Source organism: Medicago truncatula, chromosome 6 (assembly GCF_003473485.1).
Source record: "Medicago truncatula cultivar Jemalong A17 chromosome 6, MtrunA17r5.0-ANR, whole genome shotgun sequence".
NCBI lineage: Eukaryota > Viridiplantae > Streptophyta > Magnoliopsida > Fabales > Fabaceae > Medicago > Medicago truncatula.
In genome coordinates, this window is record NC_053047.1 from 26,727,124 (window position 1) to 26,799,212 (window position 72,089).

Below are 72,089 nucleotides of genomic sequence, written 5' to 3' on the forward strand. Positions count from 1 at the left end.
CCCGCGAACATCTTTCGGAAAGTATCTTCTCAAGAACTCTCTCCTGAACACAGCCCAAGTCACCACAGCTCCTTCTTGCTCAAGGATAGGTTGAAGACTAACCCACCAATCATCAGCTTCCTCAGCTAGCTGATGAGTACCAAATCGTTCCTTCTGGACGTCAGTGCACTGCATCACACGGAATATCCTCTCAATCTCTATAAGCCACGTCTGGGCTCCATCAGGGTCATATCTTCCTTTGAAATTTGGAGGATGATTTCTCATGAAGGTCTCCAACATCCTTGTCTCAGCAGTCACACCAGCATTTGCATTAGGTTGTTGTCCCACAGCTTGGGCAACAGCTTGTAGAGCAGCAGCTAACGCAGCATCGTTTCTTCCCGCCATTTCTGATATTTTACAACAAGTAGCAACAACAACATAAGATAGTAATACAAATATTACTAAGACTCGACAAGACTCTTCTAATTGACCGGACGGACCGACCTGCTCTGATACCAATTGTAACACCCCGTTTTCCCAATATGAAAATTTCTTAAACATTTATCAGAGTAAACAACATAAACAAACGAGATATCACATTTAACATAATCCAATAACAGTTAAATAACAATTTAACCAAATATCTTAAACATTGCAGCGGAAATTATTTCATAATCCATAAAACGTTTTGGCATGCAGGCCCCATCAAATATTTCAAATCATAATCCATATTATTATAAAAATAACATAGTAGTCACGTAAGAGAATGAAGCATGCATAACATATAACCTCATCCCGTTACGTATTAGACACTTATATGCATGTGGTACCAATCGTCATCATAAGTATTAATATACTTTAATCGTGCGGAGGACAAAGCTCCTAAAACGTGCGGAGGACAAAGCTCCTAATCGTGGTGAGGACAAAGGTCAATGAATGCTAATGCATGGACTCTAACAACAAAACACCTTAATCAACTTATCACTTATACTTCCAATAATTTGGAGTTCATCATCAACTTATTCATAATCATGCAACTTAGTTAAATAACAATTGCAGCATAATCAAATCACATCAAGTTAAATAACAAATCATTCTCAATAGTTTCTTGATCATTCAACAACAATTCAAGTAAGTCTAATTCAATCCATAATTCACTTCATAATCATTTAACAATTCATAAAGCTTCACAGTTCATGATCATTATCTTTAATAGGTCACACTAAGTACCTAAAGCCCCTTTCTAACGAATCCCAACAACTCAGGTATCATAATGCACTAAAACTTTCAAATGTGGAAGTGCTCGCGAGGCGAGAGCATCTGCTCGCCATGGCGAGTACAAGCCAACTTTCCATCTAAGGTTGTTCCAGGTTCAATCTCACTCCCATTCGTTCCCTAATCATTAGTAGGTAACTAAAGGTACTCAAAGGCATCTAAGGTTCAACTCAAAAGTCAAAAACTCGAAAATCAACATGCTCTCTGGTCATACTCGCTATGGCGACTAAGGTTGTTCGCCGTGGCGAGCTGTACCAAAAAGACTCGCGAGGCGAAGGGGAATGGCTCGCGTGGCGAGCGATGAAGCTCATCACTCGCGAGGCGAGATTCATAGCTCGCTATGGCGAGCGATGAATTTCGGCTCGGACATAATGCACTTTCTACACGAAAATCATCATCTAACATAGTTCTAAGCCTAGTTTCAATCTCAGAATTCATCCTAAACATATTCTAGGGTTATAGGACGGTCTCTACATCAATATAACACAATTTTACCGTTTGATCAACAATTTTTTAGGGTTTTGACCTAATTCCAAAACTTTTCTAAATCAATCCTAACTTTGTCAATTAATCATCAGAATTACAACAACTAACATTAATGAATTATTAGTCTCACCCTTACCTTGTATGAAGAAAATCGCAGCCCTTCTCTTGGTTCTCTCTTCTCTTAGCTTTTTCTCCCTTTTCTCCAAAAACGTACGTACAACAATATTTTTTCTAAACTAGGTCTATCTCTTTTATATCTCCTCTTAATTACTTATCTTATCTCACTTTCTCCCCCAAAACTATCTAAAATATCAAAACAGCCCTCAGCTAAATATTTTTCATATTTTTATTTTCTTATCAAATCTTATTTTATTTAACAATAAAATAAGTCTCATAATCTTATCAAATCATCAAAACACATCAAATTATCCAAATCAACTTAAATCACCTTAATTCAACAAAACTCACATATATATTATAAAAATATAATATAATCGCTTAAACTCGATTAAATAAATAATTAAACGAAAGTGGGCGTTACATAGATGACATGAACTCGAGCGTTAACCGTGTTGTGCACAAGGATGTGCTCGGGCGATCTGTTCGCGAGGAACATGTACCACCTCTACAAAATCGAACTCCTTTATTTTGGTTTGCACGAGTTGGACGTACTATTGTAAGTGTTCTTCTCTTACTTGGTATTCGCCGGTGACTTGGGAGGCTACGAGCTAGGAATCAGTACAAATTTTGAATCTCTTGGCTCCCATGTCCTTAGCGATCCGTATGCCAACTAAGAAGGTTTGGTACTCTGCAGTGTTGTTTGTAATCGCAAAGGATATACCTAAGGACACTTCGATCACGATCCCTTCATCGTTTTCAGTCATTACTCCGGCTCCGTTCCCTTTTGAATTGGATGATCTGTCGACGAAGACGGACCAGATTCCTTCTTCCTTTTCCTCTATGGAAAAGGTCATTTAGGCCACTAGATCTGCGAACACTTGTGCCTTTAGTTCTTTCATGGACTCGTACACTTTGATTGGTAGGATAGAAATAAGGAAGAGAGAAGTTGAAGTGAGATGGTGAACTTCTCCTGTTTGATAGTGAAGAGAAATAGGGAAGTGATGATAGTCAATCATACACTATTTTTAGAGTCACTTTTAATTATGTTTTTAGTCTTTTTTATTAGTTTAGTATTTAAATAAATTGTTGTTTTTATTTATTGAATCAAGTAGTAAATTAGTTGTTGTTACTCAAAACAAACCATGATTTGATGACATGTTGGTCCAATAAAAGCACAAGAAACAAGTGGCCTACTATTGAAAAATGCTTGCTGACGTATAGAAATGAAAAATGGATTGGCATATAGCAAAACGTGCATTGGGAATTAAGAAAATATGGGCTTTGACCCAATGTGGTGTTGACCCGAAAGAACTAGAGAGGCAACAAGGTTACATTACATGGGTAATAGAGAAGGATTCACGTTTTGGAGAGGAGGGAGCAACACGGTTTTGTGCAGCAAGCACAGTATCACATTTGTTTGGAGATTCTTTTGTTTTCTTAGAGAAAGAGGGCATTTCTAGAGAGACACAAAGCAAGGTGTTAGGAGTAGATTCAACTCAAGATTTGTTGAGACATCATGAGTTTAGGGATGGAATCTTCATCTTTTTTTCATCCTTTGCAAAGCTATCATATACATATGTAGCTACATCTACCCTTGTGGGTTTTGAGGTATTCAAACAAGCCATTAGTAAACTCTTGATCTTTTAATATATGGTTCTAGTTTATTTATTCAATATAGTTGTTATTCTTGTGTTTAATGCTTTATTGAGATTCAAAATGATATTGACAAATACTTTTGGGTCTAAGAAATAGAATAACAATCTATCTTAAGTTTTCATTCTAGACATAGATGTTAATATTTGATAATCACTTTAAATCAAGAGCTTAATGCTTTTGGATCGTTTAATAGATTGGAAAATCGTCGATTAAACGATCCAATCGACTTTGTGATTGTTTAATAGTTTGGGAAATCGACTTTTAAATGGTCCATTATAAATCACGACATCATTTGGACACGAATGATGTTGTCGAGAATTGTGATAATATCGTTTAAAAAGCTAGAATCCGTTAATTGATCGAGAGATTGCAGCTGTTACGCTTGGTTGATATCTCTAACCTCAAGCGAAATGGTCCTATCTCTTCTCTATTTATTTTGTGTCAAATAGTTTATATATTTTACACAAACACACATTTTAAATCCATACACTTAGAACAATATTGATTGTTGAATGATTTGAATATCGCGCTAGTCCCTGTGGAGACGATATACACAAAAATACTAACTTTTGATTGATAGAAAAATACTACATCAGGGAGAGAGACTAAAAAGTCATGGGTCCACACAATTCTGTCTCCCCATAACTGACGAGAAATAGAACGAGAAATAGGATGCTTTTTCATATTCCTATTTTACCCCTCATTTCTCTTTTCATTCAATTAATTTTTTATGCCTTTATTATACTTTATTGTACTGTAATTTTTTGCAACTTTAACTTTGCTTCGTTCATTCCCTAAAAAAAAAACCTTTGTTTCATATGAAGTGGCTGTTTTCTAGTATAAATGTAGAGTGTGTTGGTACGCTGCTGTTTATTATTTCACAAAATATTTACGAAATATGTCACTTTCTTTTTGGCAAATACTATTCTTTTTATTGATAGAAAAAATACTTAAAAATTTATATAAAAAATATATATGTTTCTTTTAAAATAAGTAGTTAAATTAATTAACTGAATTTAAACAAAAGAATCAAATTAGTTTGATTGGAAATGTTATTTTAACATAGGGACATTATAGTACTTTTAAATCTAAACAACACTTCTCTCTTTTCTTTTTCTCTCATTTCTCTTTTATATCAAACAATCCATCAAATCTACTTTATTTATCATCTTTTTCTATCTTTTCAAACTATCTCTTACCTACTTATCTTCACAACTTCTCTTCTACACCAAACACACTAGTAGTGTATGTCAAATTCAGATAATTCGAGCGACCACTTTGAAGGTGAGAAAAACACAAGAATGGGGGGGGGGGGGGGGGGGGGGGTTTGAATTGTGTTGGTTTTTTTTTCTTTTTTCTCTGAAGCTGATAACAATGATCAGAAGCAGATAGAGTTCTACTTCTGAAGTGATGTTCAGAACTAATTGCAGCGGATAAACAGAGAGAGAAAGAAGAGAAGACCCAAAGCAATTTATACATGTTCCTTCCACAAACCGGAAGTCAGTCCTGTCCCCCCCCTTGCACTTCCAAGGGGAGTTCACTAAGTAATATCTGATTACAATTGCTCATTGCTAAAACTAGCAAGAGACTTCAAATTGCTGAAATTGTTCTGCATTCAAAGTTCACTTAGAATTTCTTATCAAAACTCATATCACTGCTAATATCTTCATTAGTCAAATTTTTCTTCATTCATTTTCAATATGTCCACGTGTCAGCTTGTGATTGTTGTGATCCAATCACACCAATCACAAGCCAACATCTCATTGGTCCAAACCCTAATCCAGCAGTCTATAAATACCTCTGCATTTACTACACAGAGTCAGGATGAGTCAGAGTCAGAATCAGTCAGAATTCTACAACAATCATCACACAAACACAAAAACCCTTTCTCTTTCCACTTTTTCGAATCAAAAAGCCAAAAATCACAAAAAACTCATGAACACATCATGAACACTGTAACAGCCCGATTTTAGTTAGATTTATTTTAATTACTTTTATTATGTGTTTTATATGTTTATGTGTGATTAATCATCATTGAGTGCATTTTCATGGGTTTTCGTATTAGAAGGGTATTTTGGTAATTTTGTGAGGATGGGTAAAATTATAATTTTTAGTGGGAATTGCTTTAAGTAATTAGTGAGAATGGTTATTTCATTAAGTTACTGGAGAAAGTCGAGATTTTACCGTTAGTGACATTTTACCGTTATTAATTAAAATATCGTTTGGAGTGTAGTAATATTTTTGGTTTGAATAGAAATGAGTTAAGCCCACTAGAAACTAAGTTAAGCCCATTAGTGGAGATAACACTAGGGTTGTGTTAGAAGAATCAATTCATTCATTTCACAAAAATATTTCTCGAGAGAGGTAGAGAGAGAAAGAGGTGAAGAGAAGAGCAAAAGGGTTTTGGAGAGAAGAGCTTTAGGAATCAAGTGGGTGACTTAGGAGCTGAATTGAAGCAAGAGTTTGGGTTAATCTTCTTCTAAGGTAAGGGGGTTAGTTATTATCATAATCATGTACAATCTTTGCATTTTCTCATGTTGTATGAAAATGGGTTGATGAACAATTGTTGTTAAATTCGTGCTCTTGCTGTGATGCTATTTTCTTGTGCATGAATTGGTGATTATGATATGTTTATGGGTGAAATTACATGTTTCAAAGTATGTGTAAATGTTAAGTTATGAAATTATGCTTAATTGATGAAATTTGATATGTTTTGATTGAAATGAGATGTGATTCATATTCCATTGATGTGGTTATTGTCAACTGATGCTATTGTAAGTGAATTATAATTTGAGTATACTTAATTGTGGATTGATGATGAGAAATAAATTGTTGTTGGTGGTTTTGTGAAATTGGTGAAGTTGAGTTAAGTGTTCATGTGAAGGACCAAAATGAACTTTTTGATATATATATGGTTGTTGACTGAAATTTTGTTATTGTTGGATGAATTGAACCTATGAGAATTTCTGTTTTCATGTTGTTGTTATGTTAGTTGAGTCGTTTGAGAGAAAACGAGTTTTTCGTGTGAAATGTCGATGTTTAAGTGTTTTCGCCAATAAGTGATTATGTGAGGTTTTGGAAAATGACTTTTGGGATGGTTGAAACATGAAATTTTTATAGATTATGTTAGAGTCAAGTGTCAGGATCGTGTAGGTGAAAACGACATCAAAATCCGATTAACGGTTTGCATTTACGCGCGAAATGGTGAAAAACGCACTTTTTGGAAAAGCTGTAAGCGAACAGGCCAGAAGTACCCTTCAGAAGTACACTTCAGAAGCCTACTTCAGAAGCAGGCCAGAAGCTTCTCTAGAAGCGAAATTGCCAGTTCCAGCATCCCTTGTTTCACGTTCTTGCGTCTTTTTCACCTATTTCTGTTTTGATTTGGCCTTTGGTGTAAACATGAAAGTTTTAGATAATTATGTTAGCTTTCTAATGGCTCTGGTTTGACGTCCAAATGATTTTTAGAACTTGAGATATGATTAAATTACTACACATGGGTCATGTGGATTTTTGTGAAAACTTATCATAACTTTTTCTATGAGTCGTGAAACTTTTCCAAACTTGATATTGGGCTTAATGAAGTATTTAGAGTGAATAATTGAGTATGTAAATATGTAATTGGGATGTGATAATGATCATGAGATATATTTTGCTATCTTACTTGGAATATGAGAATGCTTGAATTGGTGAAACTATATGATATAGTTGATGTTGAATGACATTGTTGATTATTGATAATCATGTTGATGGGTGATGGTGAATACTATGATTTATTTGTGTATGGGCATGTTTTCTTGATAATGCAATGTTGTGGAGATAATCAATATAATTGGGTGTCGTCCTATATATTGAGTTGAGATTGTGAATTGTTGTCGCATTATCGAGTCCTTATACATGTCCATGCATCATAGTCGAGATGAAATGATGTTTTATTCATTATTGGGCTCCGGCCTAGCAGAGATCTTTTGGGATCTAGTTTTAGGGCTTCGGCCTGGCAGAGATCTTTTGAGATCTGGATACGATGTTTTATTCGTTATAGGGCTTCGGCCTGGCAGAGATCTTTTGAGATCTGGATTTGGGTGACGACCTTTTTGGAGATTCGGTACCACATGCATTATGTGTCAATAAGTGCATATCATAGCATGAGTCCTATGTGAAATGGGTGATTGGTGATGAATTGAGATGAATGAATGTTGATAATGATTGCTCAATGATTGATGTTTGTGAATGAATGTTTATGATTGGATAATTACTCATGTGATTGATATATGTTGATAGGAGCTATCAAGTTGTGATATAAGTATTTATGCATGACTATTATTATTCAAGTGCATGATATTATTTGATTTAATTGTTATCTGGATTATGATAATGTAATGCTTACCCCCAATGGTTTTAACCGTCTACTTGCCTGTATGGGTGAGTAGACGTTGTGCAGGAGTAGTCTCGGTGAGTTTTTGCTTGGGATATCGGGAGCTTCCTCCGATATCGGTGTCGTGTCGGCTCTGATCTAGGCTTGTCGTGTCGGTCTAGATTAGGTTGTTTATATTTTCCTTTGGATTATTATTTTGTTGATGACTACCCGTATGTTTGGGTTTTGAGATTTATCTTTGGGATATGATTTATTTGCTCATGGCATGTATATATTTGATCACTCTGATTTATATTCCGTTGCGACTGTTGAGGTTTATATACATGTCTATCGGTTTTTGAATTTTGAATATGACGTAATCTCTATTTCTTGAATAAATGTATTATTCGCATGTTTAATTGCTTTAATAGAAATAGGAGCGTTACAAACACCGCATGAATATTCATCTTTTTCCAGTATCACCAGAATAATCATAAACCTCATACAACACCATTTTCTTTCCTTTCATTCGGTTTCAAATCATCAGGAAGTAAATCGTAACAAATCCGACACTAACAAAGCTGAAATCGCGACAACTAAACTCGGACTCACCGTCATCAACAACAGAAACAGTGACGGATCTCAGCAAGGGTTTTGATCGGTTCATTTCGTGACAGATCGAAGAAGAAGATTTTCGGATTCGTGAAGGACTTGAAGTTTTCCGAAGAATATTATCTCCAGATCTTAACAGATCCAATAGAGGTAACGATTTCGTTATCCTTCTTTCTTTTTCTCGCGTTTAAAATCTGCATGTGATGTGATTTTGTTTTCGAAAATGTTTGAAAAAAAGTTTGAATCCGAATCTTAAAGTGTAGATCTAGAGAGTTTTACTTTGATTTTGAAAAAAGTAAGTTCGGATTCGTGTTTAACTCCAAAAAGGATATCTAAATATGTAAAAAGATTTGAAAACAGAGAGATTTCGTATCTCTTGTGTGGCGGCGCCGCCCTGTTGGGTCGGCAAACCACCGCGCCGGAGCGGCGAAGCTCGCCGGAGAAGATGAAGATTCATCTTCCTCCTTCGGTTTTCCGGAAAAGGTTCTATAGAGATAAGGGAGAGCTTCTCTCTCTAAGTTTAACTTAGAGAGAGAAATGTTTTGATTTGTATGTGTTTTTTAGCTGTCTTTCCACTTATATACTCCCCTTGGTTTTCGAAATCTTGTGCGTGCGTTTTAATGCGATCTACCCTACGACTTGGTTTTTGGACCGTTAGATCGTAAATCTGACGGTATCTGCTTCACTACCTTTTTTCAGTGTTTACTTTACGTGTTTTTTTTAACTGTTGGATCTCAGATCCTGTGGCTGTGATGATACTTCCTGTGATTAGATCTAGACCTTCTGTTTCATCAGACGGTCCAGATCTAACCAGTCTGAGCCCAATTGTTTTTAAAATTGACTACAGTTTTGTTAATTACACCTCTGTTTTTACTTTCTGCACCTCTTTCACTTACAAAATTTTTTCTAAAAAGTTTACAAAAAAATATTTGACTTTGTGTTAATCATTTATTTACTGTTTTTTTTATAGTATATTTGTATTAGTATTTTAAATCATCTCATGCATGTTTAATTTTCGTCATTTTATTTTATTGTTATTATTTTTAGTGTGTATTTAGGAATTGATGTAATTTAATTTGTGCACTTTATTTTTCTTGTCGTTTATTTTCTCTTGAGGCTTTAGCATGTATCTAGGTCCCTTGTAAATATCCATAAATGAGAATATGCACCGACGCTTCACATTTATTTCTTGTTACGTTACGCCGTTACGTTAGTTTTCATCTTCCCAAAAAAATCAAATATGCAAAACTTCAAAAATATTTTCTTAATAAACCTTGGTCTGTAACCCAAGTGTTTTTTTTTCTTTTATTTTCTTAATCAAATGCTAAATTGAATTAACATTCATATTAGACTTGATTTGCTTGTAATTAAAATTTGAACAACCTCATCTTATTTTTCTCTTATGCCTTGAGGCCTCTAATCTCTTCTTAAAACCTTTTTTTACAAAATTGTTAAAATCAACCCAACTCACCAAAAAGAATTTTTTTAGGTGAACTACATTGGTGTTGATCCCTTTTCTTTAAGGGTATGTAGGCAAGGGAGTCAATCCTTCCAAATCAAATAAAAATAACCAAAAACATACTTCTTCTCCCTCCATTCTTTCACTTAGATTTTTAGGTAATAATTTTTCAAGTAAGCAAATGAATTTAGCACAAGATAATCTAGGTAAGAGGTTCCTATGGAATACCATAGACGCTTAGGGTGCTAGCACCTTCCCTTCGCGTAACCAACCCCCGAATCCAAAGTCTTAAGGATTTTTACTCATTTTTTCCCTTCCAACGAATAAAAATCGAGAGTTCAAAGATTGACGATTCAAATCAATTAATGGTTTGACATCCAAAAATTACGAGCACAGTTATCTTTTAAAACATCAAATAAGGATGTTTTCTTCACTTTGTATGACCATAATGATATTTGTAGGAACATGAGAAACCTTTCTCAAAGTCAAAATTCCTTTGATTGATTTCTATTCTCCAAATTATATCTTGAATAGTGATGGAAGATTCTTGGACCATCATAAGTCTTTTATGATAGAATCTCCAAGCATATGATCATGTATTTTCTTCTTTGATATTTCTCCAATCAATATCATTAATGAATGACATAATAAATAATTCATTCATGAATTGGTTTCTCTTCAAAGTTAATTCTAATCATTTTGATGAAATGATGAGAATAATTTAGAGTGTAATATGCATCCTCATCTTGAGAACATTGTTTCATCGGAGTTGATGATGTTCTTTTCTATATGAGATGACAATACATTCTCGGTTAATTAACCTTGACTTATTTTGTTGATGATGCGATTTATCTCATAATTTCTCTTGGTGGTTGCACACAATGTTTCTTGTCCATTGAGTATCTTTGAGATGTTTTAGTTTAAGCATGCATGTAATCATGAAGGTTCATTCAATCATTCTCTTGAATGAAACTTTTGTGCCTTTTCCTTAAACCCTTTTAGAAGCTATTTGAAGATCATTCCTTTCAAATAGTAACCCTTTATTCCTCGAATCTTTAAGGCTTTGCTAAAAACCATGTGGTGATGAGGATGAGTCAATTGATTATAAAATTCATCTTCTTGTTGAATCTTCAATCAACACTCATTTGATTCAAACAATATTCTTTTTATATCTTCTTTCAGCTTGTGATACTACTGTTTTGATTTTCTACCAATGAGTATATATATGCAGTTGTAAGAGACTTCTTTCTTGTCAACTTATGTGAAAAGACCTAAGTGCAAACATCAGTAGATCACCATTCATAAAATTTAGTGTTTATTCCATAAGGTTTGTTATTATTAAAACATTCATCAAAAAGATTTTTGATTCAACATGGGTAATTAGGTAAATGCTCGACATTTTCCCGAATTTTCTTCGTTTCCTCGCTCTCTTAGATAGAAACTGATGAGTCATTTATTACCTATTTTAATATGTTATTTAGTTTTATTTTAATTAGATTTAAGTTTATTTTATTTTAATATTATTTCCTTTTTTAAGCTATTTTACTACAATTGCATACCGTTATATTTCAGAAACGAATATTGGATGGATTGAGTCTTGGAGAAAAAGAAAGGGGTTTTGGAGCTGATTCGGTACGAAAATACAAAGATTCGGAGACAAAAATATATCTCCCTCAAGTCAGAAACTTGGCATGGCCCGTGGTAGGCTTGGTACGGCCGTGCCACCCTCCAAAACTACTTTTGCTGCTTTTGCTTAGATTTTAAGCTACTCTGTTTTAGTTTACTTGTGGAACATTCTAGTGATTGCTTAGATTTTTATGTTTTCTCTCTTCTTCTCCATGTCTACGATGAACATGAGTGAGTAGACTTCTCTATGTCTTAGGATTGTTGAATAAGTCTAAATGACATAATCCTAATCAAGCCAAGCTCTAAGCCTTAATCTTATGTAACCCTAATTTCTTATCAAAATTCACCGCTTTAACATGGATCAACCATTATCAAACTGTGGAAACGAAAGTGGACGGTTTGATAATTATTTATCCATCATCTCAAATATCAATTCATAAAACGAAAGTGGAGTTTTGATATTCAAACAAGTGAATTTAGACAAGGATTGCAAAGGCAGCGAAATAGTCTTTGCATTCTTTGAGACATATAGTTTCGATCTTCAAGGGAACTAATAATGATCAAGTCAGCGAAATAGGCTTGGTGTAACGCCCTAGTCGTTATTTTATTTATTTATGATTTATTTAGAGTCTTTTATATGATTTTAAATAATTATTGTTGATTATGTGGTGTGTTATATTTTATTATATGGTTTATTTTAATATTAATTAGAATAATGTGAGAATTATTATTATTTTGGAGGTTGGGGATTTAATTAAAAATTAATAGAATTAAGGGGGAGTTAAATGAAATAAAGGGGAGTTATGTATTGGGAGTTGGGAAAAGAAACAGTCAGAAAGCAGTTTTACGTGAAAACAGACAAGTTTTGGGAGAAAAGGGAGAAGAGCCAAGTAGAGCCAAGTGAACCAGATTTCTGTGCATTTGTTCATCTGAATTAAGGTAAGGGTGAGGTTTACTTCAGTAGTGTAGATGTTTAATTCTGATTTTGATTTAACAGGTTTATGGTAGAAATTGGGGATTTTGGATTTATGTTGAATTCTTGGGTTTTTGGGTGAATTGAGGGTAGGAATCACTGGTTTGATGTTAGAAATAGGTTCTTAGTGCATACAATATTTCATTTCATATCTGTAAACTGATTTGGGAAGTGAAATTGAGGAAATTGGGATTTTTGGGAAAAACTTGCATTCTGCCTGTACTGATATTCATCGCTCTCCCCGACGAGTAGCTTGTCTCGCCTCGCGAGCAGAACCACTCGCCATGGCGAGTTAGAGAGTGAGAGATCATGATTTTTAGATTGTTGTTATAAGGTGTAAGATGGATAGTTTTGAGCGCCTGAATGATTTTAGAGAGGACTGGGACAATTTTTAGATTAAAAAGATGAATAGGGAGCTTAAAAATGAAGATTTAGTGAGAAAAATGTCAAAACTCCCGAGAGCACCCGTTTTCTTGTTCGCCTCGTACTCGCCACGACGAGTAACCTTTTTCTTGAGCTTGCCATAGCGAGCAGATGCACTCGCGAGGCGAGTTGCCCAATATCTGAACTGTTTGTTATATGATTGAATAGAAATGGATGAACTTGATGTATGAGCATGATTATGATCAATTGTGTATTTTCTGGAATTGCTGGATTAACTATGATGATTTGTTGATGACTGTGATGTATGTTTACATTTAATTAAATCATACATGTTGTTTAATTGTGGGGTTGTAAGTCATATATATATGCATTGATAAGTTAAGTTGGTATGTAGATATGCACAAGTGGAGTCCATTGCATAACATATAAAGTGGGAGGGCTCATGCCCTGGAACACTTTATTGTTCAAATTGGTGAGGACTTATGCCCTGATGAATGCTTTAACCATTCAAAACTCGGTGAGGGCTTTTGCCCTGTAAATTGGTACCACATGCATGTGCATAGTCGCATTGTTGAGGAGTCTAGCGGTGTTGTCTAGTAGTTGCATGAGTCGTTGTTATTGGTTGAATTTACCACTTATTGTTGATGTTGTTAATTATGAAGTATATATGTAAATTGCATAATTATTATTATGTTAGGGTGTTAGATTCAATTGATGAATTTTATATCTATTATTATTGTTGTGAATCTCACCCCTTCTGCTTGGAAATGTTGCCCTTCCTATGGGTAACTTGCAGGTGATCCTGATTAGTAGGTGGTGGCTCAATGTCTAGGGCTTTGATACGTACGGGATGGGGATTACTTGTTTATTTTCATTCCTTATGTATCAAATTTTGGAAACATGTTGTGGAGCCTTTTATTGTTATTTGAACAATGAATATTTATGTTGGGGCCTTTGTGCCAGGATTTATTGTTGGATGTTGATGTTTAATATTTGAAGAATATTCCGCTGCAAATTATCGTTGTTTTGTGAAGGATGTTTATTAAATAGTTTTATATTCTATTTAAGAAATTTCGAAAAGTAGTGTGACATGTCCGTTTTGGTGTTAAACTCTGATGTTATATTTATTTATTTAATTACTTTGGGATAACGGGGTGTTACACTTGGTTGTTAGAGGAACCAAATTCTAATAGTAATCAAGTCAGCGAAATAGGCTTGGTTGCTAGAGGAACAAAAGAGAAACTGTCTTGAGAAATTAGGTCTAACATAAAGTTATAAGCTTATAGTTTGGTTTGTGAAGGACTTGTCATTTGGATGAACCAATGATCCCAAGGCTCCTTTTATTATATTATCTTTCAATCTTTTGAAAACCCTAACTTACAACTCGATTCTCCTTTAATCACCATCAAAGGTTAATTAAATTAAACTACTCCTTGTCGGAATGATATTCTTTTATTACTACTTCGGTAAGACGGTGCACTTGTAGTTTTATCTCATCAAGTTTTTGGTGCCGTTACCGGGGAGTAAACTAATTTAATTAACTCTTTCTTTGTGATTAGAACTCTTTCTTCTTCCTCTTTTCTTCTACTTCTTTCTTTTTTTGTGTTACCATTAAATTCTTGGATTCTCGATTTCTTATGCGAAGAAGTAAAAGTCTCGGAGTATTTATTCTTGAGATTGAAAGATATTTGCATAAGAAAAAGAGAGAGGCACAAAATAATATTGCTATGGCTGAACGCACTCTCAAAGAGTATGCTACTCCTTCAATGGAAGAGCCACAAGCTATTATTGTGTACCCGACGGTTGAGGGTAACAAATTCGAGATCAAGCCTGCACTACTCAATTTGGTGCAGCAAAATCAGTTTTCTGGATCACCCATTGAGGATCCAAATCTCCATATCTCTTCCTTCATAAGACTTAGTGGCACCATATAAGAGAACCAAGAAGCCGTAAGACTTCATCTCTTTCCCTTTTCCTTAAGGGATAGAGCTAGCGCTTGGTTCCATTCCCTAGAAGTTGGTTCCATCACTTCATGGGATCAAATGAGGCGAACATTCCTTGCCCGATTCTTTCCCCCCATCTAAAACCGCTAAACTAAGAGATCAAATTACGCGGTTCAACCAAAAAGATGGGGAATCTCTATATGATGCTTAGACTTTATTACTGGACTTTCATCGTCATTTCATCATCATGATTCCTAGACACGACTCTACATGCATGCATGAGACAGACTCTTCAAGTATTAAAAGATCATAACATCATCAACAAATCAGAATCATAAATTCGGACTCTTCCTATTATGCACGACATCAAGACAAACACATCATCGTCATTCACATCATCATCATAAGTCAACATCGTCATTCTCATCATCAATGTATATTAGACACCATCATTCAAGTCATCATCATAATTATACGTCGTCATTCTCATAGTCAATATATATATATTTACACACCACCCTCATCATCATCATAGATAAACATCATTACTCTCCTCATCATACTGATGTAGTTATCGTCATCCTCATCATCACTAACATATAAACATTATCATTTCTCATCGTATTTATTTAATTACATATATATAATATCTTCGTCATCACTCTTCGTCACATTATGGATTCCTCATTATTCATCTCTATCAACCGTTTATATCACCATTGTATCTCTTCACTAATCCAACCCTTACACATAATTCAATTCTACGTCAACTTCCCTATATTTTATTTTAGTATTCATTTTACGAACATACATTATTCTCTCATTTATTCTAGACTCTATAAACTTTATTCCTAATATCATACCCTATTCCTCATTCTTGGTCTCAAGTTGTTTTTCTTATTCGCTATCATTACATGCAAAGTCTCCGCTCTATATATCTAGGTTTTTCCTCACAATTGTTATTAACTCTTTCCTACTTATTCTCCTCAATAAAACGACTTTATATCTTATTACTTGTTCACACGTTCGTCGTCATCTATACATCGTCCGTCCCCTAATCTTAACTTCATTTTAATTTTAAAGTTATTATCTAACCTAATACTTCATTATAATTCGAGGTTTCATTCTCTTGATACCGGTCGTTATTATATTCGTCACTCATTACAACTACTACCTCTTATCCTCTTTCCTGTGCATCTTGCTCCCTGCTAATCGATCCTCTTCTTATTCATCGTTATCATCATTCCTGTTATGTTTTCAGTCCTTAATATACAACTCCTTACCTTCTCTTACATTTCGTCTTAACGATCTTCTCATCGTTTACGATCATATTCTTTATTCATTTTTTTACATCTTATATGTTACTGTCTAACACTCATCTTAAGTTCTTTAACTACTTTGGTTCATTCCCTCTTTCAATCAACAGTATTCTTAGACTCATTATTGGTTTAAGGAGATCATATTTCAACTCATTAGTTATTCGAAAAAGAACCTACTTCACATCCCATATTATCATCGTCTTATACCCTTTTTACTAAATCGTGTGTTTTTAGTCTCACCACATACCCACACTATTTGCTCTAGTAATTTCTCGTCTTGTTACCCTTAATCAACTTGATATCCTTTCTCAATAATATTATCATCCCCTAAATTACCCAATACTTTAACTCCTACTCATAACATAACCCACTTCATTATTTACTCGTCACCCTAAACAAGACATGTCATCGTCATTACTCGTCATTCACAAAACATCATTAATTATGATATCATTCATCCTCACCATTCAACAATTATTACTTGAACATAGATCCTCATCACACGTCAATAACTTCTCACCATTAATCAACATCTTATACGAGCATATGTACACATCATATTCCTTCATTACTCATTACTGCATTTTAGAATCTACTCTCGTCATTCATTCTCTTCATTACTACGTCTTTCATCGTAGTAGTATACCCCATTATCCATTCTAATTTAAGTATTAACCTCTCGATTAATATTCCTCATAACGTCTCCTGTATTTATCTTTCACTTTCTATTTTCAAGCCATCTTGACACCATTAGATTCTCATAGGTTACTATCCTCGGTTCCTATTTAAGCTTGTTATTATTCTGAGTTAATCACTTCTAATTACGCTTAAACCCACTCCTTCATTAAGTTATATAGTTTAGGATCCTTACTATTACCTTTCTCTTTAACAACCTTCTTAAACTCTTTATTATTTTCTAGGACGTTTTAAGGCTCATTGAACAGATTATGCTGAACTTTCACGAAAAACGCAACATGACCCAGGTACGGTAATTTCACCATAACTCAAGTTGTAGAGGTCTGGTTGAAGTGAAACCAAATCCATTGGAAAGCTAACAGACATACCTAAAACTTTCATGTTTTGACCGAAATCCAGTTCGGAAGGGAAAATGGTTAAAAACAACAGTTTAACTCAATCCCAACACACCCAAATTCTCCCTAATCATCACTCTAGGTTTACCCTACTATTTGAGTGTTAATTCCCTCTCAAAATATCCAATTTTACACTATTTCAGGGTCAAGTTCCGAACTCTAATCTCTAAACTAGGTTCCCTTGATATTACTCTTTTAACAATAATTCTACATTCATTCATCATAAATTTTCAGTGGAACTCTTCCTCATAACAACAATCATAGCTTAAGAATTAATTAACCTCAACAACGTCCTCATCACCATCATAACAACGCTCATACTCCAACCCCTTTACAACCCAACAACAAAATAATAAACCCTAGAGATGAAGAGATTCTCCCCCTTACCTCGATTTCTTCTGAAATTTCCAGCTTGGCTTGATCCCGTCGTAACTAGGGTTTCTTCTCCTATCCTCCTTTTTTTCTTTCTTTTTTCACGTTCAACAAAAGTGACTCTTCTAACTTCTAATGTTTCTATTTATACTTGGGTCAATCACATGTTATAAATTTCTTCTCCTTTATTCAATATACTTTTACTCCTCCCCTCCCCCACTTATTTAAAACTTATATTCTACACCTCCGATTTGTATTATATTTACTTAATTCTTCTCTTCATCCTATTATCCCTCATAATGCATCACTAATCCACATTATAATCATAATAAACACAACTCCTCCTATTTAACCTCACAAAATTAATTAAATAGAAATTTGGGGTGTTACAGGGACTAACATTCAATCTTCTTAAGCCTATGATTCTGATAATTAGATTTAACATGTTGTAGGTTTATTTTTGAGAATTTGAAATTAGGGTTAAGAGGGATAATTGATGATTAGATGATAAAAAACTGTTGAATTGATATAGAAAGTGTGTACAAACCTTAGATAATCCATAGGGTGATGTTTAGAATCAGTTTTAAGCTTAGAACCACCTGGTTCGCTTAAGCGAACTAGTTACAGTAGCAACTAGAAAACTTTGCTTACGAGCTCGCTCACCGGTCGCTTAAGCGACCCAAACCCAGAAAAGAGTATGAATGTTCGCTTACCAGGTCGCTTAAGCGAACCTCTAAGCGAACCTTCACAGGTTTGCAGAAAATGTTACGGGTTTGGACCCCTTTTGACCCCAAATCCCCAAATTTGATCCCTCATTGCCCAAATGTGTTTCCAGAACATGTTTATAGGTCAATATGACTATAAAGACTCAATCAAACTTGAAAACATTTGACAATTGGACCAATTCACCATTTTCACCAAAACACCAACAACATCTCATTTCTCAACAACAAACCAAGGATTATGCAAACCCAAGCCATGAATTATCATCAACAACATGACTAAACAACAACAACAACAATTGATCATGAAACATATCACAATTCATCAACAACAATTCATAATTCACCAATTGAGCATATTTTCAAACATACCCATTTTCATACACTTTGAACATGTAATTTCATACACATGTCTAGATTGAGTGGATCAATTGATAAAAGCTAAACACATACCAATATAAAACTTGTTAGTAACTTGTATATACAGGACACGTGCAAATGTGCAGATTGGCTGGAAGGAAAAAAATCTTATGCACTTTTTTACCATATCAAGCTAATGATTAAACTTTATTGTCAATAACTTAAGTGTCTTGAATAACTAAAGAAACAAGTTTTTCATCTGAAGTTAGGACAATGTAGGAGTTTAATTATGAGACTAAGAAACTTTGATGACAGATGGTAGCCAAACACGGAGCTCAAGACTATATCTGATCCAACACTCCACTCCAACCAAAATACAACCAATTACAATCAAATGGAAATAGTAAGTATCTCATGCTCCATGACAAATCCAACACATGGCTATATTGAGTGATTCAATTAAATGAAGTCATGTGAAAACAATCCTCAAAACAAACTCAAGATAACCAATATTGATATGAAAGATTCAAACTTATAAGGGAATAAGAGATAGGAGAATCATTACAACAATGGATAAGTGAAGTCCTCTATCATGTACATGGCTATAAAACATTAAAAATTAGTAAATAAAACTCAACATCCCATCTGCATGTATAAAATAGAAATATCTAAAGCATTAAGTTGTGCTTAAGAGTAGTGAACTTTAACTTGGACCAACATCACATATCATATAGCAGATGGCCTTGGTTGATCCTGCAATGACTATAAATCAATAAGAGCTGACTCACATGATACAGTTACCTTCAATTAGAATAACCAATTCTTCAATGTATTTTAGTGTCTTTGCATAATTAGAGCAAAACCTTTGGCGTATATGAAACTCAGCTATTCTTCCGCAGAAAAGCTAGAGGTCGTGGGTTTATCCGGTAAAGCGGTTACTCATGAACTGTAGTTTGGATTGATAATGCACTTCAGTTGGGATTGGCACAATAAATTATACGACAAAGGTCGTTACTTGGTCTCGAAATGAATTGAAGACAGTGTCACGGACCTGCATAAATCACCTTGCCAATTTTATAGCAACAGCCACTCCAATGTACCGCAATACAAGTCAACAAATACCCAATTCGCATGGCATGTAGTATATGCAGTTGGCATATTTGTGCAGGGAGAAATAAAGCCTGCAATTGTCTAGAAAATGAGACACTTGTGTCCCGCGGCCCCAACTTGAAATAATAAAAAGGTGCAATCCAGCAGAACTGGTTCACCCAAAAAAATACTTATTGACCAACACTAAATGCAATTCTTCTATCGCTGGCACATCCGCACCATTTGAAACGCATGTCCTACAAATTGATACCACAATACGAGTTACACGCGCGTGTTCCACAACCAGTAGTCTGTTATTTCACTATCACATCCAGCCGGGCACCCAATTGGATCGATCATCCTAGATTGCTTATGCGCATCCGGACCATTATAATCAGCACTCTAAAACACACACATATAGACGATCTACTCGTAACCAAACATACAATAAAACACACAATCACAAGACAGTCATTCACATTATAAAACATATAATCATATTTTCAACATCGAATCTAAAAGTCAGTAGAGTCATCTGATCTAAAAGTCATTCATTACTCATCACAATTTTGACATAAACAGACCACAAACAAATCACTAATTAGAGTTTTCCATATAATGTATTGAAACAGTAACCTAATACCAAAATAGCATAACTGCGCGCAAAACTAACCGAAGGACATACACGCAAGCAAAGTGTGCAATATCATAATCACACTACAGCAAAAAACTGGCACACTCCATGTCTCATAACACACATCAACCTAGACGCCAACCGCAGTCTGTCTTCAGCGGACACTGCACGAAATAATGGTTCACGTATCGCGATTCGGTTGTTGTTGCAGAACGGGTAAAACCCCTATGGACACACTGCAAAGGAACATGCCTTATGTGCAGAATACCATTCCTTGAATCACCAGTCACAGCAAGCTTTATAGCATGTCCTTTCATCAAATTGCGCGCTGCACGCAAAAGGCTCCACTGACTTCCAATCCTGCAAAAGACGGTATTTTGAACCTTCATGAAGACCATCTCACACTTCCAAACATTACCATAGTGATCAATAATAGATAGCCGAGTCGTAGTCTTAGGCATTGCATCCTCGCAGAAACCAAACCAAGGAAAACCTGCACATGAGAAAATGAAAACCGCTATTACCCATCGCAATCAACAGTCTAATATATAGCAACACACACTTCGCATCACATATCAGTTACCAGATATCCAGAATTAACATCGGAAGCTGTGAGTAAATGGACAGTCGTGCGATAGAACTGCAGCACCATGCGACCTTCAGATGGGATTAACCTCTTCAATATAGGAGGAAGACCATTGTTGGGGTAGTCAACTTCAAGCCCTGATTTATCTTTGATGATCATGTGCATAAGATTTGATTCTAGATAGGTAAGAGTGACCCATGCACGACTGCCTATCTTATATACATCCTTCAATACTGCCCAACCATCTCTCAAATACACCTTGCCTCTTTTCTTGTGCACCCTAACCTCAAACATGTTCTTGTTGGGATCGTGCAGCATCACATACTCATCAATGTGCAATCCGCACTCCTTGGCAAAACATGATGGCATCCTCGCCTTCACCTTATATTGACACAAACTGAATTTCATCAGAACCTTATAAACAAATAGATACAACAGTCACATGTAACTCAGACAGGGCATGCATTTGGCGGTTTCATCAGTAGCGCGATATAATGCAGGAAAATGCATACAAACTTAGACACACAGTGCAACCACAAATAGAAACCAAGAAGTCATAATTTTTCGTTAACTATTATCTGATTCGGACCAAACACCGCGACATCATATACTCAATAAGCTCAAGTGAGCAACAACTTAATCGTGACCCAATGTAAACACAACAACTCAAAAAGAATCGTTGTTTTAATATAATTAACACACACTTTTAAGAACAGAGATGGATAAGTAACAAATGGGACCTCACTTTTACAACAAACAAAATCAACTATTTAAAACTCAAATAACAAAGAATGGTTAGCAACTTATTTCCAAGTACATTGAACTGATGAGACGACACACGCGTCAACGACATGAACACGCCGATAAAAAACACAACACCCCTGCAACGACTACATAGCCATAGATCAGAACCCTGAATAACACAAAATCTGCTATTTATACACCGTCACATGGTTTTCAAGTAGGGCTATAGTTAGAGTACGTCGACAAACATCCAAACAACAACAATAATATTCACATACGACAGTAACAACTAACACAATTTAATTAGGGAAATCTAATGCGACAATATCATAATTTTATCCAGACAGAGGCAGATCGCTCACAATCGTGGGATCAAGCTCAACGACATAGCTCTTCAACTTATGTATCTCATGAATGGAAAATTCATCTGTGATCCGGATGGCCGTCCCTAAGACAATGACAGCATGGCCAACCAATCAACAAAAAGCACAATACACCAACACGCATCATAAATCCAAACCTCTTGAGGGAAACCCGGAGCGACATCAAAACAAACAACACGATCCGACGGCCTGATGATGTCCTTGTGCCTGCAGGGTATGGGGAGATACCTCAGGTAGACAACTTTGTTATCAGACTCTTCAGTCACAGATAGTTTTAAGGGATCCTTTTCAGCGAACCTGCGCGCCTTACAAATAGCTCCCCATGCACCGCCAATCTTGCACACCAAACCATTATCCTCCTCAACAATTTGAAAGAAGCACTTCCAAGCAAATCCCAGATAATCAATCACCTTGATCTCTATTCCCTCACTTGGCAACGATCTCTGGCAAAATCCTACCCAGGGCAAAACCTACAACGATAAACAAACAACCAATATGAATATCCGATAGAATTTCCTCGACATGATGTGACCAAACAACTGAACTAATGTGTACCAAAAATCCAGAGGTTATATCAGCCGCAGACAATTCCACAATATATGCCTCGCAAAATGTCAACTTTCCACCACAACATAATCCACGATCAAGCTTTGATATTATCGGCGGAGTACAGTCAGGGTAGTCAACTTCCTCACCATACCTATTTTTTAAGCTCAGCCTCAGAAGACGTGGGTGCTCATAGATGAGGGTTGCCCAAGCACCGATAAATCCTTCAAACCAAATCACCCATTCTTGAAGAACACTTTGCTGTTTTTTATGTCCACCTGAACTTCGACCTCATTATTCTTGGGATCACAAAGCATAACATATTCTTCAATATGCAAGCATATCCCAATCTCTATATAACATATTGCTCACACATTAACTTTCAGTGAGATCAAAGCTTCTGCACCATGTAAGCAATCATCTGCCAATTCTTTGTTGTTGCCCTGGTCCATCCTAACAGGCTTGATAACGTTTGAGAACTATGGGAAACCTTAATGAGCCTTTTTAAATGAGCACCTAGACCGTAAGTCTACACAACAAACTTGTTGAAAAATGTAAAGCATGGGGGACAAATTACAGACACGGTGAGCAAAAAATCATAGCAACAAAGTTGGAAAGTGGTTCACATATCACCCCATCTGCACAGCTTCTTATAAGACACAGAATATTCACTAACCATATAGTTGCCATATAAACCCTAACCATAGTGAATATTCTGTGTCTTATAAGAAGCTGTGCAGATGGGGTGATATGTGAACCACTTTCCAACTTTGTTGATATGCTTTTTTGTTCACCGTGTCTGTAATTTGTCCCCCATGCTTTACATTTTCCAACAAGTTTGCTGTGTAGACTTACGGTCTAGGTGCTCATTTAAAAAGGCTCATTAAGGTTTCCCATAGTTCTCAAACGTTATCAAGCCTGTTAGGATGGACCAGGGCAACAACAAAGAATTGGCAGATGATTGCTTACATGGTGCAGAAGCTTTGATCTCACTGAAAGTTAATGTGTGAGCAATATGTTATATAGAGATTGGGATATGCTTGCATTGTTCTGGTATATATCGGTTGGATAACCAATACTAATATGATGTGAATGTTGCATTGCTAGGGCTCATGAAATTTGACCTGGGTGTGCCCTCTACCAGTGAGGAGGTGTTGATGTTGGATTCATATCTCCTGGAATTTGACATCACAAATGTGAGGCCGTTTTTCTATAATATTGCATGTTATTTTGTTCGTTTGAAGTATGAGAAATATGTGGTATGTTTGTGGATGTAACACCATATATTTGCTTGCAGGCTGTTGCTAGGTTGCCCAGATGTCTTGGTTTGAAGGATTTCTACAAGATTGATATCGGTGCTTGGGCAACCCTCATCTATGAGCACCCACGTCTTTTGAGTTTGAGCTTAAAAAATAGGTATGGTGAGGAAGTTGACTACCCTGACTGTACTCCGCCGATAATATCAAAGCTTGATCGTGGATTATGCTGTGGTGGAAAGTTGACATTTTGCGAGGCATATATTGTGGAATTATCTGCGGCTGATATAACCTCTGGATTTTTGGTACACATTAGTTCAGCTGTTTGGTCACATCATGTCGAGGAAATTCTATCAGATATTCATATTATTTGTTTGTTTATCGTTGTAGGTTTTGCCTTGGGTAGGATTTTGCCAGAAATCGTTGCCAAGTGAGGGATTAGAGATCAAGGTGATTGAGTAACTGGGATTTGCTTGGAAGTGTTTCTTTCAAATTGTTGAGGAGGATAATGGTTTGGTGTGCAAGATTGGTGGTGCATGGGGAGCTATTTGCAAGGCGCGCAGGTTCGCTGAAAAGGATCCCTTAAAACTATCTTTGACTGAAGAGTCTGATAACAAAGTTGCCTACCTGAGGTATCTCCCCATACCCTGCAGGCACAAGGACATCATCAGGCCGTCGGATCGTGTTGTTTGTTTTGATGTCGCTCTGGCTGGGTTTCCCTCAAAAGGTTTGGATTTATGATGTGTGTTGGTGTATTGTGCTCTGATATGTGTGTTTTTTGTCGATTGGTTATCCGTGCTGTCATTGTCTTAGGGACGGCTATCCGGATCACAGATGAATTTTCCATTCAGGAGATACATAAGTTGAAGAGCTATGTCGTTGAGCTTGATCCCACGATTGTGAGCGATCTGCCTCTGTCTGGATAAAATTCTGATATTGTCGCATTAGATTCCCCTTATTAAATTGTGTTGGTTGTTACTGTCGTATGTGAATATTATTGTTGTTGTTTGGATGTTTGTCGACGTACTCTAACTGTAGCCCTGCTTGAAAACCATGTGACAGTGTGTAAATAGCAGAATTTGTGTTATTCAGGGTTCTGATCTATGGCTATGTACTCGTTGCAGGGGTGTTGTGTTTTTCATCGGCGTGTTCATGCCGTTGACGTGTGTGTCGTCTCATCAGTTCAATGTACTTGGAAATAAGTTGCTAACCATTTTTTGTTATTTGAGTTTTAAATAGTTGATTTTGTTTGATGTAAAAGTGAGGTCACATTTGTTACTTATCCATCTCTGTTCTTGAAAGTGTGTGTTAGTTATATTAAAATAGCTATTCTTTTTGAGTTGTTGTGTTTACATTGGGTCACGATTAAGTTGTTGCTCGCTTGAGCTTATTGAGTATATGTGTCTAAGTTTGTATGCATTTTCCTGCATTATCTCGCGCTACTGATGAAACCGCCAGATGCATGCCCCGTCTAAGTTACATGTGACTACTGTATCTATTTGTTTGTAAGGTTCTGATGAAATTCAGTTTGTGTCAATATAAGGTGAAGGCGAGGATGCCATCATGTTTTGCCAAGGAGTGTGGATTGCACATTGATGAGTATGTGATGCTGCGCGATCCCAACAAGAACATGTTTGAGGTTAGGGTGCACAAGAAAAGAGGCAAGGTGTATTTGAGAGATGGTTGGGCAGTATTGAAGGATGTATATAAGATAGGCAGTCTTGCATGGGTCACTCTTCCTTATCTAGAATCAAATCTTATGCACATGATCATCAAAGATAAATCAGGGCTTGAAGTTGACTACCCCAACAATGGTCTTCCTCCTATATTGAAGAGGTTAATCCCATCTGAAGGTCGCATGGTGCTGCAGTTCTATCGCACGAATGTCCATTTACTCACAGCTTCCGATGTTAATTCTGGATATCTGGTAACTGATATGTGATGCGAAGTGTGTGTTGCTATATATTAGACTGTTGATTGCGATGGGTAATAGCGGTTTTCATTTTCTCATGTGCAGGTTTTGCCTTGGTTTGGTTTCTGCGAGGATGCAATGCCTAAGACTGCGACTCGGCTATCTATTATTGATCACTATGGTAATGTTTGGAAGTGTGAGATGGTCTTCATGAAGGTTCGAAATACCGTCTTTTGCAGGATTGGAGGTCAGTGGAGTCTTTTGCGTGCAGCGCGCAATTTGATGAAAGGACATGCTATAAAGCTTGCTGTGACTGGTGATTCAAGGAATGGTATTTTGCACATAAGGCATGTTCCTTTGCAGTGTGTCCATAGGGGTTTTACCCGTTCTGCAACAACAACTGAGTCGAGATACGTGTACCAAGTGAACCATTACTTCGTGCAGTGTCCGTTGAAGACAGACTGCGGTTGGCGTCTGGGTTGATGTGTGTTATGAGACATGGAGTGTGCCAGTTTTTTGCTGTAGTGTGATTATGATATTGCACACTTTTATTGCGTGTATGTCCTTCGGTTAGTTTTGCGCGCAGTTATGCTATTTTGGTATTAGGTTACTGTTTCAATACATTATATGGAAAACTCTAATTAGTGATTTGTTCGTGGTCTGTTTATGTCTAAATTGTGATGAGTAATGAATGACTTTTAGATCAGATGACTCTACTGACTGTGTCTGCTTCATTCGGGATCTTATTTGATGTTGAAAATATGATTATATGTTTTATAATGTGAATGACTGTCATGTGACTGTGTTTTATTGTATGTTTGGTTATGAGTAGATCGTCTATATGTGTGTGTTTTAGAGGGCTGATTATAATGGTCCGGATGCGCATAAGCAATCTAGGATGATCGATCAAATTGGGTGCCCGGCTGGATGTGATAGTGAAATAACAGACTACTGGCTGTGGAACACGCGCGTGTAAGCCGTATTGTGGTATCAATGTGTAGGACATGCGTTTCAAATGGTGCGGATGTGCCAGCGATAGAAGAATTGCATTTAGTGTTGGTCAATAAGTATTTTTTGGGGTGAATCAGTTATGCTGGATTGTACCTTTTTATTATTGCATGTTGGGGCCGCGGGACACAAGTGTCTCATTTTTTAGGCAATTGCAGGGTTTAGTTCTCCCTGCACAAATATGCCAATTGCATATACTACATGCCATGCGAATTGGGTATTTGTTGACTTGTATTGCGGTACATTGGAGTGGCTGTTGCTATAAAATTGGCAAGGTGATTTATGCAGGTCCGTGACACTGTCTTCAATTCATTTCGAGACCAAGTAACGACCTTTGTCGTATAATTTATTGTGCTAATCCCAACTGAAGTGCATTACCAATCCAAACTACAGTTCATGAGTAACCGCTTTACCGGATAAACCCACGAACTCTAGCTTTTCTGCGGAAGAATGGCTGAGTTTCATATACGCCAAAGGTTTTGCTCTAATTATGCAAAGACACTAAAATACATTGAAGAATTGGTTATTCTAATTGAAGGTAACTATATCATGTGAGTCAGCTCTTATTGATTTATAGTCATTGCAGGATCAACCAAGGCCATCTACTATATGATATGTGATGTTGGTCCAAGCTAAAGTTCACTACTCTTAAGCACAACTTAATGCTTTAGATATTTCTATTTTATACATGCAGATGGGATGTTGAGTTTTATTTACTAATTGTTAATGTTTTATAGCCATGTACATGATAGAGGACTTCACTTATCCATTGTTGTAATGATTCTCCTATCTCTTATTCCCTTATAAGTTTGAATCTTTCATATCAATATTGGTTATCTTGAGTTTGTTTTGAGGATTGTTTTCACATGACTTCATTTAATTGAATCACTCAATATAGCCATGTGTTGGATTTGTCATGGAGCATGAGATACTTACTTTTTCCATTTGATTGTAATTGGTTGTATTTTGGTTGGAGTGGAGTGTTGGATCAGATATAATCTTGAGCTCCGTGTTTGGCTACCATCTGTCATCAAAGTTTCTTAGTCTCATAATTAAACTCCTACATTGTCCTAACTTCAGATGAAAAACTTGTTTCTTTAGTTATTCAAGACACTTAAGTTATTGACAATAAAGTTTAATCATTAGCTTGATATGGTAAAAAAGTGCATAAGATCTTTTTCCTTCCGGTCAATCTGCACATTTGCACGTGTCCTGTATATACAAGTTACTAACAAGTTTTATATTGGTATGTGTTTAGCTTTTATCAATTGATCCACTCAATCTAGACATGTGTTTGAAATTACATGTTCAAAGTGTATGAAAATGGGTATGTGTGAAAATATGCTCAATTGGTGAATTATGCATTGTTGTTGATGAATTGTGATATGTTTCATGATCAATTGTTGGTGTTGTTTAGTCATGTTGTTGATGATAATTCATGGCTTGGGTTTGCATAATCCTTGGTTTGTTGTTGAGAAATGAGATGTTGTTGGTGTTTTGGTGAAAATGGTGAATTGGTCCAATTGTCATGTGTTTTCAAGTTTGATTGAGTCTTTGTGAGTGTTTCTAGTCATATTGACCTATAAACATGTTCTGGAAACACATTTGAGCAATGAGGGATCAAAATTGGAGATTTGGGGTCCAAACCCGTAACATTTTCTGCAAACCTGTGAAGGTTCGCTTAGAGGTTTGCTTAAGCGACCTGGTAAGCGAACATTCATACTCTTTTCTGGGTGTGGGTCGCTTAAGCGATCGGTGAGCGAGCTGGTAAGCAAAGTTTTCTTGTAGCTACTGGAACTCGTTCGCTTAAGCGAACATGTGGTCGCTTAAGCGAACTGGTGAGCGACCAGTCAGCGACCACAAAGCGAACAACGTGGTTTGCTACTGTAACTAGTTCACTTAAGCGAACCATGTGGTCGCTTAAGCGAACAGCTCCAGTTTCAGCCACATTAATCTTTTGTTCCGGGTCTTTGGAGGCCAATCCGAGCTTTGTAAAATGATTTTTTAAACATGTTAACTACTGTTAATCTCCTAAAACCTACTGGAACAATGATTAGCTTGCCTAAACTTGAAATTCTTTATTTGAGTCTTAACTTGGGAAATTTTGGGAATTCCAAACTTTTTTTGAAAACAAACCTTTGTAAACATTGGGACGTATAAGTTGAACCTACAGCTTATATAGACTTAGGTAAAACTTGTAAGAGTGGTCAAACATCTTAATCATGTATAAAGTGATATTTCAGGTGGGAAAGCGAAGGTTGTGAAATTGGGTTTTTCATACGAACTTAAGTTGTTATTGGGTTAATGTTTAATGATCCGGAGGCGACTTAACTTCATGAATACATTGTCGATTAAAATTGTTTGAAGGTTTTCAACTTGTCTATGCCGTCTTGCCTTGGGATTTGTCAATGATGGTCGGTGACCACTTGATATGATTTTTGGTCGAAAATGTTTCTTGAACCAATTGTCTTAAGAATTGTGGTGGCTATGTTTATATAACTAAGTGAAGTTGTATGAATGAATGATTGTATTAGATATGATGTTTATCATGAGATGTGTATGCTATCTTACTTAGAATGTAAGGAATGCTTGAATGGTGAAATCATATGTGATAGTTGATGTTTAATGACATTGTTGATTATTGATAGTTATGTTGATGGTATAAATTTTTTTTCAGTTCAGTTTTCTTCTTAAATTGGATGTAGTTGGGGCAGGGTAGTTGATATTTATGTGCTTAATTGAAGCATTAATGCTCCTGATGTAACAGTAGCAGGTTAAGCAATAATAAATGTGTATACATATAAAATTTCTACCAAACAGAACGATAATTTTCCTTAATACTCAAAAAGATAGAGTAGTAACCTTCTCAAAAAGTTTTTCAAGAGGTGGAAAGAAGCCAGCTAATAGAAGGACAACCGAGAACAATTACACATGTTAATCTACATAACAACATTGAAAAACAAAGACCAACTGAAGTCAAAATATGCATTTTGCAATCAAGTATTAACTCATAATTCAGCCCAAACATAACTAATAACTCATTTACCTTACAGTTGGTGTAAAAATGCTTCATTGGTGATTCCTCCTTTCTACATTATGCTAACAAAAAATAAAAGAAAATAAAAATTAAATAGCACCAAATGTGTTGTTTAGATCGAATTAGAGAAAGGTGCCATTAACCTTCAATTGTTGCGGCCGTCGCACGCGATCTGCCTCTGTGAGCACAACAAAAGTTTATCAGCAGGAGGCTTTTCATTGAACACAAGTCTTTCCTTGGTTGCATTGTAACTTCAGACTCTCTTCGACTAATACGTGACATTAGAAAACTTGGCTGCAATTTAGAATTTACATTTTGCATGTCAAACAACCAATGATGGAACTAAACAAAATGTACAAATGGAAGGTGTATGAGAAAAAAAAACAGAACCAAATTGACATGACTTATTGAACAACATAGGAACAAAATTTATAAGATTTTTGCTTTCGCATTTGACTTACTCTATAGATTTAAAGAGTGAATATGATTATCCCTCCGTAAGAAATCACACTTCCCCTGTTTCTGCATCTGTCATTCATTCATCAACACAAACCACGTTCAATTTTAGGTCCATATAAAATTTAGGCTATTACATTAGTTAGAATATATCATACAAAATAGAATGCATATATTCAAATGAGCATATAATCAAACAGTTAGAATGCAAAGTACCAAATGGGCATAAAATCAATTGAATCAAGCTTATTGCATAAACTACAACTAAACAAAACTCACCATGATGAAGCTATTCAATATTCTACTCTCTACCTTAGAACACATAGAAGCACCTGTTGAAAACACAAATTTATGATTATAAATTACAAAATCAAAATCATAAGCACCTCTTGAAAACACAAATCAAATAATTTTTTATCCATTCCTTGAATCTTACAACCTGCACTGTTGGATTCAGCAAGAAAAGCATAAGATTAAGCAAATTTTGCACAGAATCAGAACTACAATTAGAATAGATTATGAAGGGAATAATTGAAAATGGATTTGGAGAAGAGGAAGAAGAAGGAAAAATAAAAACCATATGAGAAAGTGATTTGGGTTCTGTTATGCACTATCATTTTCATGGAAAAGACTCGTTTAAATGGGAAGGGAAGAAGTGGGAGCGTATGAGTGGGAGCTTGAGTGGGAGTTTGTATTTGGCAGTTTTGTTTGCTTGTGTCAGCCTCTTCTTTTTGGTCGGTGTTGGCCTCTAAATTCTAATTGGTCAATTTGTGTGGTGGCAATGCTGAATGGCAGTGCTGTTATTTTGGAACTTAGGAAGGACATTTTAGTATACAAATTAGGGCAAATCTAGGGTTGGCATGCATATTTTAATTTCTTTGCCAAGCAATCTTTGCCATGAAAATGCACCTTTAAGTTGATGATGGTAAGCAGAATTCAATCTCAACTTAGTTTCCAAAGCAGCTTGCAAACTCTCTCAAAACTTAGAAGTAAACCTCGGATCCCGATCTGACACAATACTAGAAGGAATATCATGCAATCTAATAATTTGCTCAATGTAGATCTCAGCCAACTTCGCCATAGACATACCCGTCTTGATAGGAACAAAATGTGTTGACTTCGTCAACCGATCAACAATCACCCAAATGGAATCAAAACTCTTACTAGTCTTAGGCAATGCTCCAACGAAGTCCATAGAAATGCTATCCCACTTCCACTCTGGCACAAACAACGGTTGCATCAAACCCGACGGTCTCTGATGTTAAATCTTCGATTTCTGACAAACCAAACAAGCATATCCTATGACCTTCGTCCAAAATCTGCCTCTTAAGCTCAAAAACATCCGGCACACAAACTCGATCACGAAACATCAAAACATCATTCTCATCCAATCTTAAGTCTCCACCTTTACCTTGATTAACCAACACTACTCGATCCACAAGTTCCAACATTTCGAACCTCACACCATCCGGTGTCAACTCACTAACCAAACTCAAGTCTCGAAACTGCTCAATCAATTCCAACTCCTTAACCATCAAAGCAGACATATGCAAAGTCTTTTTACTCAAAGCATCAGCAAAAACATTCGCTTTCCCGGGATGATAACTCAACTGAAAATCAAAATCCTTAAGGTATTCCAACCATCTTCTTTGCCTCATATTCAACTCTTTCTGATCAAACAAATACTTTAAACTCTTGTGGTCACTGAACACCTCAAACTTAGAACCATACAGATAATGCCTCCAAATCTTCAAAGCATACACAACGGCCGCCAATTCAAAATCATGAGTCGGATAATTCTTCTCATGCACTTTCAACTGCCTCGAAGCATAAGCCACAACCTAACGATTCTGCATAAGCACACCACCAAGACCCATCTTAGAAGCATCACAATACGCAACAAACGATTCCTTCGAATTCGGCAAAATCAACAATGGAGCTGAAGTCAACCTCTTCTTCAACTCTTGGAAACTCTTCTCGCACTTAGCATCCCAAACATAAGCTTGTCCTTTCTGAGTCAACTAGGGCGTTACAACTCACCTAACTCTGATGCATACATCCGATACAGTGCAATAGAAATAGGACTCATGCCTGGTACCAAATCAATTGCAAACTCAACTTCCCTCTCTGGCGGTATGATGAGTCATTTATTATCTATTTTAATATGTTATTTAGTTTTGTTTTAATTAGATTTAAGTTTATTTTATTTTAATATTATTTCCTTTTTGAGCTATTTTACTACAATTGCATATTGTTATATTTCAGGAACGAATATTTGATGGATTGAGTCTTGGAGCAAAAGAAAGGGATTTTGGAGCTAATTCGGTACGAAAATACGAAGATTCGGAGACAAAAATATATCTCCGTCAAGTCAGAAACTTGGCACGGCCCGTGCTAGGCTTGGCACGGCCGTGCCACGCTCCAGAACTACTTTTGCTGATTTTGCTTAGATTTTAAGCTACTCTGTTTTAGTTTACTTGTGGAACATTCTAGTGATTGCTTAGATTTTAAGTCGAATGTAAACTATAAATAGAGTATCTAGCCATCACAAATATTCATCTTTTCTTGGAATTCAATAAGTGACAATTGTCTTTCTAATAAAAGTTCTTTTCTTTTCTTTTACTTTCTTGTTATTTACTTTTATGTTTTCTCTCTTCTTCTCCATGTCTACGATGACCATGAGTGAGTAGACTTCTTATGTCTTGGGATTGTTGGATAAGTCTAATGACATAATCCTAATCAAGTCAAGCCTTAAACCTTAATATTATGTAACCCTAGTTTCTCTTCTAAATTCACCATTTTAACATGGATTAAATATTATCAAACTGTGGAAACGAAAGTGGAGGGTTTGATAATCGTTAATCTATCATTCCAAATGTTAATTCATAAAACGAAAGTGGAGCTTTAATATTCGATCAAGTGAATTTAGACAAGGATTGTGAAACATGAAAATAGTCTAGTGAACCTTGAGAGTTATAGAGTTTCGAACTTCAAGGATTCTAATAGTAATCAACCATGAAAATAGGCGTGCTTGCTAGAGGAACACACTCACTGAGACCGATAGGAGATGTGATAGGCTTAAGAGAAACTCGTCTTTAGAAACTAGGTCTAAATTAAGGTTTAGGTTTAATGGCTTGGCTTGTGAATGATTTTGTCGCCTATGACGGACCAACGATCCCAAGACTCTCTTTTATTATTATTTTCTCTTTCAATCATTTGAAAACAACAATCTTACATTCCTGATTCTCTTCTAATCACCAACTAAAGTTAATTGAATTAAACAACTCCTTGTCAGAAGGATACTCTATTTTTACTACTTCGATAGAACCGTGCACTTGTGGTTTTATCTCATCAAGTTTTTGGCGCCGCTGCCGGGGAGTTAACTAATTTAATTAACTCTTTCTTTGTGATTATAAATTTTCTTTCTCCTTTCTTTTGTACTCCTTTCTTTCATTTGTTTTTACCTTTAACTTCTTGGGTTCTCAATTTCTTATGCGAAGAAGTAAAAGTCTCGGAGAATTTATTCCTGAGATTGAAAGATATTTGCATAAGAAAAAGAGAGAGGCACAAAATAATATTGCTATGGCTGAACGCACTCTCAAAGAGTATGCTACTCCTTCAACGGAAGAGCCACAAGCTATTATCGTGTAGCCGACGGTTGAGGATAACAACTTCGAAATCAAGTCTGCACTACTCAATTTGGTGCAGCAAAATCAGTTCTCTGGATTACCGACTGAGGATCCAAATCTTCATATTTCTTCCTTCTTAAGACTCAGTGGCACTATAAAAGAGAACCAAGAAGCCGTAAGACTTCATCTCTTTCCATTTTCCTTAAGGGATAGAGCTAGCGCTTGGTTCCATTCCCTCGAAGTCGGTTCCATCACTTCATGGGATCAAATGAGGCGAGCATTCCTTGCCCGATTCTTTCCCCCATCTAAAACCGCTAAACTAAGAGATCAAATCAAGCGGTTCAACCAAAAAGAGGGGGAATCTCTATATGATGCTTGGGAGCGTTTCAAGGAAATGCTTAGACTTTGTCCCCACCATGATTTAGAAAAGTGGCTCATAGTCCACACTTTTTATAATGGCCTAACATATACCACTAAGATGTCTGTTGATGCAGCTGCAGGTGGAGCCTTGATGAACAAGAACTATACAGAGGCTTACGCATTAATTGAAGACATGGCTCATAATCACTACCAATGGACCAACGAAAGAGCCATCACCGCCTCTACACACTCCAAATAGGAGGCAGGTATGTACGAGGTCTCTGATTATCATTACCTTGCTGCTAAAGTTGTTGCCTTAACTCAAAAATTTGAAAAACTTAATGTTAATGCTTTCACACCTTCTACTACATCTCCTTCTTGTGAAATTTGTGGTGTTTTTGGTCATATAGGTGTTGATTGTCAGTTAGGTAGTGCTGCCAATGGTATTGAACAAGTGAACTACGCTCAATACAACCAAGGAACTAGACCCAACCAAAATTTTTATAAAAATCCTCAAGGTTCCTATGGACAAGTAGTACCACTAGGCTATACAAACAACCAGAGAGTGGCTCAAAAATCAAGTTTGGAAATTTTGTTAGAAAATTGCATTATGAATCAAAATAAACAACTTCAAGAGCTCAAAAACCAAACAGGATTTCTGAACGACTCTCTCTCCAAACTCAATACCAAGGTAGACTCTATAGCCACACACACCAAAATGATTGAGACCCAAATCTCCCAAGTGGCCCAACAAGTGGCCACCTCTTCTCACACACCGGGAGTCTTTCCCAGTCAAACCGAAACAAACCCCAAAGCTCATGTCAATGCTATTTTTCTTGGGGGTAGTGTAACACCCCGTTTTCCCAACTTAAAAATTTCATAAACATTTATCAGAGTAAACAAAAAATAACGGGATATCACACTTCTTAAAAATCTTAAATAGATAAATAATAATTTATCCTTTAACATAAATCATCAACGTAATGGCAGCGGATTAAATTCAACTTCATAAATAGTCTTGGCACGCAGGCCTCATAAAAATCACCTCATAAGTTCAGTTAAACAACATAAAAACATAGCATATACGCAAAGGAAAGAGAAATAGCCACTAAAGATCCCCTCCCGTTATGTATCAGAGCAACCTAAGACTCAGTGAGGAAAGGCCACTCACGACAGCAAACACAGCAACCTATTCTTGATCACCTGCAAGTTACTCATACGAAGAGCAACATTTCCAAGCAGAAGGGGTTAGATTTCACAAAACAATAATATTAAGCATATAATTCAACAATTATATTTAACAACATAAAAACATCTTATTATTCATCATAGATAATAATATATCATAAATCACTTCATTAACAATTCTTATAAGTAATCACAACTTCACAACTTATCATCTTCGACTCAACAAATGCAACTATGCAACTTAGACCTCTTATATGCATGTGGTACCAATACAGGGCATCAAGCCCCCATCGCTATTTGAGTATTAATATACTTCCAGGGCATCAAGCCCCCATCGCTATTTTAGCTAAAGCTCCATCGTGTTGAGTACAAAGCTCCAGGGCATCAAGCCCCCAACAATGAAATGCTAATGCATGGACTCGACCTCTTAAACATCTTAATTCGACAACCTCTTATATAATCCAATAATTTGGAAACATCATCATCTTCATCAACTTAGACCGACTCATGCAGCTTAGTTAAATAACAACAACAACATAGGCAATATACAAAACCAGCATGACATAATAATATCAAATGCAAGTCAACAACATCTCATATATTCATTCATAATTCAAGTAATGCACATAACATTATATCACATCATAATCAACATCAACACATCGTAAACAGCTTCACAGATTATAATAAACATCATCATTAAGTCTCAATACTACCCCAAGGTTCAACTCTCAACAACTCGTGCAACAAAGGTCGCAAAAACCTAACAAGGCACTCTGTTTCTGGGTCACTCGCGAGGCGAGAGCCTCTGCTCGCCGTGGCGAGTTCAGGTCAGAATTCCAAAAAGTTTCATTCTAAATCTTTCCAGGTCCAATCTCATCCTACATTCTTTCCTAATCATTAATAGACATGTTTAGGCACTCAAAACCATCTAAGGATCAACTCAAAAGTCAAAATCACGAAATCTTGCATGCTCTCTGGTCAAGCTCTCTAGGCGAGTACATCTGCTCGCTATGGCGAGTGTAACATCCCAGACGACTTTTAGGATTGTCGACTAACCCCACAAACCAACACGAGTCTTTTCAGCGTGTTTTTTCCTCACTCGCACGCTTACCGGGAAACTTCCCGGTAGGTCACCCATCCCAAAATTGCTCCAAGTCAAGCACGCTTAACTGTGGAGTTCTTAATGAATGAGCTACCGAAAAGAAGATGCATCTTGTTGATATAGGTAGTACCAAACAATTCTTATAAGCCTTCCTTCAACCATGTAGTCCCATACCTGCATGGCCTCTAGAACCCTCTCATTCCGGTGTGATTCGGTTCCTCTAGAAGCTGTCAGGAGCCGCTCATTGTCGTGCCTTGTGCACCGGCGACCACTCCCCACCCTCGTCAGCCTTGGGTGTTACAGCAAGCTGCAGGGTGCAACTCGCGAGGTGGGTAATGTTTGCTCGCGAGGCGAGCAATGAAGTTCATCCCTCGCCGTGGCGAGGATCATGGCTCGGGAGGCGAGCGATGAATGTTGCTACGGGCAGAAGTGCAGTTTTTCATAAAAATCACTAATTCTCATGGTTTAAAGCCTAACATTGATTCCATAATTCATCCTACACATTATCTAAGGTCTAGGAACAGTTTCTACATCATTCTAACAACTTTTCACCGTTTAATCATCAAATTCTATCATTTTGACATAGTTTCCAATTCCTCTAAAATTCATCCTACATCATGTTAAACCTAACCATTGAATCACAGACTTAATAGAATTGCAAAGTTAGTCTCACCCTTACCTTATAAGATGAAAATCGCAGCTTCCTAGGTCTTCTCCCTTCTCTTGGCTTTTTCTCCCTTTTTCTCCAAAACTGATCGTACGTTATGTTTTTCTCTAAACTAGGTTTCCCTATTTATATCTCCTCCATCTATCTTATCTTATTTCTCTTACTCCCCCAAAACTCTCTAAAATCTCAAAACAACCCCTAAACTCAATATTTATTTTATTTCAAATCTTATTTTATTAAACAATAAAATAAGTCACAACTCCTCATAAAATCACATAACATCACCTTAATCATATAAATCACACATATATTATATAAATATAATATAAACTCATCTTAATAACTTCTAGACTCAATTAAATAATTAAATAATTCAAAACGGGCGTTATAGGTAGTAAGTTAGAAGAGACCATTCCTAAAGCCAAGAGTGCTAAGGGAGAGAGTGTTAAGCTTCTAGGTGAGAAAGATGTGATAGAGAGTGAGAAACCACTTGACAAGAACAAAGCTCTTTTCCCATTGAGGCTTGTTAAGCTTAACTTGGAGGCTCAATTCAATAAATTCTTAAAAATTCTTAAAAAGATTTGCATTAAAATTCCCTTTGCTGAAGCTTTGTCTCGTATGCCTCTATATGCCAAGTTTTTAAAAGAAAATTTTTCAAAGAAAAAGGCTATAGAGCACAATGAGACAATAGCTTTGACAAGAGAAAGTAGTGCAGTCATCAAGAAGCCACCTCCAAAGCTTAGAGATCCAGGTAGTTTTGCCATCCCTTGTATGATAGGGAGTGAAACCTTAGACCGAGCCTTATGTGATTTAGGCGCTAGTGTTAGTTTGTTGCCCTTATCTCTCTTTAAAAGGATGGGAATATGAGAGTTGAAACCTACCGAAATAACATTGAAGTTAGCCGATCGTTCTAATATCCAACATGTCGGATATGTTGAGGACATCCCCGTTAAAATAGAAAGGATATACATCCTGACTGATTTCATGGTGCTTGACATAGATGAGGACAATGAGTGCCCTATAATTCTAGGACGACCCTTTCTCGCTACTGCGGGTGCTATAGTTGATGTTAAGAATGGTAGGATTGTTTTTCAAGTGAGTGATGAGATCATAGGATTTGAGTTGGAGAATGTTATGAAAGGTCCCGCTCTTTATTCTTGCTGCATGATTAAAGATCATGGTGTGAAAGAACCCTTTTTAGCGTCATCTACACAATATGATCTCTTTGATCCTTTCTAAGGACACTTTCTTAACGTCAAGGTAATGACTATAAAGAAGCGCTTCATGGGAGGCAACCCACACATTTAACTGCTTTGTTTTGTTTGTTTTTTGTTGTTTTAGGTTATTTTGTAGGTAATTGTCCAAGAACGATTCAAGAAAATGAAAAATTTTGAAGTCCCAGAACCTTGGCACGACCCATGCTCACACTGCCACGGCCGTGCCAGACCTTGCCTTTCCAAAACCAAGCCAAACTCCAGGAACTTGGCACGGCCCGTGCGAAGGTTGGCACGGCCGTGCCTGACTCCAGGTAAGCTTTTAACACTTTTTCTTCCTTCTTCTTCCCCCATTCTCCCACACAAACATCTCTCTACTTTCAAACTTCTCTCTAAAACCTCCATAACCACAAAACTTCAAACTTTCATATCTACATCCAAACTTCACCAAACCTCAAAATTTCTTCACCCAATCAATCCCAAACAACATCCCAACCATAACCCTTCAATCAAAAACAACTTTCATCCACCCAAACCTAAAATCATCCAAATTCGTAGGCCCCATTAACCTAACCAAAAACCCACAAAATCCTCACCAATTCACCCCACCCAACTCCTAAAACTTACTCAAACCTTAACTCCATCACTAAACCAACCTTTTCCACCAAAAACATTTCCCAAAACCCAACCTTCACCCAAAAACACTAAAAGTCAACCAAGGTCAAAGGGAAATGGCTTCAAGGAGAGGTGCCAGGGAAGGAGCAAGCTCTTCAGGGGGACCTCCTTCAAAGAAGAAGGCACAAGCAAAGAATCATGGAATAATCTTCAAGGATAACAATCAAAAGGAAAGGTATAAAATTCTTATTTCAAAACCTTTACACCCTTGTAGATATCCTGATCCTGATTGCCTGGCTGTGCTAGGAATAGAAGATAATGTCTTTAGCTTGTTAGGAAACCTAGATTGGGTTGAAATGCTTCGACCTATGAGGGGGTTTGAAAGTTTCACTTATGAGTTCTTAAGTTCTATTGAATTTAAGAAGGATAAAGTGAATTTTGATAACCCCGATCATAGAGTCTCCTTCCGACTTTTGAATATTAATTACGAGATGTCTCTTGAAAATTTTTGTTTAGAGATGGACTTCGCAAATGTGGGGTTCATCCATGACTCTTGGAATCAAAATCTCAAGTCGGAAGACTATGACCCCGCTAGTTTTTGGAAACACATTACCGGATTAAGACATTACAACACTCGTTCCAATAAGGCTAGTAACATTCACAACCCCATGCTTAGGTACCTACAAAGGGTCATGGCTTGTACCATTTGGGGTAGGAAAGAGGTAGGAACAACTAGAACGGATGAACTTTTTATGCTTTGGGCGATGCTTAGTAACAACCCCGTGAATACTTGTTTCTACATACTTGATTACCTCGCCTCTATATATAGGAACTAGGCCTGATATTAGAGCTGAGATAGTAGTAGGTGGTATCATTACCTTCATTGCTAGGAAGTTTGGAGTGGGTGAAGAAGAGGGGATAATTCCAATTAAGGGAAACAACATGCTAAACATTGAAACCCTCCTTTCTATGAATTTCATTAAACTTCATCCACCCATGACTTATGCACTTCAACTTAATATACCTATTTTGTTTCTACTTCCTAACCCATCTCGGATTAACACCGAGGTGGAAGCAAATTTGTTGTATGTTGGTGATGGTCCACAGGTATAGGAAGAGCATTATCAAGGTGAGGCAGGAGGTGCACACTTGCATAATGAGGAAGCGCACCATGAAAACCACAATGAAAGATGGGCATGGATGCAAACTGAGGTACAAAGGATTAGCACCGAGCTACAGAGGCAAGGTGTCGAATTATCCGGTTTAAGAAACGATGTCCTACGGGGCAACCGCATATCCGAAGAAAATAACCAAATCATTTGAAACATGATGCACCACTTCCACCTCCAAGGTCCTCCCTATGGACCTCAATGAAAAATGTGAGCTTTCCTCTTCCTCTCTTACGTTATCTCTTCCTTCTCTAAATCTATCTTCTCCTCCTTCTTCTTCTTCTACTTCCATCTCTTCTTCTCTCTACTATTTTTCTTATTTTGAATCATTGAGGACAATGCTTCTCCTAAGTATGGGGGAGCCTAATAAAGTGTCTTGAGTCGTAGTGTTTTCAAACTCCCTTAAACTTTATTCTTTTGTTTTGTTTTATTGTGAAAGGCATGGTTAAGTAGCTTGTTTTTATTGAAAAATATCATGACATAAATTTTTTTATGTCTCCTCTTAATTGGTTATTTCTTGTACATGAAAATAAACTATTGTGTTTTAAGTTTTCCTGATATACCCACATCTTGTTTTAAAGTGAATAAATTCTCCAATGAGAAATGCAAAAGTTGCTTCCCATGAGTAAATGTATGGATAGGTATTTTAAGGAAATGCGTTCTAATATTAGTGGTACGTTGACCTTTAAAAATTCTCAAAGTAAAAGTAGTATAAGTTAGTATAAGGGAGTCTATAAAAAGCCAAATAGCCAAATTGATTTCAAGATTGCATCATTGGATCTAGATTGGGGAAGGGGGTAGGCACTCCAACTTCCTACGTGAAGGTGATGTTATCTTGAGAAACTTTAAAAAGCGTCATTGAATCTAGATTGGGGAATGGGGTAGGCCCTCCGACTACCTACGTGAAGATGATGTTTAAGGGGCACCATTGAATCTAGATTGGGGAAGGGGGTAGGCCCTCCGACTTCCTACGTGAAGGTGTTGTTTCCTTAAATAAAGTACCCAAAAATGTGTAAATGGCAAAGATCAAAAGATCACATATACTCCCATCTCTCTTATATGAAATGAAGAAAGAATTTTTCTTGGTTGGTTTAGCACTAAGATTAGAATATGTTTCCTCATAATATCTATCTTATACAGGAGCAATAATAGGGTTGCATTACACAGACACACTCACTTGAAACTTGATTGTTGGGTTGAATAAGGTTTACAAGAAATGCTTGAGCTTGTGATTAGTGTACACTTGAAATTAAAGCCCTTGAGGAGACATGTGTTTGAATTAAATTGTCATATGATAATATTGTTTATGCTACCATGTTTATGCCTTTTGCTTGAGGACAAGCAAAGATTCAAGTATGGGGGAGTTTGATGAGTCATTTATTATCTATTTTAATATGTTATTTAGTTTTGTTTTAATTAGATTTAAGTTTATTTTATTTTGATATTATTTCCTTTTTGAGATATTTTACTACAATTGCATATTGTTATATTTCAGGAACGAATATTGGATGGATTAAGTCTTGGATCAAAAGAAAGGGGTTTTGGAGCTGATTTGTAACGCCCACTTTCGTTTAATCGTTTATTTAAATCGAGTTTAGGCAATTATATTATAATTATATAATATATGCATGATTTTGATATGTTTTGATGAATTTTGATGATTTGATTGATGACGTGTTAAGTTATGAGTATTGAAGGATTTGATTATGATATGGGAATTATTTTATTGTTAAATAAAATAAAGATTTGAAAATAATATAAAATATTTAGTTGAGCGCTGTTTTGATATTTTAGATAGTTTTGGGGGAGAAAGTGAGATAAGATAAGTTATTAGAAAGAGGTATAAATAGGAGAAGACCTAATATTTTAGAAACTCATTGTACGTGAAAACTTTTGAAAAAGGGAGAAAAAGCTTAGAAGGGAGAAGAGCATAGAGAGAGCTGCGATTTCTTCATAACCAGGTAAGGGTGAGACTAATAATTCAATAATGTTAATTACTGTAATTCTGATGATTAGTTGACCAAGTTAGGATTGATTTAGAGAAGTTTTGGAATTAGGTCAAAGCCCTAAAAATTGATGATCAAACGGTAAAACTTGTTTAGATTGATGTAAGAACCGTCCTATAACCTTAGAATATGTTTAGGATGAATTCTGGAATCAAAATTAGGCTTTGAACCATGTTGTGTGATGGATTTTTGAGAAAAACCCTAGTCTGCCCGTGCTTCTGTTCATCGCTCGCCACGGCGAGTGATGATCCTCGCCTCGCGAGTGATGAACTTCATCGCTCGCCACGCGAGCCTTTCCTTTTCGCCTCGCGAGTTGTTTGGTTCAACTCGCCATGGCGAGCAACCTTCCTCGCCTCGCGAGCTTAGGCAGAGTGCATGTCATATTTCGTGTTTCGACCTTTTTAGTTGGACCTTGGATGCCATAGAGTACCTGAACATGCCTAGTATTGATTAGGAATGAATGTAGGATCAGAGGGAACCCAGAACAAGCTTAGTTTGGGAGTTGAGTGGTGCTCGCCATGGCGAGTAAGAACTCTCGCCTCGCGAGTACAACCAGAATGTAGTTTCCTGAGTGTTTGTGCGATCTGTGTCGCACTTGTCGATCAAGAGTGAACCCCTAACTGGTAATGAGACCCAGTGATGACGTTTAATGCAGCCTGTAGAGTTGTCTAGGTTATATTGATATTAATTGAATATGAATTAATGTATTGTATATTCATGCAAGATATGAAGGTTTGATAATAATGCAATTTATGTGCTATTGATATAATAATATCATCTTGATATGTGACTTGTTTATGCTGCTTCCGTTGTTTAACTAAGTGCATAAGTATATGATAAAGTTTAGCTCCAAATTATTGGATGCATGTTGATTACGTTGATTACGTGTTTTGTTGTTAAGAGTCCATGCATAGCATATCATTGAGCTTAGTCCTCACCACGAAAATTAGGAGCTTTGTCCTCCGCACGATTTATAGGAGCTTTGTCCTCCGCACGATTAAAGTATATTAATACTTATGATGACGATTGGTACCACATGCATATAAGGAGTCTAGGAGCATTGTCACATTGTCATGGTTAAGAATGCCTTGTTGATGATGAATGGATATGTGATTACGTGATAAGTGTTCATTGATTATGTTATGTTGTCTATAATGATTGGATATATGATTACGTGATAACTGTTTAGCATTTATGCAAAGTTAATAATGGAATGATTATGATGTTAATTTATGATTCGCAATTACATTGATTAATGTTATTTTATTATGAAATCTCACCCCTTCTGCTTGAAAATGTTGCCCTTCGTATGGGTAACTTGCAGGTGATCGTGCTTAGTGTGCAGTTGCTTCGTGAGTTGGCCTTGCCTTCACTGTGTCGTCTAGGTCGCTCTGATACGTAACGGGATGGGGTTTAATGCTATAACATGCTTCATTCTTTTACGTGAACTGCTTATGTTTTGATAAACTCTTTTGAGATACTTATTGGGCCTGCGTGCCAAAAACGTTTATGATTTATGTTTATGATTTTCCGCTGCTATGTTAAAGATATTTGTGAAGGTTAAATTACCATTTAACTGTTTTTGGATTACGTTTCTATGTGATATCCCGTTTATGGTTTTACTCTGATAATTGTTTATGAAATTTGTATATTGGGAAAACGGGGTGTTACAATTGGTATCAGAGCAGGTCGATCCGTCCGGTCAATTAGAGAGTCGTGTCAAGTCTTAGTAATATTTATATTACTATCTTATGTTGTTGTTGCTACTTTTGTAGAATATCAGAAATGGCTGGAAGGAATGATGCTGCGTTAGCTGCTGCTCTACAAGCTGTTGCCCAAGCTGTGGGACAACAACCTAACGTGAATGCTGGTGCAAATGCTGAAGCTAGGATGTTGGAGACGTTCATGAAGAAGAACCCTCCGACTTTCAAAGGACGTTATGACCCTGATGGAGCCCAGACGTGGCTTAAGGAGATTGAGAGGATTTTCCGGGTTATGCAGTGCACGGAGGATCAGAAAGTGCGGTTTGGTACTCATCAGCTGGCCGATGAAGCTGATGACTGGTGGGTTGCTATTCTGCCTACCCTCGAGCAGGAAGGAGCTGTTGTGACTTGGGCTGTTTTCAGGAGAGAGTTCCTGAGAAGATACTTTCCGGAAGATGTTCGCGGGAAGAAAGAGATCGAATTCCTTGAGCTGAAGCAAGGAAATATGTCCGTGACAGAGTATGCTGCCAAGTTCGTGGAGCTGTCTAAGTTCTATCCGCACTATACTGCAGAGAATGCTGAGTTCTCGAGATGCATCAAGTTCGAGAACGGTTTGAGGCCCGACATTAAGAGGGCGATTGGATACCAACGGCTGAGAGTTTTTCAGGACTTGGTTAATAGCTGCAGGATCTATGAGGAGGATACCAAGGCTCACTACAAGGTAGTGAATGAGAGGAAGGGCAAGGGACAGCAGAGTCGTCCTAAGCCGTACAGTGCCCCCGCTGACAAAGGGAAACAGAAGATGGTCGATGTTAGGCGGCCTAAGAGGAAGGATGCTGCAGAGATTGTGTGCTTCAATTGTGGTGAGAAAGGCCACAAGAGCAACGCTTGTTCTGAGGAAATCAAGAAGTGTGTCCGGTGTGGTAAGAAGGGTCATGTGGTGGCTGATTGCAACCGTACAGACATTGTTTGCTTTAATTGCAACGGAGAGGGTCACATTAGTTCACAGTGTACTCAGCCAAAGAGGGCGCCGACTACTGGTAGGGTTTTCGCTTTGACTGGGACTCAGACAGAGAATGAGGATCGTTTGATCAGAGGTACTTGCTATATTAATAATACTCCTTTAGTTGCTATTATTGATACTGGTGCTACGCATTGTTTTATTGCTTTCGATTGTGTTTCTGCTTTGGGTCTTGTTTTGTCTGATATGAATGGAGAGATGGTTGTCGAAACTCCAGCTAAGGGTTCGGTGACTACTTCTCTCGTATGTTTGAAATGTCCTTTGTCTATGTTTGGTCGTGATTTTGAAATGGATTTAGTTTGTCTACCTTTGAGTGGTATGGATGTGATTTTGGGTATGAACTGGTTAGAGTACAACCACGTTCTTATTAATTGTTTTAGCAAGTCAGTACATTTCTCTTCCGTCGAAGAGGAAAGTGGTGCAGAGTTTTTATCTACTAAGCAGCTGAAGCAACTGGAACGCGATGGTATCTTGATGTTTTCATTGATGGCTTCTTTATCTGTTGAGAATCAAGCAGTGATTGACAGGTTACCGGTGGTGTGTGAATTTCCTGAAGTTTTTCCAGATGAGATTCCTGATGTGCCTCCAGAGAGAGAAGTTGAGTTTTCTATTGATCTTGTTCCTGGAACGAAGCCGGTCTCGATGGCACCTTATCGTATGTCTGCTTCCGAGTTATCTGAGTTGAAGAAACAGTTGGAAGACTTGCTTGAGAAGAAGTTTGTTAGACCAAGTGTTTCACCTTGGGGAGCGCCGGTTTTGCTAGTAAAGAAGAAAGATGGTAGTATGCGGTTGTGTATTGATTATCGGCAGTTGAACAAGGTAACTATCAAGAATAGGTATCCACTTCCGAGAATTGATGATTTGATGGATCAGCTAGTGGGTGCACGAGTTTTCAGCAAGATTGATTTGAGATCAGGCTATCACCAGATTAAAGTAAAAGACGAAGATATGCAGAAGACGGCTTTCAGAACGCGTTATGGTCACTATGAATATAAAGTTATGCCTTTCGGTGTGACCAATGCACCTGGAGTGTTTATGGAGTATATGAATCGCATCTTCCATGCATTTTTGGATCGGTTTGTGGTTGTGTTTATCGACGATATCTTGATTTACTCCAAGACTGAAGAAGAACATGCCGAGCATCTGAAGATTGTTTTGCAAGTGTTGAAAGAGAAGAAGCTTTATGCTAAATTGTCTAAGTGTGAATTCTGGTTGAAAGAAGTGAGTTTTCTAGGCCATGTTATTTCTGGTGATGGTATTGCAGTGGATCCGTCTAAAGTTGAAGCGGTATCACAGTGGGAGACTCCTAAGTCAGTTACTGAGATTAGAAGTTTCTTGGGTTTAGCTGGTTACTATAGAAGGTTTATTGAAGGATTTTCTAAGTTAGCTCTTCCGCTAACGCAGTTGACTTGTAAAGGTAAAACTTTTGTGTGGGACGTCCATTGTGAGAAAAGTTTCGGTGAATTGAAGAAGCTTTTGACGACTGCTCCAGTGTTAATTTTGCCGAAGTCAGATGAACCTTTTGTGGTTTATTGTGATGCGTCCAAGTTGGGTTTAGGAGGTGTACTTATGCAAGAAGGTAAAGTGGTAGCTTATGCTTCAAGACAGTTGAGAGTTCATGAGAAGAATTATCCTACGCATGACCTCGAGTTGGCGGCTGTAGTCTTTGTATTGAAGATCTGGAGACATTATTTGTATGGTTCGAGGTTTGAGGTGTTTAGTGATCACAAGAGTTTGAGGTATTTGTTCGATCAGAAGGAATTGAATATGAGACAGCGAAGATGGCTCGAATTGTTGAAGGATTATGACTTTGGTTTGAATTATCATCCAGGTAAAGCTAATGTTGTTGCAGATGCCTTGAGTAGGAAGACATTGCATATGTCCGCCATGATGGTCAGAGAGTTCGAATTGCTTGAACAGTTTAGAGATATGAGTTTGGTTTGCGAATGGTCACCTCAGAGTGTGAAACTGGGTATGCTGAAGATTGATAGTGAATTTCTGAAAAGTATCAAGGAAGCACAGAAAGTTGATGTAAAGTTTGTGGACTTGTTGGTTGCTAGAGATCAGACGGAAGACAGTGATTTTAAAATCGATGATCAAGGTGTGTTGAGATTCCGAGGAAGAATTTGTATCCCAGACAATGAAGAGATTAAGAAGATGATTCTTGAAGAGAGTCATAGAAGTAGCTTGAGTATTCACCCGGGAGCTACGAAGATGTATCACGATTTAAAGAAGATTTTCTGGTGGTCTGGTTTGAAACGAGATGTGGCACAGTTTATGTATTCCTGTTTAGTTTGTCAGAAGTCGAAAGTCGAGCATCAGAAACCCGCTGGGATGATGGTACCTTTAGACGTGCCAGAATGGAAATGGGATAGTATATCCATGGATTTTGTGACGAGTTTGCCAAATACTCCTAGAGGGAACGACGCAATTTGGGTTATTGTTGATAGGTTGACGAAGTCAGCTCATTTCCTACCGATTAATATTAGTTTCCCTGTTGCCCAGTTGGCAGAGATTTATATCAAGGAGATTGTGAAGTTGCATGGTGTTCCTTCGAGCATTGTATCAGATAGAGATCCAAGATTTACTTCTAGATTTTGGAAAAGTTTGCAAGAGGCCTTGGGTTCGAAGTTGAGATTGAGTTCGGCGTATCATCCACAGACAGATGGTCAGTCGGAGAGGACAATTCAGTCGCTAGAGGATTTGTTGAGAATTTGTGTTCTTGAGCAAGGAGGAACTTGGGATAGTCATCTTCCGTTGATCGAGTTCACTTATAATAATAGTTATCATTCTAGTATTGGAATGGCACCGTTCGAGGCTTTGTATGGTCGGAGATGCAGAACTCCGTTGTGTTGGTTTGAATCAGGAGAAAGAGTGGTCTTAGGACCAGAGATTGTTCAGCAAACTACTGAGAAAGTTCAGATGATCCAAGAGAAAATGAAGGCGTCGCAGAGTCGACAAAAGAGTTATCATGATAAGCGTAGAAAAGATCTTGAGTTCCAAGAAGGAGACCACGTGTTTTTGAGAGTCACTCCTATGACTGGTGTAGGACGTGCTTTGAAGTCAAAGAAGTTGACCCCGAAGTTCATTGGTCCGTATCAGATATTGGAAAGAGTTGGAACGGTGGCTTACCGAGTGGGTTTACCGCCGCATCTTGCGAATTTGCACAACGTTTTCCATGTGTCGCAACTTCGAAAGTATGTTCCGGATCCATCTCATGTAATCCAAAGCGACGATGTACAAATTAGAGACAACCTTACGGTAGAGACTTTGCCGTTGAGGATTGATGATCGTAAAGTGAAGACGTTGAGAGGCAAGGAGATACCTCTCGTGAGAGTCGTTTGGTCGGGAGCGACTGGTGAAAGCTTGACGTGGGAGCTTGAGAGTAAGATGCTGGAGTCTTATCCAGAGTTGTTTGCTTGAGGTAAATTTTCGAGGACGAAAATCCTTTAAGTGGGGGAGAGTTGTAACGCCCACTTTCGTTTAATCGTTTATTTAAATCGAGTTTAGGCAATTATATTATAATTATATAATATATGCATGATTTTGATATGTTTTGATGAATTTTGATGATTTGATTGATGACGTGTTAAGTTATGAGTATTGAAGGATTTGATTATGATATGGGAATTATTTTATTGTTAAATAAAATAAAGATTTGAAAATAATATAAAATATTTAGTTGAGGGCTGTTTTGATATTTTAGATAGTTTTGGGGGAGAAAGTGAGATAAGATAAGTTATTAGAAAGAGGTATAAATAGGAGAAGACCTAATATTTTAGAAACTCATTGTACGTGAAAACTTTTGGAAAAGGGAGAAAAAGCTTAGAAGGGAGAAGAGCATAGAGAGAGCTGCGATTTCTTCATAACCAGGTAAGGGTGAGACTAATAATTCAATAATGTTAATTACTGTAATTCTGATGATTAGTTGACCAAGTTAGGATTGATTTAGAGAAGTTTTGGAATTAGGTCAAAGCCCTAAAAATTGATGATCAAACGGTAAAACTTGTTTAGATTGATGTAAGAACCGTCCTATAACCTTAGAATATGTTTAGGATGAATTCTGGAATCAAAATTAGGCTTTGAACCATGTTGTGTGATGGATTTTTGAGAAAAACCCTAGTCTGCCCGTGCTTCTGTTCATCGCTCGCCACGGCGAGTGATGATCCTCGCCTCGCGAGTGATGAACTTCATCGCTCGCCACGCGAGCCTTTCCTTTTCGCCTCGCGAGTTGTTTGGTTCAACTCGCCATGGCGAGCAACCTTCCTCGCCTCGCGAGCTTAGGCAGAGTGCATGTCATATTTCGTGTTTCGACCTTTTTAGTTGGACCTTGGATGCCATAGAGTACCTGAACATGCCTAGTATTGATTAGGAATGAATGTAGGATCAGAGGGAACCCAGAACAAGCTTAGTTTGGGAGTTGAGTGGTGCTCGCCATGGCGAGTAAGAACTCTCGCCTCGCGAGTACAACCAGAATGTAGTTTCCTGAGTGTTTGTGCGATCTGTGTCGCACTTGTCGATCAAGAGTGAACCCCTAACTGGTAATGAGACCCAGTGATGACGTTTAATGTAGCCTGTAGAGTTGTCTAGGTTATATTGATATTAATTGAATATGAATTAATGTATTGTATATTCATGCAAGATATGAAGGTTTGATAATAATGCAATTTATGTGCTATTGATATAATAATATCATCTTGATATGTGACTTGTTTATGCTGCTTCCGTTGTTTAACTAAGTGCATAAGTATATGATAAAGTTTAGCTCCAAATTATTGGATGCATGTTGATTACGTTGATTACGTGTTTTGTTGTTAAGAGTCCATGCATAGCATATCATTGAGCTTAGTCCTCACCACGAAAATTAGGAGCTTTGTCCTCCGCACGATTTATAGGAGCTTTGTCCTCCGCACGATTAAAGTATATTAATACTTATGATGACGATTGGTACCACATGCATATAAGGAGTCTAGGAGCATTGTCACATTGTCATGGTTAAGAATGCCTTGTTGATGATGAATGGATATGTGATTACGTGATAAGTGTTCATTGATTATGTTATGTTGTCTATAATGATTGGATATATGATTACGTGATAACTGTTTAGCATTTATGCAAAGTTAATAATGGAATGATTATGATGTTAATTTATGATTCGCAATTACATTGATTAATGTTATTTTATTATGAAATCTCACCCCTTCTGCTTGAAAATGTTGCCCTTCGTATGGGTAACTTGCAGGTGATCGTGCTTAGTGTGCAGTTGCTTCGTGAGTTGGCCTTGCCTTCACTGTGTCGTCTAGGTCGCTCTGATACGTAACGGGATGGGGTTTAATGCTATAACATGCTTCATTCTTTTACGTGAACTGCTTATGTTTTGATAAACTCTTTTGAGATACTTATTGGGCCTGCGTGCCAAAAACGTTTATGATTTATGTTTATGATTTTCCGCTGCTATGTTAAAGATATTTGTGAAGGTTAAATTACCATTTAACTGTTTTTGGATTACGTTTCTATGTGATATCCCGTTTATGGTTTTACTCTGATAATTGTTTATGAAATTTGTATATTGGGAAAACGGGGTGTTACATGATTCGGTATGAAAATACGAAGATTCGGAGACAAAAATATATCCCCCTCAAGTCAGAATCTTGGCACGGCCCGTGCTAGGCTTGGCACAGCCGTGCCACCCTCCAGAACTACTTTTGCTGCTTTTGCTTAGATTTTAAGCTACTCTATTTTAGTTTACTTGTGGAACATTCTAGTGATTGCTTAGATTTTAAGTCGAATGTAAACTATAAATAGAGTAGCTAGCCATCACAAATATTCATCTTTTCTTGGAATTCAATAAGTGACAATTGTATTTCTAATAAAAGTTCTTTTCTTTTCTTTTACTTTCTTGTTATTTACTTTTATGTTTTCTTTCTTCTTCTCCATGTCTATGATGACCATGAGTGAGTAAACTTCTTATGTCTTGGGATTGTTGGATAAGTCTAATGACATATTCCTAATCAAGTCAAGCCTTAAACCTTAATATTATGTAACCCTAGTTTCTCTTTTAAAATCACTGTTTTAACATGGATTAAATATTATCAAATTGTGGAAATCAAAGTGGAGGGTTTGATAATCGTTAATCCATCATTCCAAATGTTAATTCATAAAACGAAAGTGGAGCTTTAATATTCGATCAAGTGAATTTAGACAAGGATTGCGAAACATGAAAATAGTCTAGTGAACCTTGAGACTTATAGAGTTTCGAACTTCAAGGATTCTAATAGTAATCAACCATGAAAATAGGCATGCTTGCTAGAGGAACACACTCATTGAGACCGATAGGAGATGTGATAGGCTTAAGAGAAACTCGTCTTTAGAAACTAGGTCTAAAATAAGGTTTAGGTTTAATGCTTTGGCTTGTGAATGATTTTGTCGCCTATGACGGACCAACGATCCCAAGGCTCTCTTTTATTATTGTTTTCTCTTTCAATCATTTGAAAACAACAATCTTACGTTCCTGATTCTCTTCTAATCACCAACTAAAGTTAATTGAATTAAACAACTCCCTGTCGGAATGATACTCTATTTTTACTACTTCGATAGAACCGTGCACTTGCGGTTTTATCTCATCACGGTAACTCGGTAATATCATCCGGAAAAACTTCAGGAAACTCTTGCACTACCGGCAAATCACTAGCTCCTTTCTCACCACTAACCTTCAATGATGCAAACATCATGAATACACAAGCTTCACCATCTAAAGATTTCTTCACTTGCTCTGCGGTTAAGAACTTCCTACTCAACTCTTCAACCGGCTTCGAAAAAGTTACACTCTTAGTCAAACAATTAATGCTAACCCCAAAAGATAACAACCAATCCATACCAAAAATCACATCCATATGCTTCAAACGGAAGACAAACAAGATCCAACTCAAAATCAACATTACCAAAATTAACAGGACACTTAGCACACATAAAAGAAGTAGTCACGGAACCGCTAGCCGGGGTGTTAATAACCATTCCCCGCAACAAAGGAGTTACAACCAATTTCAAACGTTCAACACAACTAACCGAGATAAAAGAATGAGTAGCACCAGTATCAATAATTGCAATCAAAGGAGTACTATTGATTAAATACATACCACGGATAAGATTATCCGGTTGCTCCACCTCTTCCGCATTCAAAGCAAACGCCTTTCCCGCCGCCTTCTTCGGCTTGGTACACTTGGTACTAATATTACCCTTCTCTCCACAATTGTAGCAAGTAATCTCCTTTGCAACACTCTTGCATTCATAAGGCTTGTGACCCACTTTCCCACACTTGTGACAATTGATATCCTTCTTACAATCATTGGCATAATGACCCATATTTCCACACTTGAAACACTTGACATCCGCCACATTCGGCTTAAAGCCCCCACCAGATTCTCTCTTCTTTCCTTTGTCCTTGTTGTAAGGTTTTCCAACTCCATGGCCTCTTCCTGTCTTATCATTCTGAGCCTTGTAGTAATTAGTCTTAGCTTTCCCAGCATCATCAAACATACGACACTTATGCACCAAAGTATCAAAGTCTCAGATCTCCTGAACACACATCTACTGATAGATATCCGGCCTAAGCCCACTCTCAAACTTCACACACTTCGAAACCATAGCATCCTCAGCATTGATGTAGGGACAAAACCTCGAAAGTTCCTCAAACTTCGCCGCATACTCGGCTACAGACATGATCCCTTGTTTCAGATTTAGAAACTCAATCTCCTTTTTGGTCCTCAAGTCTTTAGGGAAATACTTCCTCAAGAATTCAACCTTGAACTTAGCCCAGGTCACCACATCACCTCCCATCTCAAGTCTTCCTTTGGCATTAGTCCACCAGTGCTCCGCTTCCTCAGCTAGCATATGAGTCGCTAGTCTGACCTTCTAGTCATCTCCCGTCACCATAGCTCGGAAAATCCGCTCTATACCCTGCACTCAAGTTTGTGCTCCCTCTGGATCGATCCTCCCTTTGAAAGTCGGTGGATTGTTCCTCACGAACCTATCGAGCCTCCTCTCTTCGGCCTCACCTTCATTCCTACGGTTAGCCACCGCATTCTCATTTGACTAGGCTAACACTTGTGCCATAGTCGCTAAAGCTTGCGCAATTGCAGCGTCGTCTCTACCACCTGCCATCTCAGCACTACACAACCAACTCATTGATAAGAAAACACCACAACAAAGCAAATGTCGAAGGTACTATGCTACCATTCGCACACAACAGGGAAATACAACAAGTATCAGTCTAGACACGACTGACCATGGCTCTGATACCAACTTGTAACACTCTTATTTCTATTAAAGCAATTAAACATGTGAATAATACATTTATTCAAGAAATAGAGGCTACGCCATCATTCAAATTCAAAAACCATAAACATGTATATAAATCTCAACAGTCGCAGCGGAATATAAATCAGAGTAATCCAAATATACATGTCATGAATCAATAATTACATCAACACAGATGCATCTCAAAATCCAAAACATACGGTAATCTCCAAACATAACAAAGTCCAAGCAAAGATAATCTAGACTGACACAACGAAGCCTAGATCAGAGCCGACTAAACACTAAACACCGATATCGGAGAAAGCTCCCGATATCTACCAAGCACAAAACTCACCAAGCAGTACTCCTGCACAACGTCTACGCATCCACACAGACAGGTAGGCGGTTAAAACCACTGGGGGTAGGTATTACATCATCATAATCAAAATAATAGTTAACATGAATAATTCAATATAAACATCATGCATTTGATCAATAATGATATTCTCATATATACATATGTACTTACATCAAAACCCCAATATCTCACACCAATAATCACCAATCACATGTGTCATGAACAAATATCAATTTCCAATTATTCACACGCAATCACCAAACACATATATCAATAAGACTCATGTCATGATATGCACCTATCGACACATATATGCATGTGGTACCAAATCACCTCAAGGTCGTCACCTGAATCCAGACCACCAAGGGTTTGTGCAAGACCGAAGTCCAAAACTAGATCTCAAAAGATCTCTGCAAGGCCGAAATCCAAAAACTAGATCTCAAAAGATCTCTGCTAAGCCGGAGCCCAATTATGAATAAAACATCATATAAAATCTCCACACGACTATGATGCATGGACATGTATAAGGACTCGATAATGCGACAACAATCGACAATTCTCACCTCAATATATAGGATAACACCCAATTATATTGATTATCTCCACAACATTTGCATTATCAAGAAAACATGTCCACACACAATCAATTCATAGTATTCATCTTCACACATCAACATGATTATCAATAATCAACAATGTCATTCAACATCAACTATCACATATGGTTTCACCATTCAAGCATTCCTTACATTCTAAGTAAGATAGCATACACATCTCATGATAAACATCATATCCAATACAATCATTCATTCATATAACTTCACTTAGTTATATAAACATAGCCACCACAATTCTTAAGACAATTGGTTCTAGAAACATTTTCGACCAAAAATCATATCAAGTGGTCACCGACCATCATTGACAAATCCCAAGGCAAGACGACATAGACAAGTTGAAAACCTTCAAACAATCTTAATCGACAATGTATTCATGAAGTTAAGTCGCCTCCGGATCATTAAACATTAACCCAAGCACAACTTAAGTTCGTATGAAAAACCCAATTTCACAACCTTCGCATTCCCACCAAAAATATCAATTTTTACATGATTAAGATGTTTGACCACTCTTACAAGTTTTACCTAAGTCTATATGAGCTGTAGGTTCAACTTATAAGTCCCAATGTTTACAAAGGTTTGTTTTCGATAAAAGTTTGGAATTCCCAAAATTTCCCAAGTTAAGACTCAAATAAAGAATTTCCAGTTTAGGCAAGCTAATCATTGTTCCAGTAGGTTTTAGGGGATTAACAATAGTTAAACATGTTTAAAGAATCATTTTACAAAGCTCGGATTGGCCTCCAATGACCCGGAACAAAAGATTAATGTGGCTGAAACTGGAGCTGACTGGTCGCTTAAGCGAACGAGTTCCAGTAGCTACCAGAAAACTTCGCTTACCAGCTCGATCACCGGTCGCTTAAGCGACCCAAACCCAGAAAAGAGTATGAATGTTCGCTTACCAGGTCGCTTAAACGAACCTCTAAGCGAACCTTCACAGGTTTGCAGAAAATGTTAAGGGTTTGGACCCCTTTTCACCCCAAATCCCCAATTTTGATCCCTCATTGCCCAAATGTGTTTCCATAACATGTTTATAGGTCAATATGACTATAAAGACTCACAAAGACTCAATCAAACTTGAAAACACTTGACAATTGGATCAATTCAACATTTTCACCAAAACACCAACAACATCTCATTTCTCAACAACAAACCAAGGATTATGCAAACCCATGCCATGAATTATCATCAACAACATGACTAAACAACAACAACAACAATTGATGAAACATATCACAATTCATCAACAACAATGCATAATTCACCAATTGAGCATATTTTCACACATACCCATTTTCATCACTTTGAACATGTAATTTCAGCTAACACAATTCAATTATTCATAACTTCATACATCTAAACATGTCATCATAATTAGAGCACGAATTTCATCACTTATGAACAATTATTCAATTCACCCTATTAAGCACTTTTCATACAAATAATTAAAAATTGCAAAAGTGATTATGATGAATTCTAACCCCCTTACATTAGTAGGTTAATCTCCCTAGCTTAGGCTTCAATTTTGCTCATAGCTCTTCTCCCAACCCTTGATTCTTCAAGTCCTCTTCTCTCTACCCTTTTCTCCTCTTGCTCCCACTTTCTCTCTCTATTCTTTCCAAAATATCTTAGTGTAATGAAAGTGTGAGGAAATTTCTCATAAATGTAGGTTTTTATACCAAGTCTCCTTAATGGGTCTAACCCTCCACTTAATGGACTTAACCCATTTCTATTCACATCTCAAATGTTTCTACACTCTAACCGGTGATTCACTAATAACGGTAAAATATCACTAACGGTCACTAAACGATAAAATCTTAATTTTACTCTAGTAACTTAGTAAAATAACTATTTTCACTAATCACTAAAAGAAATTCCCACCAAAAATTATAATTTTACCCGTTCTCACAAAATGACCAAAATACCCCTAAGTTCAAAATGATTAAAATACCCTTCTAACACGGAAACCCATGAAAATGCACCCAATGATGAATAATCACACACAAACACATATAACACATAATAAAAGTAATTAAAATAGATAAAGCGAGAAATCGGGCTGTTACATGCTGCCTATGTGCTGTTGAATATTGACTAAGCTGCATGTGTTGGTCTAAGATGTAAGATATCGTCCCAAAGAATTGGAGTCTTAAGTTGTTGATGTTGTCCAAGTTGTACACGTTGTTGAGTTCATGCATACTCATTTAAGTTGAGGGCTTGATGCCCTGTGAGCCTTTGCTCAACACGTTGGGGGCTTGATGCCCTATGAGCTTTTGCTCAAATAAGTTGAGGGCTTGATGCCCTGGGAGTGTATTTATGCTCAAATAAGTTGGGGGCTTGATGCCCTGGATTGGTACCATATGTAACGCCCTCTTTGAATTATTTGTTTTATTTGATTATTTTATTGAGTTTAGAGACTTTTTGAATAATTTATTTGATTTATGATGATGTGTGTTATTTTTGTGTTATAGGTTGGTGTTTTAGTAGCATATTATATTATAATATATATTATTTGGTGTAGAGATATTATGTTATTTGTTAGTATAATATATATGTTATTTGGTGTAGAAATATATTATATTATCTAGTGTAGAAATATATTTGTTATAGAAATATTTTTGTTATTTGGTGTAGAAGTATTTTATATATATATATATATATATATATATATATATATGAAAATAGAATATTGAGACTTTGGGGGCTGATTTGGGAATTTAGAAGAGTTTAAGAGAATAAGTGGAGTTAAGAGAAAATAGGTAGGTTAAGGTTATAAAAAGAGAAAATGAGAAGTCAGAATAGTTTTCCACGTACAACTAGTTTTTGGAGAAAAAGGGAGAAAACCTAGAGAAGAGGAGGAACGAGAAGAGAACCTTGCAATCAATTTCTTAAGGTAAGGGTGGGACTAACATTCAATAATCTTGAGTCTATGATTCTGAAAATTGTATTTAACATGTTGTAGGTTTAGTTTTTGAGAATTTGAGAATTAGGGTTAAGAGTGATGATTATGATGATTTTGAATGAAAGTGAAGTTGAATAATATAGGTTGCTTTTTCTAATTTTTCTTTTCATCTCTGCCCCGAATTTGAAATGAAATCTGGTATTGATAGGTACAAAATTGGTCTTAGGTGTAAACATGAAAGTTGTAGGTATGGATGTTAGATTTCTAATGCCGTTGGTCTTACGTCAAAACAATTTATAGAACTTGAGTTATGGTCAAATTAATGCACGAAGGTCACAGTGAATTTTTATGAATTTCAACACAACTTTGTCCGAATTTGAAAAGAACACTGGTATTGATTGGTACGGAGTTGGTCTTAGGTGTAAACACAAAAGTTGTAGGTATGGATGTTAGATTTCTAATGTCGTTGGTTTGACTTCAAAAGGATTTATAGAACTTGAGTTATGGTCAAATTACTGCACGTAGGTCACAGTGAATAATTGAATATGATTGATGAATTAGTATATGTATGTATATGTTTGTGAATACGATATTGTTCATGATTGATGAAGTGTTATATGAATGTATATGTTTATGAGTATGATGTTGTTTATGATTGATGAATTAGTATATGTATGTATATGTTGTGAATACGATAATGTCCATGATTGATGAAGTGTTATATGTATATATGATGTTTTAAGATGTTGATTATCATTTGATGTTGTTATATCTTGAGGTGTTTAAGTGTTGCCTTTGTTGCTGTTGTTGGTTATGTGAAATGTTCATATGCCTTATGTGGAGAATATATGATGTTTAAGTTGTTGATGTTTTTCATTAATATTGTCATGTTGTGAATTGCTTGTACTGTTTCTGTTGTTGTTGCATATTGATCAAGATGCAGGTGTTGGTCTAAGTTGTAAAGTTGTAAGTTGTCTTTTCAAAGTGTTTCCAAAGTATTGGAGTATTAAGTTGTTAATGTTGTCTAAGTTGTTGATATGGAGTTGCAAATGTTACATATGAAGATTATTAATGATGGTTACTTGTTGTATATGTTTAAATGATGTTGTCATGCTGTTGTGATGAATATGATTTACTTTGATGATTAATGTGAGAATATTTATATATTGTGAAAGATGTTGATATGAAGTTGTAATGGTTATTATGTGCTATATGATGAAGTTTATAATGTGATGAATATGAAGTTAATGATAATTAGAAGTTGGTTGAGTTATTAAGAATCATTACATAAAGGATTATTATTACTAATAGATGAAGTTATTTATGTTGTTAAATATAATTAATGAATTATATGCTTGATATTATTGTTTTGTGAAATCTCACCCTTTCTGCTTGGAAATGTTGCTCTTCGTATGAGTAACTTGCAGGTGATCGAGTTTAAGTTGCTGTTAGATTGCTGTCGTGAGTGGATTATCTCTCATATGTGTCTTTAGGTGCTTTGATATGTAACGGGATGAGAACTTTGTTGCATGCTTTTCTATTCCTTACGTATTGCTTATGAATTTACATGATTAAGTTGTTAATTGGATTTTTATGAGATACTTTGATGAGACCTTCGTGCCAAAATTATTTTAGATGTTCGAATAAATTCTGCTGCGAAGTATTAAATATTATGTTATTGAATTTTGAAGGATAATTAGTTAATTATTCCGTTTATGATTTTAAGACAAGAAGTATGACATTCCGTTTATGTGATTATGCAATGAACTTCACTTGTGTATATCTACATACAACTCAACTACAATACACCGACAGCATGAATGACGACAACCACTACTCACCAATGCATATATATGAATATGACTTACACCTCAACGATTTAATTAATGATACTCCAATCTTTGAAATGAAATTCAACAACATGTATACTTTATTTAGATATAAATATACATAATCAGCCATCAATAACTCATCATACATAATTCAACAGCTCCAATAAAATAACAAAATTAATTATAACCATGGTCTTACACCAAGTTCAATCAACTCTATTCAAATACATAGCAATAGCTTCAGGTACTGGGCAAGTCGCCTCGCGAGCACATCCACTCGCTATGGCGAACTCAGAAAATGGGTTACTCGTTATGGCGAGTACGAGGCAAACGAGAAAAAGGGTGCTCTCGGGAGTTTTGACATTTTTCTCATTAAATCTTCATTTTTAAGCTCCCTAATCGTCTTTTTAATCTAAAAATTGTCCCAGTCCTCTCTAAAAAGATCTAGGCACTCAAAACTAACCAACTTACATCTTATAACAACAATTTGAAAATCAAGATTTCTCACTCACTTACTCGTCATGGCGAGTGGTCTTGCTCGCGAGGCGAGCTATGAAGATTGCTCACTCGCGAGGCGAGACAAGCTACTCACGGGGTAGAGCGATGAAGATCTGTACGGGCAGAATGCAGGTTTTTCCCAAAAATCTCAATTTTCTCAATTTCAATTCCCAAAACAGTTTACAGATGTATAATAAATTGTTGTCTACAACCTGAATGCATTCTAACACTATTACAATGGTTTCTACACTCTTTCCATCCAAAATCAAAGAATCAAATTCTAAACCCAATTCCCAAATTAACCAAAACCCTCATGTTAAAATCAAAATTAGAACTTTAATCTATACTATTGAGAGTAAACCTCACCCTTACCTTAATTGAAGAACAAATCTCTACAAAATTCTGGTTCTCTCCTCTTGGTTTCTCTTCTCCTAGCCTTTTCTCCCAAAAACTGCTTGTATGTAAAAACTGTTTTTCTGACTTCTCCAACTCCTTACTTAACTCCCTCTTAATTCCCTTAATTAAAATATAACCCCTAAAACTCCAAATAATTCTATTTCTCACATTATTCTAATAAATACTAAAAATAAATCATTTAATAAAATATAACACACCACATAATCAACAATAATTATTTAAAATCATATAAAAGACTCTAAATAAATCAGAAAAAATTAAATAACGACTAGGGCGTTACAACTCTCCCCAACTTAGAGAATTTCGTCCTCGAAATATTACCTCAAGCAAACAACTCTGGATAAGACTCCAGCATCTTACTCTCCAGTTCCCATGTCAAACTTTCACCAGTTACTCCTCCCCAAACTATATCCTTGCCTCTTAACTTCTTCACCTCACAATCTTCGATTCTCAACGGTAATGTCTCAACCGTAAGGTTGTCTCTAACCTACACGTCATCTCTCGGAATAACATGCGAAGGATCCGCTACATACTTCCGAAGTTGTGACACATGAAACACATCATGCAAATTTGAAAGATGTGGCGGCAAACCCACTCTGTATGCCACTGTTCCAACTCTCTCAGATATCTGGTATGGACCAATAAACTTCGGAGTCAACTTCTTAGACTTCAACGCACGACCTACACCCGTCATAGGAGTGACCCTCAGAAACACATGATCTCCCTCTTGAAACTCAAGGGCCTTTCTACACTTGTTATGATAACTCTTCTGTCGACTCTGTGACGCTTTCATCTTTTCTCTTATCATCTTGACTTTTTCCGTAGTCTGATGAACCAAATCCGGTCCCAACACTACACTTTCTCCCGACTCAAACCAACACAAAGGAGTCCTGCACCTCCGACCATACAAAGCTTCGAACAGTGCCATATGATGAGTCATTAATTACCTATTTCTAGATATTATTTAGTTTAGTTTTAATATTAATATTAAAATTATTTCCTTTTTAAGATAGTTTACTACAAATTGCATTTTATTATATTTCAGGAATGAATATTGGATGGATTGAGTCTTGGAGCAAAAGAAAGGGACTTGGAGCTGATTCGGTACGAAAATACAAAGATTGGAATACAAAATATGTCTCCCCTAAAGTCAGAAGCTTGGCACGGCCCGTGCTAGCATTGGCACGGCCGTGCCACCCTCCAGAGTTACTTTTGCTGCTTTTGCTTAGATTTTAAGCTACTTTATTTTTAGCCCGAATGTAATTGCTTAGATTTTAAGTCGAATGTATGCTATATATAGAGTAGCCATCCATCACAAATATTCATCTTTTCTTGGAATACAATATGTGACAATTGTCTTTCTAATAAAAGTTCATTTACTTTCTTGTTCTTTACTTTTATGCTTTCTCTCTTCTTCTCCTTGTCTACGATGAACATTAGTGAGTAGACTTCTCTTGTCTTGGGATTGTTGGATAAGTCTAATGACATAATCCTAATAAAACCAAGCTTTAAACCTTAATCTTATGTAACCCTAATTCCTTATCTAAATTCACCGCTTTAATATGGATCAACCATTATCAAACTGTGGAAACGAAAGTGGAGGGTTTGATAATTGTTTATCCATCATCTCAAATATCAATTCATAAAACGAAAGTGGAGCTTTGATATTCGAACAAGTGAATTTAGACAGATTGTAAAGGCAGTGAAATAGTCTTTACAATCTTTGAGACATATAGTTTCGATCTTCAAGGGAACTAATAATGATCAAGTCAGCGAAATAGGCTTGGTTGTTAGAGGAACCAAAACCTAATAGTAATCAAGTCAGCGAAATAGGCTTGGTTGCTAGAGGAACAAAAGAGAAACTGTCTTGAGAAATTAGGTCTAACATAAGGTTATAAGTTTAATAGTTTGGTTTGTGAAGGACTTGTCATTAGGATGAACCAATAATTCCAAGGCTCTTAACTTTTATTATTATTTTCTTTTAAAAATACAAAAATACAACTTTCTAATTTCTATATTTTAATGCTAATCATTGTTAAAAGATAATTGAATTCATAACTCCCTGTCGGAACGATACTCATCTTTTTACTACTTCGATAGAACCGTGCACTTGCAGTTTTATCCCATCAAGTTTTTGGCGCCGCTGCCGGGGAGTTATTGTAATTTGATTAACTTTTTATAAAAAATTTTGCAAGTAAATAATATATATATAAAATATTTTATTTCCTTTTCTTATCTTTTTATTTTTTTAATTTTTTATATATATCTCTCTCTCTCTCTGTCTCCCTTTCTCCTTATTTTATAATTTTATTTTTATTTTATTATTTTTTATCCTTAACCGTTGATAGGTCCGCAAGTGCACGGAAATATCTGTTTTAGTATAAAAGAATGTCGAACCCACAGAGACCAATGTCAAGTACCGTAATTAATTGTTACGTTGTTTATCTAAGGCGACGCAGATTAATTTGGTTGCAAATTTAGAAAATAACTTGTTTTTAATTACCTTTTAAATGACGAGAGCCCGGAATATAATTCGTATCGTCCGTTGATGCTTGCTAAATTGTATTTTATTATTGTAACATGACAATATTTTCACGTGTAAAAAGAACAAATTTAAAGGCACCGTTGACTTTCGTACGTCCGATACCGTATTTTAAACTCACAAGCGTCAGCTTTCGCATGTACAACCGCAAGTTTAAAATAGCCTTTTTGAAAATTTGAAATTTCTAAATTAATTAAAGAAAACGCTTTCGCTGCATTTCAAAATCAATTTCTAAAAATTCTACGGTCAGATACAGGTTTCACTCTTTCGATATGAAACCGGTATCACTGTATTTCAACTTTCATTGTAAATGTTAATTGTTTAAAATCAGAATTTTTAGACTTTAAAAATAATTCCTGTTACAATTTATAATCATACAATTTAACAGAGTACCATTGGTACGACATTCATCACATTCCGGACCCTATGAAAATCTACTCAGACATGGTAATTATAATAAGCATGCTACTAAACATTTTTTCAAACAGGGAACAATACAAGTAAATAAACGTGAATAGTAGCTAACCTGAAATAGTTGGATACTTTAAATTAGAATAACAAGCATGGCAGAAGCTGCAAGCAAATTGAATTGAATGGAACCGCCACTTTGAAATGCAGCAACAGATGAATAAGACAGCAGTGCATCACACAAATTGAATTTGAAAACGGCAGCGGCGAACAGTAACGATTACCAATTAGAATTAAAACAAGTGCAGCAAAACTAAAGTATTGGAATTTAAGGGTTACGTATCCATAGAACAAGTAACTTAATTTGGATGATAATAATAACTATGAAAAGGCAATTGAAATATGATAAAGTGAATAAAAGGGATGATAATAATAAACTGGAATTTAGAATTCGACAACAGTAATGGAAATTGCAATTGAAATATGAGTAGTTGTTCTTAAAAGAAACTAAAATACGTAAACGACAATAAGCAATAAGCGGATTCTAAATAACAAAATTTCTCTCTGAAATGCTTGGTGTCTTCAACTGAGTTCTTCAGGTCTATTTATAGGGAAAAATCTCCTCTGAAGTGCTTCTGATCTTGTCTCAAGTAGTGGAGAAAATGAAGAAAGTGGGCAAACTGCTTCTGAAACGTGGGGAAAGAATAGGTCAGGCTTTTACTTCCCACTGACTTCTGACTTTTTAACCTTCTTTTCCATTTTTACCCTTTCTTTCCTTTTTTCGCCGAATTTCATCATTTTGACGCGCGGAGACCTTTAACCGATAAATACCTGAAATAGACACACACTACCAAAATAACATTGCAAAAATTTATAAAATCAAAATCAAAAAATGTGTAAGATGAGTCAAAATAATAGTGCATTTTACGTGTTATCAACCGTTCTGATCTCAGGCATGGCTCAAAACTATTATCCTTGGACTCCTTCCCCTGTTTTGCCTCCTTGTTATGGAATATTTGATCATAATGGTCAACTAGGTAGTGTTGTTAGTAGTCCTGAGCAAGTAAACTATGCTCAATATAATCAAGGGTTTAGAAACGATCATTTTTTTCCAACCCCTCAAAATCTTTTTGGACAACAAACAACACCACCTAGTTTTGAAAATAACCAAGGAGTCCCTCAAAGATCCAACTTGGAACTTTTGCTAGAAAATCTTGTATTAGATAACTTTAGGCACAACAAAGAATTTGAAATCCAAGCTAGAAATTTGAAGGACTCTCTCGATAGGCTTTCCTCAAAAGTAGATTCTCTTTGTACTCACAACAAAATGATAGAGATTCAAATCCCTCACGTAGGCCATCAAGTAGCCTCTCCCCCCCAAACCTTCATAATCCTTCCGAGCCAACCTAAGGCTAACCCAAAGGGTCAACCGAATGATGTTACACTTAGGGATGGTAAACAATTAGAAGTAGAGAGTGAAAAGCCACAAAGTGAGAAAGTTGTGATAGAGAGTGAAAAGCCTAACATTTCACCACAATATGAACCAAAAATTCATTTCCCACAAGGGTTTGATGAGTTCAAGCTAGATGAGCAGGTTAGGAAATTTATTGAAATAATTCAAGCCAATTTGCCATCTAAACTTAAGGATCCAAATAATTTTTCCATAACATGTGTCATAGGATCCGAGATTATAGAAAGAGCCATGTATGATTTGGGGGAGAATGTCAGTTTGATGCCATTGTCCCTTTGTGAAAGATTGGGTATAGGATAGAGAAACCCTTTGACCGTCAAGCTAATGACTTTAAACGAGCACTTCGTGGGAGGCAACCCACGCATTTAATTGCTTTTGTTTTATTTGTTTCTTGTTTTTTAAGGTAACTGTCCAAGAATGATTCAAGAAAATGAAAATTTTTGAAGTCCCGGTCTCCAGAACCTTGGCACGGCCCGTGCTCACATTGGCACGGCCGTGCCAGACCTTGCCAAGCCAAACCAAGCCAAACTCCAGGAACTTGGCACGGCCCATGCCAACAGCTGGCACGGCCGTGTCGTATCCCAGTTGAGTATAACCACATTTTCTTTTTCCACTTCATCTTCCCTCATTCTCTAACACCAACATCTCTCCTCCTTCAAACTTCTTCGTAAAACCTACATAACCACCAACCTTCACACCTTCATATCTCCATCAAAACCCCACCAATTCACAAAAATTTCTTCACCCAAAATCAACCAAATTCGTAGCCTTCCCTAACCTAACCCAAAACCCACAAATTCATCACCAATTTCCACCACCCAACTCATAACACTCACCCCATCACTAAACCAACCCTTTCCACCAGAACATTCCCTAAACCCAACCACACTAAATCCAACCAAGGTCAAGGCTATGGCTTCCGAAAGAGGTAGTAAAGAAGTTGCAAGCAAGTCAAGAGGACCTCCCCCAAAGAAGCAAGTTACAACAAAAGAATCTTGGAATACAATTCAAGGACAACAAGCAAAGGGATAGGTATAAAATTCTCATCTCTAAACCTATACATGCTTGTAGATATCCTGATTCTTTTAGCTTGAATGTAGTAGGCATTCCAGATAATGTGTTTAACTTTCTAGGAAGCTAGCAGCATTCACAACCCTGTGCCTAGGTACCTTCAAAGGGTTATGGCTTGCACAATTTGGGGTAGGATTGAATTGGGGAACACTAGAACTGATGAACTCTTCATGTTGTGGGCTACGCTTAACAACCACCCCGTTAACACTTGCTTTTCCTTGCTTGATTACCTTTCCCATCTCGGTAATAGGTCTAATGGTAGGGGAGAGTTAGTGGTAGGTGGTATCATCACATACATAGTTAGGCAATTGAGAGTGGGTGAAGACCAAGGGATTAACAAGATTGAGGGAAAAAATAGGCTTAACATAGAGGCCCTTATCTCTATGAACTTTATAAAACCTTGACCACCCATGGCCTATACACTTAAACTCAACGTGCCTGTTTTGATTATACTTCCTAACCCATCTCGGACTAACACCGAGGTGGAAGAAAATTTGTTGTATGTTGGTGATAGTTCGCAGGTACATGAAGAGCACATTATTGAAGAGGAAGGTGCACACTTGCACCAAGAAGAGGATCACCATGACCATGAAACCGAAGGAAACAATGATAATGAAAGATGGACATGGATGCAAACCGAGGTTGAAAGGATACGCACCGAGTAACAAAGGCAAGGTGTTGAATTATGAGGGCTCCGAAATGATGTCCTAAGGGGCAACCGCATATCCAAAGAGAATAACCAAATGCATCGGAACATGATGCAACACTTCCACCTCCAGGGTCCCCTCTATGGACCTTAGTGAAAAATGTGAGCTTTCCTCTTCCTCTCTTCCCTCATCTCTTCTCTCATTCTTCTCCTCCTTCTTCTTCTCCTTCTCCTTCTCTTTTATTTTTCTTCTTTTGAATCATTGAGGACAATGCTTCTCCTAAGTGTGGGGGGAGCCTAATAAAGTGTCTTTAGTCGTAGTGTTCCCAAACTCCCTTGAACTTTATTCTTTTGTTTTGTTTTATTGTAAAAGGCATGAATAAGCAGCTTATTTTTATTGTTTTATTATGACAAAAAAAAAATTGTTGTCTCTTCAATGGTCGTTTCTTGTACATGAAAGTGATTTCTTGTGTTGTAAGTGTTCTTGCTATATCAACATCAAGTTTTATTGTGAAAATTCTCCAATGAGAAAAGCACCTAGTTGCAATCCTTGAGTAAGTGTATGAATAGGTATTTTAAGGAACACGTTCTAACTTTAATGGTAACTTGGACCCTTAAAAATCTTCAGAATAAAAGTAGTATAAGTTTGTGTGGGAATAATTCTAATGAGCTATAATGTGTAAACCAAAATGGGGCAGAAGAATATCACCAACACGTGGAGGAAAGGATACCCTCTCTCTGACTTCCTAAATGTGGCGATGACTTCTCAAACAAATTGTGCTTAAATTAAACCCTCTAAAAAGAGGAACTTCCTAAGTGAAGATGAATAAGTTGTAGCACTACTTAGGGTGATCATAGAAACTTGGAGGAAAGGATACCCCCTCACGGACTTCCAATGTGAAATGATAGCCCCTAGGCATCTACAAGCCCCCAAGTGTCTAATCTATCGAATCTATCTAAACTCTCCCATCTCTCTTATATGAAATGAAGAAAGGATTTTTCTCGGTCACTTTAGTGTTAAGGTTAGAACCTGTTCCTCATAATATCTATCTTATACAGGAGCAAGAAAAGGGTTGGACTACACACACACACTCACATAAGACTTGTTGTTGGGTTGAATAAGTTCACAAGGAATACTTGAAGTTGTGATTAGTGTACATTAAAATGAAACCTCGAGGGAGACATAAGCTTTTATTTGAATTGTCATATATTAATCCTTTTCTTTTTTTGCTGCCATGTCTATGCATTTTGCTTGAGGACAAGCAAAGATTAAGTGTGGGGGAGTTTGATGAGTCATTTATTACCTATTTCTAGATATTATTTAGTTTAGTTTTAATTAGATTTTAGTTTATTTTTTTATATTAATATTATTTCCTTTTTAAGATAGTTTACTACAAATTGCATTTTATTATATTTCAGGAATGAATATTGGATGGATTGAGTCTTGGAGCAAAAGAAAGGGACTTGGAGCTGATTCGGTACGAAAATACAAAGATTGTAAGACAAAATATGTCTCCCCTAAAGTCAGAAGCTTGGCACGGCCCGTGCTAGCATTGGCACGGCCGTGCCACCCTCCAGAGTTACTTTTGCTGCTTTTGCTTAGATTTTAAGCTACTCTATTTTTAGCCCGAATGTAATTGCTTAGATTTTAAGTCGAATGTATGCTATAAATAGAGTAGCCATCATCATAAATATTCATCTTTTCTTGGAATACAATATGTGACAATTGTCTTTCTAATAAAAGTTCATTTACTTTCTTGTTGTTTACTTTTATGCTTTCTCTCTTCTTCTCCTTGTCTACGATGAACATTAGTGAGTAAACTTCTCTTGTCTTGGGATTGTTGGATAAGTCTAATGACATAATCCTAATCAAACCAAGCTTTAAACCTTAATCTTATGTAACCCTAATTCCTTATCTAAATTCACCGCTTTAACATGGATCAACCATTATCAAACTGTGGAAACGAAAGTGGAGGGTTTGATAATTGTTTATCCATCATCTCAAATATCAATTCATAAAACGAAAGTGGAGCTTTGATATTTGAACAAGTGAATTTAGACAAAGATTGTAAAGGCAGCGAAATAGTCTTTACAATCTTTGAGACATATAGTTTCGATCTTCAAGGGAACTAATAATGATCAAGTCAGCGAAATAGGCTTGGTTGTTAGAGGAACCAAAATCTAATAGTAATCAAGTCAGTGAAATAGGCTTGGTTGCCAGAGGAACAAAAGAGAAACTGTCTTGAGAAATTAGGTCTAACATAAGGTTATAAGTTTAATAGTTTGGTTTGTGAAGGACTTGTCATTAGGATGAACCAATAATTCCAAGGCTCTTATCTTTTATTATTATTTTCTTTTAAAAATACAAAAATACAACTTTCTACTTTCTATATTTTAATTCTAATCATCGTTAAAAGATAATTGAATTCATAACTCCCTGTCGGAACGATACTCATCTTTTTACTACTTCGATAGAACCGTGCACTTGCGGTTTTATCCCATCACCATACCAATACTCGAATGGTAACTGTTGTTGTACGTGAAATCTATCAACGGTAGGTGACTATCCCAAGCTCCACGTTGCTCAAGTACACACATTCTCAGCAAATCCTCTAACGACTGAATCGTTCTCTCCGACTCACCATCTGTTTGCGGATTATAAGCCGAACCCAACCTCAACTTTGAACCCAACGCATCTTGCAAACTCTTCCAAAACCTTGAAGTAAACCTCGGATCTCTATTCGACACAATACTCGATGGAAGCCCATGAAACTTCACAATATTATGAATGTAAATCTCCGTCAAATGAGCTACCGGAAAACTAATATTGATCGGAATAAAATGCGCCGACTTCGTCAACCTATCAACAACTACCCAAATGGCATCATGCCCTCTTGGAGTATTCGGTAAACTCGTCACAAAATCCATGGAAATGTTGTCCCACTTCCACTCAGGCACATCTAACGGTGTCAACAACCCTGCAGGCTTCTGATGTTCAACCTTAGACTTCTGACAAGTCAAACATGCATAAACAAACTGAGCAACATCATGTTTCAATCTGGACCACCAAAATAATTTCTTCAAGTCATGATACATCTTTGTAGCTCCCAGGTGAATACTTAAGCTACTTCTGTGACTTTCTTCTATAATCAACTTTTTCAACTCATCACTATCAGGAATGAATATTCTTCCTCTGAACCTCAACACACACAGATCATCAACCTTGAAATCACCCTTTTCGGTTTGATTACTAGCAACCATTAAATCCACAAACAGTTTCTGCGCTTCTCTGATACTGTTTAAGAAATCACTATTGATCTTCAACATACCCAACTGCACACTCTGAGATGACAACAAACAAACAAGACTCAGGTCTCTAAACTGTTCAAGCAACTCAAACTCTTTTACCATCATAGCAGACATGTGCAACGTCTTCCTGCTCAAAGCATCTGCAACTACATTAGCTTTACCCGGATGGTAATTTAAACTAAAATCATAGTCCTTCAATAATTCAAGCCATCTTCTCTGCCTCATATTCAATTATTTTTGGTCAAATAGATACTTCAAACTTTTATGATCACTAAACACTTCAAATCTGGAACCGTACAAATAATGTCTCCAAATTTTCAAAACAAAAACCACCGCAGCCAACTCCAAATCATGTGTAGGATAATTCTTTTCATGAATCCTCAACTGCCTATAAGCATAAGCTACCACTTTGCCATCTTGCATCAAAACACCACCTAAGCCCAACTTGGACGCATCAGAATAAACAACAAAAGGTTCATCTGGCTTCGGTAAAATTAGAATTGGAGCAGTAGTCAACCTTCGCTTCAATTCATTGAAACTATTCTCACACTGAGCATCCCACACAAAAGATTTCTCCTTACAGGTCAACTGAGTCAATGGAAGTGCCAACTTTGAAAATCCTTCTATGAACCTGCGGTAATAACCAGCCAAACCCAAGAAACTTCTAATCTTTGTAACTGACTTCGGAGTCTCCCATTGTGATACTGCATCAACTTTTGATGGATCAACTGCAATACCACTACCAAAAATAATGTGACCAAGAAAACTTACTTCACGTAACCATAATTCACATTTGGACCACTTGGCATACAACTTCTTTTCTTTCAACACTTGCAACACAATCTTAAGATGCTCTGCATGGTCTTCTTCATTCTTAGAATAAATTAGGATATCATCAGTAAACACAACCACAAATTTATCCAGATAAGCATGGAAAATTCAATTCATGTACTCCATGAACACACCAGGCGCATTAGTAACACCCAAAGGCATCACCTTAATCTGATGGTAACCTGACCTCAAATCAATTTTGCTGAACACACGAGCACCCACTAACTGATCCATTAAATCATCAATTCTTGGAAGTGGATATCTATTCTTTATCGTCACTTTATTCAACTGACGGTAATCTATACACAACCTCATGCTACCATCCTTCTTCTTAACCAACAATACCAGCGCTCCCCAAGGTGAAACACTCGGTCTTATAAATTTCCCTATCAAGTAAATCCTCCAACTGTTTCATCAATTCGGCTAACTCAGACGCCAACATACGGTAAGGTGCCATCGACAGCGGCTTCGTTCCGGGAACAAGATCAATTGAAAATTCAACCTCCCTCTCTGGTGGCACATCATGAATCTCATCAGGAAAAACATCTGGAAATTCATTCACAGCCGGCAATCTATTAATCATTGCTTGATTCTCCAACGACAAGTATGCCATCAAAGAGAACATTAAGATTCCATCACGTTCTAAATGCTTCAACTATTTAGTAGTCAAGAACTCGGCTTCACTCTCTTCCTCAGCAGAAGAAAAATGTACCGTCTTACTAAAACAATTAATATGAACACGGTTATACTCTAACCAGTTCATCCCAAAGATTACATCCATACCTGTCGATGGCAAACATACAAGATCAACTTCAAAGTCTCTATCAAACATAGACAATGGACAACTCAAACAAACAAGAGAAGTAGTTACTGAACCCTTAGCTGGAGTTTCAACAACCATTTCTCCATTCATATCAGATATAACTAGACCCAACTTATATGCACAATCAACAACAATGAAACTATGAGTAGCACCAGTATCTATAATAGCAATTAAAGGAGTACTATTAAAGAAACAAGTACCTCTGATAAGTCGGTCCTCATTAACAGTTTGGGTACCAGTCAAAGCAAACACCTTGCCACCTGTTAGAGCCTTCTTAGGCTTCCTGCACTGCGAGCTAATATGACCTTCTTCATCACAATTATAGCAAACAATATCACCACGCTTGCAATCAGCTAATGTGTGTCCTTTCTTTCCACACCTAAAACACTTCTTTTCATCACGGTCACATACATTACTCTTGTGGTCTTTTTCACCACACTTGAAACAGACAATCTCAGTAGGAGAATCTCTCCTCCTAGGCCTCCTCTCCTCATTAAGTCTTTGTTTACCTTTGACAGCAGGGGCACTATACGGTTTCGGACGACTCTACTGTCCCTTACCTCTGCGCTCACTCATCACCTTATAATGAGCTTTTGTATCCTCCTGATAGATCCTACAGCTACTCACCAAATCAGAAAAATTCCTTATCTTTTGGCAGCCGATGGCCCGCTTAAACTCCACAAACTTAGCTGCATATTCAGTCACAGACATATCTCCCTGCTTCAACTCCAGAAATTCAATCTCCTTCTTACCTCGAACATCCTCCGGAAAATACCTGTTCAGAAACTCTCTCCTGAACACAGCCCAGGTCACAGCAGCACCATCTTGTTCTAGAATGGGTAAAAGACTCACTCACCAGTCATCTGTCTCTTCGGCCAACATATGTGTACCAAACCGCACCTTCTGCACCTCGCTACACTGCATCACCCTTAAGACTCTCTCAACCTCCTTGAGCCACTTCTGGGCTCCATCAGGGTCATACCTCCCTTTGAATGTTGGTGGATGGTTTCTCAGAAAGG

General features: G+C 36.9%; 1 long non-coding RNA gene and 1 other non-coding gene across 8 annotated transcripts; both read right to left on the minus strand.

Moving 5' to 3' along the window:
• Window positions 1-5,120: 5,120 nt before the first annotated feature.
• Window positions 5,121-31,125, minus strand: LOC25480233 (uncharacterized). Of its 7 annotated transcripts, none has more exons than XR_003008511.2 (8): window positions 30,819-31,125; window positions 30,659-30,711; window positions 30,385-30,451; window positions 30,067-30,217; window positions 29,933-29,985; window positions 29,749-29,825; window positions 21,035-21,418; window positions 19,375-20,944 (listed from the first exon to the last, which is right to left on the minus strand). It is a non-coding gene; the product is annotated as an uncharacterized lncRNA (long non-coding RNA). The 7 variants fall into 7 exon arrangements; XR_003008512.2 differs by having other exon boundaries at window positions 29,749-29,856; XR_003008509.2 differs by having other exon boundaries at window positions 29,933-30,217.
• Window positions 31,126-34,324: 3,199 nt separating this feature from the next.
• On the minus strand, window positions 34,325-34,431 carry LOC112418256 (small nucleolar RNA R71). Its single transcript, XR_003008513.1, has one exon. It is a non-coding gene; the product is annotated as a small nucleolar RNA R71 (small nucleolar RNA).
• Between the last annotated feature and the right edge of the window lie 37,658 nt (window positions 34,432-72,089).